Source organism: Oryzias melastigma, linkage group LG11, assembly GCF_002922805.2.
Source record: "Oryzias melastigma strain HK-1 linkage group LG11, ASM292280v2, whole genome shotgun sequence".
NCBI classification, from domain to species: domain Eukaryota; kingdom Metazoa; phylum Chordata; class Actinopteri; order Beloniformes; family Adrianichthyidae; genus Oryzias; species Oryzias melastigma.
In genome coordinates, this window is record NC_050522.1 from 10,351,438 (window position 1) to 10,419,130 (window position 67,693).

General features: G+C 37.4%; 2 protein-coding genes across 3 annotated transcripts; both read right to left on the reverse strand.

Moving 5' to 3' along the window:
- Positions 1-13,766: 13,766 nt before the first annotated feature.
- On the reverse strand, positions 13,767-28,017 carry galnt12 (UDP-N-acetyl-alpha-D-galactosamine:polypeptide N-acetylgalactosaminyltransferase 12). Its single transcript, XM_024298732.2, has 10 exons — positions 27,047-28,017; positions 25,323-25,492; positions 22,427-22,616; positions 22,060-22,245; positions 21,803-21,920; positions 20,007-20,183; positions 17,833-17,964; positions 17,603-17,716; positions 16,500-16,655; positions 13,767-15,199 (listed from the first exon to the last, which is right to left on the reverse strand). Exons 1-10 carry the CDS (start codon positions 27,391-27,393, stop codon positions 15,062-15,064), a joined length of 1,728 nt encoding a protein of 575 aa, XP_024154500.1. The 5' UTR covers positions 27,394-28,017; the 3' UTR covers positions 13,767-15,061.
- A 2,815-nt stretch (positions 28,018-30,832) lies between these two features.
- poc1bl (POC1 centriolar protein homolog B (Chlamydomonas), like) lies at positions 30,833-59,337 on the reverse strand. 2 transcript variants are annotated; one of them, XM_024298745.2, is made up of 11 exons: positions 59,187-59,337; positions 49,233-49,684; positions 44,562-44,731; positions 42,071-42,260; positions 41,794-41,979; positions 41,508-41,625; positions 39,880-40,056; positions 36,637-36,768; positions 36,150-36,260; positions 33,910-34,062; positions 30,833-33,829 (listed from the first exon to the last, which is right to left on the reverse strand). In XM_024298745.2, exons 2-11 carry the CDS (start codon positions 49,616-49,618, stop codon positions 33,698-33,700), a joined length of 1,755 nt encoding a protein of 584 aa, XP_024154513.1. In that variant the 5' UTR covers positions 49,619-49,684; positions 59,187-59,337; the 3' UTR covers positions 30,833-33,697. The 2 variants fall into 2 exon arrangements, with proteins under 2 accessions (XP_024154513.1, XP_036070138.1); XM_036214245.1 differs by lacking the exon at positions 59,187-59,337 and having other exon boundaries at positions 49,233-50,008.
- Positions 59,338-67,693: the final 8,356 nt, after the last annotated feature.

Below are 67,693 nucleotides of genomic sequence, written 5' to 3' on the forward strand. Positions count from 1 at the left end.
AAGAGAAAGAAGAAGATGGCAACAGAGGAAAGCAACATCATAAAACATCCAGGTTTAAATGGCAAACTAGAATGGGCGGGGCCTGTATACACACACACTCTGTAGTTACACAAACACCTATTGGCCAAAATAGTCTCTACATTTAAACTAGTCATAATGTACACAATACAACTGTAACTGCAGCTCACACACTTAATCATACAAACCGACACAAATAACTCATTTCATTCTGTCACACAAACTATTAGTGCTAAGGTGAGCTGACACCTTTGCTCAGGTGAGTGTTTATGTTTCGCTGAAGTGGATGATGGCGGAATGTACACAGAGGAAAAGCGCCCAGCCATCCCCACGCCAAGACCCCCCACCAGGGCAGCTGCTGTAACCCGGACCCCCCAACACCCGCCATGGAGCTGCGGAGAGAGACCGCCCGTCGGGCAATCCTGCCAAGCACCCAGACCAGGGCATGCAGGACCGCCGCAGAGGCCCCCCACACCCAAGAGCAGGAAGGCACAGCAACATAGAGAGTACAGTCCCCAGCCCAGCCACAGGAGCAGCGCCTCCCACCGCGCCAGGGGGACCAAAGCACAACGCCACCCCCAGAGAGCCCCCCAACCCCAGAAGAGCAGCCCACCACCACCCATCAGCGGCGATCATCACCCCGCCCCACTCCGGGTGCCCCCCAAGGGAAACCCACCCCCATGCTCCAGACACCGCCCGCCCCCACCGCGAGAGGTCCAGGGGGGAGCAAGGCAGGAGCCGCCCACCCACGCCGAGGAGAAGGGAACCCAAGAGAAGCGGAGGCCCCAAGGAGTGATGTAAACAAGGCCCGACCAGGCACACCCACTGATGGAGTTAAGGAGAGGACTAGTTCTCGAGAGCAAGGACCGGACTCCGCACCACCGAGACCTGGACACCCCCAGGCTCCGATGTAGTTTGGTCCCCTGCTAGATCTTAAATCTCGGGGATCCCACTCCCGGCGTAGAGAGGAGACCACCGGGCCCAGGAGAAGAAAAAAGAAAGATCCACCTTCCTTGTGTGATGTGTGCGTGTTTGTTTGTTAGAGTGTATATTTTGAGGTGTTAGAGTTGTGTGTATTAAAGGGTGCAGTTAAAATTGGTGAGTAGGGCATTGACAGGACGTCTATTTATTTATTTCTGCTTTTAACTCTTTTTTTTTGCCACTGGTAAATGCTGCTGCCATAAGTGAAAAAACAAGCAAAAATTCCCTAATTTTCTTTAGGAAAAAACTGTTCTCTAGGTTTTAAATATTGATAATAGTTCTACTAATATTAATGATACAGAAGAACAGTCGTTTGTTTGCAGATGATAACAGCTGTAAGCTTGATGGTAGCTGTTGCTTTGTTACATTCAATGTAAAAATAACTAATTCAGGCGCAACTTCATGTATTAAAAACAACTGTACTATATGATATATTTATATTAACTTCTTTTTTTGTGTAGCTCATAATTTTGTTTATTCGTGAATCTTGCACACTGGCTATGTAAGCATGCTAAAGCTATTTGTTTTTAACAACAAAAAAAAGACACTCATTTTACATTTGAACTTCTATAGTTGTTGCACAAAAACTCCATCTATCGCCGTCAGCTCAACACCTCAAAACATTAAGGAGCGGAGGGGGTGGATCATACTACAAAGATGCACCCAGCAAAGCTTTCTGAGGTTAGCGACCATGAGCAATTAGTTTGTAATCTAACAGTGAGACTCATCTGCTTCCTCATTCTCTGCTGAGAGATTTGTGGAGCCCTGCAGTGCTGAGTCTTATCGATCGGCACACTGGAAAGGCCAGTTTGTTGAATCACTGATGGAGCATCTCTGCAATTCGGCATTCCCTGGAACTTTTCCTTGGTATTGTCTGCTTTCCAAAGAGAGTGGTAGTTACCGGTAGATTATCTGGCAGTTATGTCTTAGTCTGAATTTTATATGCACACAAAAACAGTTAAATTGTGACTAATTTTTGTCTGAATTCCCCTCCAACCACTATATAGTGCATTCGCCATTTTCTAGTGCTGTCCAAATCTATTAAGTCCAAAACTTGAAATTTCCCAGAAGTCATTGCGGAAAACTAGCGTGCATCAATGCTCATTAGATTAGCGAATATAGACCACAATGCATTGCGGTTGAACAATTTCGAACGAAAAAAAACGTGTTTAATGTAATATCTGAATAAACCATCCACTATCAGAACACAGTGGAGTCATAAATAAACGTTGTGAAATGTTCATATTTATTCAATTTTCCCTTCGTGAAATCGGTGACGCCATATCTAGTGTTTAGAAAAACGAAAGAAAAGTAGTGAGCATGGTGTCTGAATTACCTTTAAAGTCCAGGGAACTAAATGGTTTTTTAGGTGTTGGGGTGGGAATTTGGACACAACCTAAGGGGTTTAGGGGAGAAAAATAATAACCATAATGGACCTGAAAGCTAGTTCTGTGTCAGGGGTGGAGCTACAGCAGGGTAAGGGGAGACAGCTGTCCCCCCTGGCAAATATCTTTGTCCCCCAATTTTTTAGTCAATACTAGTCTCAATTTAAGCTTCTTTAAGCATTGCCGAGATAACAAAAGTAATATTTTCAAATTAAATGAACCCATAGAGGAGCCAAAATTTAAGGAAAAGACATAATTTACTCTTTAGAAAAACTGTTCCGAACAAACCTGCATATGTCCGACTATTCTGCACTGTGGTTAGAGATCCACTGAATCAGCTGCTAAGTTGCCATGAATTTTCCGGCAGATGAAATTAGTTCAAAACCTTAAAATGTTTTTGATTTAAAGTACTAAAGACACTGACATTCCTTTTGACAGTGTATGATGAAATTGAATTTTTGCCCTCCCTTGAGGAGCTATTTCACTTAGGGGGGTTAGCGATGCGGGTCAAATGAACAGATCCCTTGCTGTCTGGGTGTAGTGATGTGTGAATTAAACGCTTCATCACTTTACAGAAGCTGTGTCAGCTGTGAATGCTAATTGTGACGCTCTATCACATTTAGAATATACACATGGGCTTGCAAAAGTGTTGCATTTGTGTCCAAATATAAAACAAGCCACTTACTAACTTACCCTGGCCCTGGAGTTGTAAAAATACATTCTCCTGGGCTGAATCACAACACTTAAGGCCTTGGATACAGATAAAAAAGCAAAAAAAAAAACAAAAGTAAAATGGTGCAGGTAGCATCCACGTTCAATGCTCAATGATCTTAAATCTGGCTAATGCTCTTTTATGAAAGAAAAGAATGAAAAAAAATGTTAGAAGAATTGTTTCAATGGAATTTATCATGACGTCTTTAATCAGAAACAGCTACTCTGGCAAAGAAAATTCACCTTTTAGGGTTCATTGAAAAGAACTTGACAAAGATGGGGGCTTGTCCGGGATCTGAACACATAGATGTAGAATAGGGCTGGGTTGAAAAAAAAAATTGATTTATCGATTTGAATCGATTTAGCCTAATAGATCAATAATCGATTCACAAAAGATAGAAATCGATTTAGCACACAAAGCTAAAGTCTGCTAGCTTGATGCTAATGTTCAATAGAATTTCCCATAGGACGGCTAATGCTAACGCTCGGATGACCAAAAAAATGCATTGCTGACTAAACATCTTTATTTACTTACAGACATTAATTTTCCAAACTCTTTTGAGGAATTCATTTGTAAAGTAACTATTTGTGATCTAAAACTTTGTTTGTTCCCTCATACTGTTGTCTTCTTCTTGAAGTAAGTGTACTTCTATAGTGCGATCGCCACCTAGTGGCCAAACTGTAACATCCACCAGGAGAAGCAGAACAATTTTTACAATGTTAATGATCTAAATGTTTTTGTTAGAACTTCTCCTTTAGAGAATCCATGTAACCCTGTATGATGTTAACAATATTATTATTTCACTGATACATTTTACAATATGTGAACTGTATCAGATTAATATAAATATTTTCAAATTAAATAGTAGTTTTTTATGTATTTCTAAACAAATGTGTATAAATTTGTAAAATTAAAATGTAATTGAAGAATCGAAAGAATCAGAAAAAAATCGGAATCAAATCGATTCAGGCTCTTGTGAATTGAATCGAATTGTTTCTGGAAATTATAAGCGATATCCAGCTCTAATGTAGAGGATGAAAGACACATATGAAGGAAATTAAGCCTAAAGCTGCATTTCTGACTATTTCTTTTTTTCAAATTGTTTTGCATAAGGACTATTCAAATACATTCATTAACTCCTGCTCCCCTTCAAAAAGTATGTCCCAGAAAACAGCAAAAGTTTTCTGCATAATCATTATTCAAAGACCACTGGAAATGTTTTTTTAAATAGATCAAAAGATGAACAGAGTGGGACTTTAATGCATTTACTTCAGCCTGTAACAGTTTCTCTAATCAGACTTTATGACAGATCAATCATTGAGTCTTAGAGAGGTTGAACTGACACATCTACCTTCAGCGTTCTAGACCAAACCTGTGTCTCTCTAGACTTTTGAAATTCAGGTTTGTCACTTCACAGGAAGGATTCCCGGGTGTGAATCCCCACCGTGGACTTGCTGTGAGGAACTCAGCATGAAAGGTTGACTGGTGACATTCAGGATGTCAGTGAGACTGAGCATTCATGGCTTTCTGTTCCTGCTCTGGCCTCAAAATTTAACGTCGCAGGTATTTGTAAATTGTTGTTTTTCTTTTACTCCAATCATCTTTTTGAAAGCATTCTCAGTAGTCTTTTAATCACCATTATGCCATTTTAGCAAAAGTCTAAAAATTCTGTCATTTTCTAGGACAGTTTTGGTCGAACAGCAGGAGCTCATTATAAATTTGGCTCTAACTTGTGGGCGGGACCATGGCGCAGAGCAACCCCGCCCCCTCCTTCCTGTTACTGAGAGCTCTCTGTTTACGCGCTCTCCTGTTAGCTTATAGCCCTTCACACCCCAACCGAACAGGCAGATGCCAGGAAATTGAAGACATATAAGGATCTAGCCGTCACTAGGGGCTACACTAATACAGTCTTTTTCAAACAGCATTTTTTATCTTCTCCTGATTCACAACAATTTGAATAAATACATATTCAGAAATGTAATTTTAAGCCAAATTTTCTTTAGCTTATCGGAAAAATGCCACAAAAAGATGTTAAAAAAACAAGACTATTTTCATCAGAGTTGGTCTTTAAATAAATACTTCAATGGTTAGCATAAAATCTCCAGATCTAGCTAAGTTTAGCATAAAAAATGCTGTTTTTGCTTTTAGCTCAGAACACATGAATGATAAAACTTGGGAGCAACTTTTAATCAAACTATTTTGGTTTTACATACAAATCTGGACCATCTGTTTCCTCTTACCATCCAATGCTAATTTCCCTAACTGTGTGAGAATTACATCGAACTGTGAATGGAGTTGATTGTTTTATCTTTGCAGCAGCAGAACAACAAAACCAAGACCACTCTCTGAGAATTTAGAAACAAAATCTAATTACCAGCCCATTATTTTTGTATTTTTCACAGTTTCTCTATTTTTGCATTTGTTAGTAAATGAAGAACAGTCTATGAGGAAGATCTAAACTGAAAACTTGGGTTAAAAATGAATGAATGATGTCTCAAAACAACAGCATTGGAATAAAAATGAACAACAAAGGAAAAAACAAGGGAGCTTAACACCATCTTATTTCATCTGCATAGTTTCCTCTTTTTCTGGGGTTCAATCCACCAGGGGCGGAGCTACAGGAGGGCAAAGGGGGCCATCTGCCCCCCAGTTTTTGAGTCAGTATTAATATAGTTTCTGACAAAGATTATCAAAACAAATATCAAAACATGAAATAAATAAAACTGAAATACATATTTTAAATTATTTTCTTTTGTACTCTCTTGTTCTCATTTGCCACCTTTCTAAAGTCTTCTTTTCCCGCCATATAAAGTGTTTTAGCTCCACCACAGCAATCAGCTACTCTGGATTAAATGAACTTGAGAAGAGTAGAGTGAAAATAATCTGTAAAAGAATTTTGTCTCGTGTGGGAAAACATTTAAGATGTTCCTTGAGGCAGTTTGTCATTGTTCTACAGCTTCAGGTGTGCCAGAAAAAAAAAATATATATATAATCTCATTGTGAGCTGATGTTATTCTGGTGTTTTATGTCACAAAACAGCTCTGAACAACAGGAAGAGAGAGCAGGAAATCACAGGGATGAAAGTCAGACTCATCTGTGACACATTTTGGACCATTTTTGAGAAGAGTGGGAGACTCCAGTCTTCAGAGCAGAGAGTGTGACATGTGCCGTGGTTGTTCTCTCACCATGAAAATGCTTATCCTAATTAACTCCATCTGCAGTGTCACAGTAAATATCACACGGGATCTGCATTTCGCCATGGTGTTTACAAGGACAGCTGCAACGGGAAACTAAAAAAAAGGTTTCTCAGTGTACAAGCTGATCAGATTTAACCAAAAACATAAATATTGTATTTTATTACATGAAGAGAGGTGTTTTTCTTGAATAAACCTATACAATAATGTCCTGATTTCTTGCAACAAGGTCAATGCCAATTAAAAATAAATATTTTTTGAGTTGATATCAAGTGTTTAAAGATCCACTTTGAGGAAAATTGTGTTTTTGATGTGATGATGGAGGACATATTTGAAGAAAATTAAGCATAAAATAGCATTTCTGAGTATTTCTTTATTCAAATCATTGTGAATCAGGAGCAGACGACAAAATATAGCTGGAAAAAGATTGTAGAAAATATGCTAGACAGGCCACAAGCTCCCTGTTTCCAAGTACGTCTACGTTTTAACGGGTAACCAAACCCTAAATCTACTTTTTTTTAGCCGTTGATCTCTATAAATGGGGCTTTAAAGGTGCTGTCTGTTGGTCATTGGCAAATTTTTGACAATTTAAATTTTCAATTCTAGAAAATATAGTCAAAAACTGTCGAAATTTCGACTGTGGGTGGAGTCAAACTCCAACTTTCCTGTTTGGTTACCCTTTAAAGTCTTGATTTGTTGGTAAACTGGCCCTAATACTCCGTCGTGGTGTTTTCAATACTTGTAATTTAAAATAAAGGCCTTCTGGTTCATTTTATTTGCACTTTTATCCACACTTAACTGAAAATAGGTAGATAAAAAACAGGTGAAATACTGTTAGTAATTGTTAGTGTTAAAATTTGAGTGGTCAGTTATGTTGTTGGAAAAACGGTCCCCAAAGTCAACAGGAATAGAGATCCCTTATATATATACATCCTGTAATGTTTAAAAAGTGATTAAAAAAGGCAAACCATTCACGCCACGGCCATTAAAAACAACTGAGATTTTTAGGTTCATGTGAGATCCACCACAAAAATATTGGTATCGATATTGACCAGTATTGATCATAACCCAAATGCTCAGTATCGCCCAGGCCTATTGGATGCCTAAGTGTGGTCAAAAGTGACCCCATGAGTTTTTTTTCTTAAAAATATTTGAAACTAAAAGTATTAAAATGTTCACACTTTTGAATATTTTCACCTGAAGGGGGTGGAGGGGTACAGCGGCTAGCCGAATGTCAAATAGCGTATACTTGTATAGCGTTTTTTTCTCTCTTTCTTGAAGGCTCGGAGCACTTAACCGTCACAGTCGCATTCAACAAGGGGGCGGGTAAGACGGGAATCGGACCAGCAATCTTCCAATTAGAGGTCGACTGTCTTACCGCTGCACCACAGCCGCTTAGTAAGTGAGGTAAGGTCACAGGCTGTTGGTGAGGGCGGCGATGGCGAGCACAGGTAGCGCCTGCTGAACCATCCAACGCTTTAATTCACTTCGATTTCAAGATCTCAAGGATCTTTTTAAGTGTAAATAAGAAGTTGGCAAAGAGTCAGCCAACTCCAGGCCTCGAGTCCAATTCAATGAGTTTGATCCTCTCACTAAAGTGGGCTTTTAGCTGAAAAGGCTCGCGGATAATGCATGTCCAATGCTGGCCTCTTAGGCGGATGGAGGAATATAGTCTCATTTGTTTCCATTTTCACTTCCCCTAAGTTTTCAATTGTATTAGCGTTGGTTTTGTGGAAAAGTAAATTAGTTTCTTTTTTCTCTCACCTTAATTTTTTTTTCTTCTGTCTGATCCTACAAAACTCTTTATAAAACATTTGGAGCAAAGCTGCATGAAGTTATTACTGTAATTCAGGCATTTTTGTTTTAAAAATGACTCTCAAAGAATTATTTGAAATGAAAAAAAATGTGTCAAAATTAAAAACTAAAATGTTTAAACATTATGCACCTAATTAATTGTTTTTTCTCAAAAATCTATAAACAGACAACAACATGATGACATCACAGCAGGAAAAACCATTAAAAAACATGTAATCTCTTATGGTAAAAATATTTCAAAATTCACTAACAAAACCAAACCTGTCTGGGATATCCATAGAAAGTTTTGAAATTATTATGGGATGGCCACAGGATCTACAGTGTGTTGACTTTGATTATAAATGGGTGTGTCCTGTGGAATTTAGATGAATTTAAATGAAAAAAACTCAGTTGCCAAGGAAATCCAAGAATTTTCTTTTGCAGATTATTCTAAAAATTACATAGAGGTGTTTGTCAACCCCAGGAGACCAAAAAATAAAATGGTTGCTATGGAGTAAAACTAACAGAGAAGCCGCCATTTTGAAGGAAAAGTGTTTTTTTTATATATAATTTGGCACATGCAGCTCATAGGGTGGGGGTGGGTACTTCCTGCTTGGGGCTTTAATATTTAGAGTTTCTGTTCAATTACACATTTTTTTCAGCCTTTTCCATTTCACCTCAATTTTTCCTATTAATCAGAGGCACACGCCTGCAAAGACCTGCAAACTAGTAGGCATGGAAACAAGGAAATGATATTTTATTATTGATAAAAGTAGTTTTTACCATTTTTAATTTTTTAAAAGATTTTTTATCTACAATTCCTTCTGTGTCTCTTCTGTGGGTTTAAGCCCTCTTGCCAGTTGTATTTAGTATTATTGTGATAACGTGTTCTTCAAGTTGTGCCTGCTCAGGGAAAAGCTATAAACAAGAAAACAAACACAAGGCAAAGTGAATATGAAGTGTTGCCCAGGGATAATTACTGAACTGAAGAATTATTGATTTGATGACTGAGGAAAGAATGATTGCTCTAAATAATCCAGACTAATCAGATATGAGATGGAGGCAGGGCGCTGGAGCTGCTTTTCTATCTCTCTATCAAGGCCTCACATGTTTGCTGTGCAGACTGGATTTCCCCTCTGAAAGTGAAAGTGTGTCATCTAGTATATGCAGCCAGCAGCCTGAGCAGTTCGGGGTACTGGGGATTACATAAACCAAACTGACATGCAGTGTGGAAATGGTTCCCAATCAGTGTGTGTGTGTGTATAGTTGCTATATTTCTGCTCCCTGACAACCAAAGCCTGAGCATCTCTTAAGGCTTGCACCATGGGGAGCCTTGTTTTGCGTTACCATCGAAGACACATATGTAATGTGCAAAACTGTAGAGCAGCTTCAGGAGTCCGGTATCAAACCTACGCCCATACACTGGATCTGTGGGGGAATTCTGAAACATTTGGGATGTTTTCTCATAATTCTGTAAAGTGTTTGAATTATGAGGAACAGACAGAATTTTTCCTATAAAAACCTAAAAATATTATTGACCTTTTTTGGTTCAAATGTTGAGAATTTTTAGTATTTTCGTTCTCTGATGCTATGTTGTGCTAGTGTTCCCACTGGACCGTCCCAACTCAACACTAGCAAATGTATCTACAGTTAGAAGAGACTTGGAGCCAAATGTCGAATCTCATAAATCTTGTTCCAGTCTTTCACTGCCATGAAAAATCATGAAGTTTCACCTGAATAATTCACCTGATTGGTCAAATTTTGACCTGGTTAAACTTTCAACTAGGGTTGGTCATCAATAATAATGTCCAGAAACGATTCAATTCGATTCACAAGAGCCTGAATTGACTCCTTTCCGATTTTTTTCAATTCTTTCAATCCACTCAATTCAGCTAGATTCAATTCAGTTTTGAGTTAACATGGTTTACACGTTTAGACACATTTGTTTAGTTTATAATCTACTTTAGGGCTGCACGGTGGCGCAGTGGATAGCGCTCTTGCCTCACAGCGAGAAGGCCCCGGTTCGACTCCCGGCTGGGACCTTTCTGTGTGGAGTTTGCATGTTCTCCCCGTGCATGCGTGGGTTTTCACCGGGGACTCCGGCTTCCTCCCACCATCCAAAAACATGCTTCATAGGTTAATTGGTGACTCTAAATTGTCCCTAGGTGTGAATGTGAGAGTGAATGTGTGTGTGATTGAGGCCCTGGACAGACTGGCGACCTGTCCAGGGTGTACCCCGCCTTCGCCCTTCAGTAGCTGGGATAGGCTCCGGCACCCCCGCGACCCCGAAAGGGAAGAAGTGGCCAAGAAGATGGATGGATGGATAATCTACTTTATGTTTTGAAGCTATTTAAATTAATCTGACGCAGAATTTAGACTTTTTACTGGAGGTGGTCATCCTTTGATGAACGTGTATTTCCATAGCCAGTCTTATAGTAGCATGAGACACCAGCACATTATATCAGTGGAGCGACGCAACACCATTTCCTACTTTTTACAGTGTTTTTGACTTAAAAAGACACTCTTATCTGTTTCTATAACAAATAAACCTTTGTTGCTTTGTGTATTTTCATCGCAAGTAGTAATAAAATAAAAAAGCAAAGTACGTTGTCTGCTTTTCTTTTATTTTCTGCTTCAAAGACAGACCTCCCATGAAACTGAGCATCACTAGCTTTTGAGAGACTGCAGGGCCAACTGTCAGCGCCAGAGGAAAATAGACTTGGCTGTGTCACAATATTTCACAGTTTCACACAGCAGCTGGAGACCAATCCAATCAGATATGGTTGAAAAACCCAACCTCTCTTCCTTCCCATGTTCCTCCTCCTCTCATTATCTTCTGTGCGCCCCTCTCCAGCAGGTAAATGTGGGTGATCGTTTTATTGTTGTTGTTTAGTATTGTATATGAGAATAAGTGGATAACTCAGAATATTTAAAACCCGTCGTATATTACTTGGTCCATGTTTTCTGTCCTGTAGTTCATTATTATACCACTAGGGGGAGTAGAAAGGCGTTTCCTGGTCATTTCAAAATGGCTGCTTCCATGAAATCTCAAAAACACTTTTGGTGGGAAAAAAAAGTTTAGCTAATTTTCTAAACTTTATGGTAAGAATAACTCCCTTTTTTAAATTGAAGACTTCTAGCTTTATTTAAAGAATGCAAAATTTATTCATAACTTATTTTTAATACAGTTACATCCTTTTAAAAGTGTGTTTCATATCTGAGACAGTGGGTAAATACAGTGCTTTTTTTAAACCCTGAACTCTGATGTAATCTTAAACTAACACTATTGTGAGGAAAAACCTACCAATCATCCAACGTATCATAATTTAAACTACAGTATCTGTATCTCAATAAAAGTGAAAACTTTGTCATTTATAAATAAATAAAAAAACAGCTTAAACTGTGGCTTTTGGAGTCTCGAATGTGCAATCACAAATGACCAGAAATAAGAAATTGTTAACACCCAAGAAGCTCTGATTTCAAAAATTATATATAAATTCAAATTTTGTTCTTTATTTCATTTGTTTTATTTTGCATACTGTATTTTTCCTGAATTTTATAATTGTATGTATACTGTGTATCTTTTAAACTCAGTTTTATTTCTTTTAACATCAACCTGCCAAGGGATCCAGATGGAAATTAGCCTGAGGCTTTAATCTGGTATATTTACATTTGTTCATTAATATGCATTGTCTTTCTCAGTAATATAATGGATACATTTCATAGAAGGGTTCAAAAATATCTAAATTCCAAAGAATATAATTTTGTGCCATGTCACTGATGTAATGGGATTTACATAATTAAAATAAAAACATCCCTTCCATTATTTCTTTTTTTTTTTTACATTCCATTGAAATTTTCATCAGAAATTACAACAAATATATAAAAATATTCATGATAATATGCTTAATTTCAATGTTAAGGCTGTGACTGAATTATATTACTGAATTAAACATGCTTTTTTTACATGTGCAAATCTAAAAATATTTTGAAATGAGTTTATTTTGAGAGTTTTTCTCATCACAAATCCAAAATCATCTTTATGTATTTTTAAAACAGGACGTGGTCCATATCAGTAAACAATTTCGCAGGCGTGTAAAAGTGAAAAAAAAAAATAGAGGAACAAAAAGCATTTTAAAATTCCATTTTATTTTCATTTTAAAACATTTTTCTCCATTGATAATTTTGTCCACTCAGCATTAAAAACGTCTGATCCAAACTCACATTTCAGAGTGTGTCCACAATGGCAATATGAGCATATCAACTACTTCCTTTTAGACACACAGATACCCAAAATTAACAGAATTATAGTACATTCTTCACATTTGGCAAACACATGACTTTAAATGTAATTCCCATCAATAGGACTTTAAATTGTGCTCGTTTATTGAATTATGAATATACAATAAATCACAAGAGAATTTGATTTCAGATTGGTCCTCCAAAAACATATTTTGAGAAATCTTGGAATGTTAATAAGGTTGCTAACATTTCTTCATTTATCCAACCCCATTATCTGTCTCTCTTGTCAAGTACATCGTGTTGACGTGTGGTCCTAAATCAAAACACAAACAGTATTCCGATGCACCTCTGACACAAAGAGGAAAATAAGGCGATGAAAAATTGGAAGGGGACCAAAAAAACAAAAAATTAATCAGGAAGCCATCTGGCATTTCTGAACGTCACAACACTCAGGAGACGCCAACAACTGCCTTTGCTGACTCCCTCTACACAGCCTGAGGAGCAGTCGCACAAGTAACCAAGATTCCAGTTCAGAGAGTCATAGAGCTGTCAGATAGTTACAGCCATGAAAAGTGGGAGTCTAACCGGTACAACCAGCAAGAATAAAGCCTCAGTCACAACTGCTCTTACGGGGTCGATATGGAAAACAATATGGAAAACCTGTTCAGAGCACACAGGTACTCTACATAAATTATTAATGTCAGTTTTTCTATGTCAGGGGTCTGCAACCTGTGGCTCCAGATCCACATGTGGCTCTTTTATCTCTTCATGGTGGCTCCTTAACCAAACATAAAATAAGTCAGGGAGACTGCTGACCCAGCTAGGGGACTGCCTAACCAAAACTACCAAAGGAAAACAAATAAGCAAAGCCAGCAAGCTAAGACTACCAAGGTCCAGCCCCAAACTAAAATAACAAAACCCAGCAATGGAAGACTACTGAGGACAAAGATGTTTTTTTTTAAAGTTTTTTGAGTTTTTGTCACACATAAAAAACATTATGAGAGATGCTGGGTTTTATTATTAAACAAAAAGATGGTCATGAATGCAAATCCAAATTTCCTAAAGGCTAAAGTAAGATTATGAGGCTCCTTCTAGGTTTTGATTAGTAGAAAACGAGCCCAAATGGCTCTATTACTGTTAAAGGTTGCCGACCCCTGTTCTATGGGAATGTTGTAGGCGACAGGTCATAGAATACTTGTACCACATGCAAAGGTAAGTAAGGGGTGAATAGGTGAGACGCAGGCCCGATGTAGGATTTTTTGTTTTTTTTAACCAATCGTGAAAGCAGTTTTTTAACGTAAATTCTTTTATACAGGTCCTCTGAGAAAAAGGCTACAAGAGCATGTTAAGGAGTGGGTCTTTAAGGCACATGTGTCAAAGTAAAGGCCCGAAGGCCAGATCCGGCCCTCCAGATCTTTTTATTTCATTGTTAATGGTCCGATCTTGTGCTTGACAAAATATATTTTTATGGAGAGTAAAATATTGAAAGTTATTTAAGATTTAAGTTGATTTATTCTGGAATAATATTCCTGCCTTTTTATTATTCATATTGATGTTTAAAAGTTACGCATTAAAATTCAGTTATAGTGTGTTCAATACATGTTTATCCTGTACAGCCCACGACCTACGGTGTGTTTTGGATTTTGACCCCTTGTGTGATTGAGTTTGACACCCCTGATTTAACGGAACTGGGGGACACACCTGCGCTTCCCTGAAAATGTGTCTACAACGCCCAACGAGTCAACTAAAGAACTCAAGGAAAAGGCCTCATGGTTGTCCAAACAGGAAACAGTCAGTGCATCATTTCCACTAACTATGTATCTATCCGTCAGTTCCCCTTCAATATTTTATAGTTATTTTCTCGTTTCACACAGTTTTGTTGCTTCGTTTTAGGGAAGACGATATGTGTCAAGGCGAAAAACATCATAAATCACAATTCAGAAACAAACTAATCTAAAAAATTTGGCCATGAATAAAAGCACAACATGTTACACAAAAACAGGCGATGACAAAAACAATACATACTGTAAATAAAATGGCGTTTTATGTTAGATGGGAATTTTCTTAAAAGCAAAATATTTGAATGACTTCAGGTGCAATCAGTAGTAATTAAGATAAAGAGGTACTATTTATAAGTCTTTTTTTCTTTTATAAGTCAGTGATTATTGAGTATCAAGATTCCCTACCAAAATACCAGAAGATTTATCCCACTTTTTGAAAACAAGATGACAGGATCTCACAGAAAGGAGTGCTGGCGCCCTCTACAGGAGGAACATGTAAACATCAGAAAACGCCTCTTAACATACCTCTGAAAAACCACCATTTAAATTTAATGACTGGCTGCAAATGTTTGTTTGATTAAAGTAACAAGCCTAAAATGTTCTCTTTCATTAAATAAAACAAGAGCACAAGAATTAATAAATAAGAAAGGAAGAAAATAGTAATTTCTCAAATTATTAACAATCTCCTTGAGTAGAGTACTAAATCCCATGTTTTGCAAACATACAAAAGTGCATCGAGACTGAAGAATTATTTTTCTCCATGCTTTAAAAAAAGTGCTGAGGTTTAAGTTGAATAAGAAAATACAGAAAATGTCCTCCCCCTCTTAGGCTTTAGGGAACAAACATTTTCCAAGCCAACAGAAAACCCCCTTAAATTATGAGTTATATCTAGCAGTTAACTTTATAAAAATGCTTTGCAATAAAAAAAAAAAAAAAAACTTCAAGTTTTCCCAGTTACATTCTTTCCTCAAAGAACCACTGTTGATAAGCGCTGTTGGAGCACGGCTGCAGGGCGGGGGCTGGAGTCCCGTTGTCCGTCTGCTCCATGGCTTGAACACATTTTTGGGTCTGGACATGGTACAAACTCCCATCCTGTAGACAAAAAATAAAAACATAGTCAAATTCACTTTATTTTTCTTGTAAATTAATTCCCTGCATTTTGGATCTTAAAGAGCAAGACCCATTTTTCCTAAAAAAAAAAATTAATTATGTGTAAAATACCACTAACCAAGTTGACCACAGAAACATTTCAGAGATTTTTCTGTAAACACCAACTCCAATGGAAATTGTGTTTTTGGTGCTTTTAGCACGTTCTTGTAGTATTCTTCTCATGATAGGGACATTTATGAAGAAGATCAGATTGGATTTTTTAATATTTCTTTTTTCAAATTGTTTTGAATCAGGAGCAGCAATGCATTCTCACTCCCAAGTCGTCATATGTGGACGTATGGTTAGGGCCCCCTCCGCGCCACTCTTTGATGTTTTGGGTGTCCCCAACTCGTTGTTTTTTTTGACATGTTGGGATGCAGTACAAGACTTGGAACAGGTACTGGATTAGGGTACCAGTCCAGTCTGCACCCCGGTCTGCATCCGAGGGGACCCCGATAAATGTCTGTGGCCCAACACCAAGCGGCCCTCGGACTGGTGCCGGTTCACGGCCCGGAGGTTGGGGACTCCTGATTTAATAGGAACTGCCAGCACATCAAAGAAACGACGAGTTGGGGACACTCAAAACGTCAAAAAGTGACACAGAGGGGTCTTAAACCATACATCCATAAATGATGAGTAGGGAGGGTACGATGGAGTATTAGGGCCACAATACAAAAAATAAAAAAAAGTAATATTACGACTTTAAATCTCATAAAATTACGACTTTAAATCTTGTAAATTTACGAGATTCAAAGTCATAAATGTAGCCTATGACTTTTAAAGTCATAAATATATGACTTTATTCTTGTAATTTAGCAGTTACGACTTGTTTCTCGTAAATTTACGAGATTTAAAGTTGTAATTTAAAAAAATACATTTTCTTTATAAAGTGGCCCTAATACTCCGTTGTAGGGAGTGAGAATGCATTGAGAACAGATGCAAAAAAATGCAGTTTGATAACGTTTGTAGTTGTGATGTAGAAGCTACAACGCTAAGCCACATGGTCCCTGCACTGGTAATGTCAGGTTGGCAAAAGAGTGTATAAACAGATGGATGATGGGTAATAGGGGCCTACAGTCTCGCCCACAACTCAGAGGTGAATTTCTAATGACCTTCTGCCACTGTTGAAATGATGTCCAAGAAAACAACAACACATGGGAACACTTTAACAATAGATCAAAAGATGATCAGAGTGGTGCTTTTAGAAAAAAAACCTGCAAACAACTCCCTGTTAATGTCTTACTTTTCGGAAAATAAATTTCTGGTCCATGGGTACAGCCTGTCCTCGTTTCTTGCACAGCTGCACAGTCAGGTAGGTGTTGGTGCTGTCCCCCACAACGCACCCAGCGGGCTCCCTTGTGTTATAGCTGATCTCGCCGTCCACTGAGTATTCAAAAAACTGCGGAAAGAAGCAATATGTCTGGATTAGTACATGGTTCTAGTGCACACGTGCATAGTAATATTATTTCAAAGTAAACAGTCACTGTTAGGGAATAACCATGTGAACAAACAAATGAATGCTTATGACTCTGAAATGAAAAAGAACTGTTTGAAAGGGTATGTGTGTGTGTATACATAGACAAGAACACCTCTTTCAGTTTCTATATTGGGAATGAGTATGGAAAGTGTTTTCCTAGAGCAGGAAGTAGTCCCAGCAGACAGAATAACTACAGCAGGAACATTTTTTAAAGTCCAAAAGATCCCTCATTTATGGCGGGAGTTAAATAAATAACCAGAGATAGACGAAATCCAGAAAACTCTATATTTTTACAATAATTATACTTATTTCAAAGCAGTAAAACAGTTTTTGGGTTGTTTTTTCCGTAAAGATTACAGAAATTAATTCTTTAAAATTTGGCTATGCATGGATTTCTAGCAAACCATAAATGTTTAGGCTGTGATTGTTACAATTTTTCTGTTAGCCTACAAACCGACCTCGGCCCCCCATCAGAGAAGAAAACAGTTATGTGGCCCCCACAAGAAAAAGTTTGGACACCCCTGCTCTAACCTAAAATGTCAACTATTACACTACAGCTAAATCAGAACCAATAGAGCCCCCCTGAAATCCAATTTGGCAAGGCCTTTGGAGATTTAATGAGCTTTGGGGGTGGGGGAGCATCGATGTGTGTTGTAATAATCATGTCTGTGTTTCAGAGCAGAAGATAAAAGAGCAAACAAACTCCCCGCGGTCCACGCAAATGCTGTGATGTTGAAAAAGAAAGGAACAAACCAACAACTGACATCCCTCAGTACATTTCCATGATAATTAATCGCCTCACTGAAACTTAACAGTGAAACATGAATCAAGGGCGTCCATTAATTAGTATTACAGATCTTAATCCTTACCTGGTTCTGACCCATGCCATGACACGGGTACAGGATGACCCTTTGACCCACAATTGTGTTTTCATCTGTAGGGTTGTAGTCAAAGCAGTAGTTGACCTTCCCCCGATTTTTTAGCTGCCAAATTGAAAACAAAAAAATAAAATAAAAGTCAAACTTGTAAGCCCGTTCTCTGAAGTGATCATTTTTGTTACTTTTTAGTCAGTTGTGTTGCTGATTTGAGACGTTCTCACCATTCCAAACATGCCCGGCCGATCGTGTGGGACATGAATTTCAGGGTAAACATTATCCAGGTACCACTGGAAGTTCTTACAGCCCAGCTTTTCTCTCAGCTTCAGTCTTTCTGAGACGTCTCCAAAAGCCTCCTTGGAGAAAGTACCAGAAATGACAGTCAGTCATTTACTTGTTAGCAACAAAAAGCATATGAAATGTACCACAGTCACCTACTACACCTATAGACTACAAAGGCCCTAGTAACTATCATCCCACCAGATATAAGAGTCTATTGATAGGCAAGAGACTGGCAACCCATTTTATGAACACAAAAAGTTAGCAACATGACAAGTAAGTCATCCATTCTTTTCTGATAATAGACCCCTTGAAGGGCGTTATCCTGCTTTTACCAGGCTACTCTACAAAAGAAACATGCTTTTATTCATGGATTTCTTGATTTACCTTCATTAGTTTGCTTTGAATTGTGATCTACAAAGTTTAAAGCCTGGATACGGATTGTCTTCCCATTAATTGTTCAAATGCTGCAAAGAAATTGTGTTGGAGGAGAACCGACGGATAGGTCCAGAGGTTAGCAGGGATGATACACTAACTGCATCACATGCACAACCATGTCGTCTTTTCCTAGAGAGTAAGTACCTTAAGCTTTAGTCACATCTGGATGAGTGCTGCGAGTTTTAAATCACTTATTAGTATTTTAAACTTAGGTTTAAATTATTTTTTACAAGAAGTGGACTATTTAATATGCAGTGATGCATGTTTCTTTTTTTTCTTAGATAATGAAGCAAAATTTTGTTTAAAAGAAAACAAGAATTTCCTAGATGGCTTTTATAGAAGAAATATCGACTATTAACTATTAAATTGAAAGCATATCAATGCAGCTAGAGCCTATTTTTTTAGGCATCCATTATCACTTCTTAAAGTCCCCAAATGACAACTTTTTTTAATTAAAAAAATGTTCCCAATGGTGCTTTAATTATTATTATGACATTTTTAACCAAAAGCCATTTTTCATGTTGATCTGAAGCCTTATTTTCCACAATCCTCCTCTGAAGGGGTGTGGGTTTTGGAGCTAAGCCGAGTAGCCCCGCCCCTGACCCCCTATGTGGAATATTTAAATAAATAAAAAATGGCACAACTGATCATAAAAGTGCTGTTGTTATGTAACATATATGACATGTTCTGTGTGTTGAGTTCCTTTTTCTCTGTCCTGTTTTGTGCAGTCTTCTGTGGCTCCACCCACTTCCTGTGCTTCCTGCTGGAGTTCACAGCTGGACCCTATCAGTTCATTTAGTTGTTTGCCTATTTAAGTTCTCTTGGTTCATCTCTCTGTGTTGGAGCATTTTGTGAAGTTTCTAGGTTTTCTTTGTCATGTTATTCTGTAGTTTTTCTTTAACCAGCTTTCCCCATCAACAATGGTGATTTATTTGTTAAAAAAAAAGAACATTAAGTGAGTCTGATTTATCCTTTATACTTCCTATAATGTAAGGCACCTTTTTTTTTATCTGAAAATTATTTTAAAAAAACAAACAAAAAAAAAAAACTACGAATTAGGAGAGTAAAATTAAAATGAGTGAAAACACCAACAAAGTATGAAAAAACAAAACAAAAAACGGAAGAATTTCCATCCCGAGTCAAAACAAAAGTGAAAAAGCAGCCGTGGCCATCAGGAAACACTTGAGTTACGTTTTGGCACGGCATCCTCTTCTTAAGAAGAGGAATGCTACCTGATCTGTGCTTAGGTAGCTTCTCCTCTTAACTACACCATCACACACTGGCCATTGCATTCACACAAAAGCAGAGCACCCCAGGGAAAGAGGGATAGATCACGCTGTCAAGGACAGGTGGGTGACACCTGCTGGCTCAGAGTGACACAGAAAGGTTGTAATCACACACCAGTGTCCTAGCACCTCTGTCACCTTGAGAGTCACTTAATCAGGGGAGCCTTTACACAATGGGAGAGTGGTGTGCATAAATATGTAGGGAAACAAATGCAGAAATGTTTGCAGGTGTGCTGGACGGAGTGTTTTCAGAGGGAATATCAAGACGGTGACCAGTCTGAAACACACATGCTGCCACCACAATACTCAACATTCAAGAAAAGCTTGTTCAAACAAACTTTCAGGCTGTGTTTTGACACCATTCAAGTTCTCCCACGCCATCTGTGCGCACTCACCAGTCGTGCGTGGGGGCTGCGATGATAGTAGATCTCCTTGTAGTCATCCATCCAAACCTCTGCCGCCCTCACGCTGTTTGCCAACGCCTTGCTCCGGGAGTAAGGGGCCCTTTTCGGAAACACATGACCCACGTGGGAGCACGGGTGGATTTCCAGGCTGCCCCCGCACTGCCAAATCTGAGGTATTTCAATCACAACAGCCTTACCAAAGTGATTCAGTCAGCCAACACAAAGCAGTCTTACAAAAAAAAAGCATACAAAAAAAAACAGCAGTTATGCTTTTAAATAGATATTTGTTTACTTCATGTGACAGCAGCACTACCACTGATATGAGAGCTGCACATTTGAATTTGTTTTAGTTCATGAAAAGAAAATCCAACATTATTCTGTATTTCAGAGCAATAAATACATCCATCACAAATAATATTTTACTACTCCCTACTATATTTGTAAAAGTCGAGCATCAGCTATCTTGGATGTCGCGAATATTCGTACTTGAATTTTAGGTACCAGATCGTGATTATATGAGAGCTCGGATACTCGTTCCAGACCTACTTATGACACATTGATAATGTTGTTGTACGATGTCCTTATGCCACAGTCAAGACATTAGAATGGTGGGAGTATTAGCTGCTTACTGACCATGAGCTAATTTCCTAATTAATAACACAAGAAATGTCCACTTAAACACACGTGTAAAGTCCAGGGGCCGGATATGGCCCTCCAGATCATTTTTTTATTGTTATTAATGGCCCGTTGTTATGTTGAGCTCATTTCTAACTTGTATAATTTTGACGACATATATTTTCATTGAGAGTAAAATATTGAAAGTTATTTAAGGTTTAAGCTGATTTATTCTGGAATAATATTCCTGACTTTTTATTATTCACAATTATGTTGAAACGTTATGGTTTTAAAGTTTTAAAAATTTGGCATTCTGCTAGCTTTTTGGATTATTTTTGCATTTACTAAGATTTTTAGGCTATTTCGGAGTTTAGCTAATACAGTATTTTAGCTACATGCTAGCTGTTTTGGCTAATTTAGCCTTTTTTCAGCTTTTCAGGATATTTTGAAGTTTAGCTATTTTGTTAAGCTACATGCTAACTGTTTTGGCTTACCTACATTTTTTTGTAGTTTTTTAAGCTTATTTGGCATTTAGTTAATATTTTAACTGGCTCTCAGCTTCAGTGTTTTCAGCTATTAATTTCAGCATCTTCAGCTATCAGCACTAGCATCTTCGCACCAAATTCCACTTAAAGCACTCACAGTAGCATTGTTGCAGGTAATTCTACATATCTAGTTCACAGTTGTGTTAAAAATGTATGGTTTTAAAGTTAAAAAAATGTTTATCCTTTTTGGCCCGTGACCTAAGGTGTGTTTTGGATTTTGGTCCGTTGTGCGATTGAGTTTTAAGCCACTGCTTTAACAGGACTAAGGGGCTTCTTGTGCAGGATATAAAAATATGAAAAATATGTACCACTGTGCTACCCCTGTGTACCACGATCACGACGATTCCAAAAAAATTCCAACGACTTACCTATAAGTGTTATGATCTTATATAAGTTCTGGTTCACCGAACGGTCTAAGACCTTGGTTTTTGGTGAGAGGCACTATCGTGACAGTTGTGCCTAAGGCTTAAAGTATATTTACTGTGGTGTGGAACACAGAGACAATCATATCTTGGTTTTTCTAAGTTACATTAGACACATCTTAATAGTTCTGTGTCATGAATTATAGCTTATTGAAAAAAGTAGTAGACTTAGTTTCTCAGGAAACACACACAGAAAACATCTTACCCTGAAAGAGAATTCAAGGTTTTCTCCTCCCCACACCTCCATTCCTGTGTCATAAGACCCCAGGTAATAGAAGTAACTTTTGCTTACAGAAAAAAGACCTCCTGCCATTGTTGGAGACCTGAGGAGAAAGAAAAAAACAAGCCCAAAACCCTTGTGTAAGTCTGAGGTTACATTTGCAACGACAGCAGCAAATTAAGCAAAGTCTTTGTCGCTAAATGCTGGTTTTATATTCTCTGTAACAATCTCTGCAGTCACACCTGATGACATCAGTAGGTGAGCGACGGCGTTTTTGCTCATAGTCTGGGACAGAGTGCCAGGTAAAAACCAGTCGCCAGTCAAACCCCCCAATTTGAGGTTCACCAGGGTTACCTAAATACTGGAAGGTGTCCCAGTCTATCACGTCAATGACAGGACACACCACAGCTTTTGGCTCCTCTTTTATCCTTGTGAAAAAAAAGGGGAGAAAAGACATTGATTGGAGGAAAAACACTTAAAAAGAAAAGGGGTATGTTCATCTTAAACTTCTCTGCAAACTTTTTGAAATAGTCATCACACTATGACCTGCTGGTATTGTAGAGATTCAGTCCTTCAAAAATACTCAAAAGTCCTTTGATGTGCTCTCACCTGTGAAGTAGGGGCTCCAACCAACCCTCATGACACTCACAGTGACAGTCCAGGAAGGTCAGGACATCGCCTGTTGCTATAGAAGCACCCAGCAGTCGGGCCCTCACTAGCCCCTCCCTTTTTGTGGCTCGAATCAGACGCACCTTCCTTAACCCTGAGAGATACTTCTCCAATGGCTCCTTCAGGTGATCTTCAAAGAATTAAACAGATGTCCACATAAGCCATAATTGTCACAAAGCACACAACCGCAAAGCAAAATGATGCAACTTATAATTGCCAACTGATCCTCATGTGACACAAGAACATACTTTCATAATAGACCGTTGGGCTAACTTTCAAGATAGTGGTTTTGACACACCCTGGATCGTCAGAGTTCTGATTCTCTGGATCATTTTGGACGTTTTTTTTAAATTAGCATGTTACGCAACTTTACCACAATCACTGACACACTGAGACGTTAACATGGGTTTCAGATTTGAGTATGTGCAACCATACTTGGTCGTGGATTAAGACAGTGAATAATAGTGTCTTATAGTGTCTGAGCCCTTGTGGTTTGAGTACGCGGAGTGCTCTGAAAAAACATCTGTCAGGTCTGTCAGGTCTACCTCTGCACGGTGCTGCAGGTTTGTGGGTTGCCTGGGCCCATTGAGAGCCCTAGACAGGAAGAGCCGTATTTTAAGGGGAGCGCAGGTATGTCTTGCAGTTCCTCAAGGGACGTCGTGAAAAACTGAAGTATGATTGTCATGCATGTGGTAAGTGTTTCGTGAAAATATAGGTTGCACGCACTCATGACATAGAGGAGATGCTGTCGTATGATGCCCTTATGCCTTATGTCGTTAGTAAGGTGCGTGTACTGGCCCCTTACTGACTGCACGTAAATTCCACACGCACCGGGTATGCAGGTGATACCTAAAAATGTTTGTAGGACACCTGTAGGATGACTACACACACTACACGCTGATTGTCTAACGATTTTTAAAAAATCCCTATCACTTACTCCAATGTTTTAAGTTTTTGCTATGATTTGACGCCCGCAGCATGCCCATAAAAAAATTCAGATAGAGATTATCACTCTACGATCTGAGCAATCTAAGACCTTGATATTTCTTGTGGGCCCCGTACAGGTTTGACCATTTTTCACCCGCCTGTATCCAGCCCAAAGGGCAGTTGTATTGACTAAAGCTAAAGGTAGTCTTCCTGTATTAATCACTAGGGATATTACAATGTTGGACTGAGACCATATGATATACCATTAAACCAAGTCATGGGGACAGTGAATCATCCTATCCTTACTGGATACCAGCAAGTGCTAAATTTAAGAAGGACTTATTGTTTTATTACATTACACCAGTCTTGGTATAATTAGGGTTGTCCCGATCAGTTTTTTTTTTGGCCCGATCCGATTCCGAGTCATTGGATTTTGTGGATTTGCCGGTACCAAGTCCTGATCCGATACTTTTGTAACACATTTAAATCATGCATAAATTAAATAAACAGATTTGTGTTGTCCTTTATTTTTATTTCATTAACCTTCTTTTAGCATAAAAACTTCAATAGAACACTTCTGTGAAGTAGCTTTCATAAACAATAAAAAATAGAGCAAATATAAACTTGTTATATTAGTGATAATCATGTGAGAAAGTTTAGTAACTTTAGCTTTAATATCTTTAGAGCGATTGAACATTTTTAACCAAATGTGGTTCCTCTCCTCATTTAAAATTCTTAAAAATGAATGATGACTTTGTTTAGCATGAATTTAATGAGTGTTCATGACTAGCTGATATCATTAAAACCATTTATTAGTTGTTTTTTTATGTATTCATTTTATTTTATTTTTTTAAGATTATGTAATTCGTTTTTTAAGCTTTTGAGACATCACATTTTCACTTTTATTACCACAGTAGTTAATTTCTTAAAACTTTTGTCAGATAAATCAAACAGGCATATCAAAGGACAGCTCGGGTCCTAAGGAGTTAAATCACGGAGCTAGCATGTAGCAGTTAGCAGCTGGTGCAGCCGACTGTTTGCAGCACAAAGAGTTTAACGTTAAACACAAACCTGCATTTTTTGTTGAAATGCCTTTATATGTTGTTGTTTACTTTAAAGTCCCACTATTTGTCACGCACGAAGGTGTGTGAAATTTGTTCTCCGCATTTGACCCATCCCCTTGGGGAGCAGTGAGCTGCAGACACAGCCGCGCTCGGGAACAAACCAATAGAGACACTTGTTGCCAGTTTAAAGTGTTTTTAAAAGAATTATTGATCCTGGAAGTTTGAATCTGTGAACAGCTTAGGAAGCTTCCTGTTTAAACTGCTGCCGTTTTCTGCTGTGTTTTACAGCAGCAACATTTTGTGATCTGTTCATGACATGCAGACTTCTAGTGGAGTATTTATACGGAAAGGTAAACTTGAAATATAAAGCACAAATAATAATAAGAATAAATTAAATATCCCATCATTATCGGTGGAAAATGTCCGATTTTGATTGTGTCATCAACCATGTGATTGGGCCTGATTTCCGATCACGTGATCGGATCGGGACATCCCTAGGTGTGAGCAAACTGAAATGTTTTTCATCATTCTTACTTTCTTATTAGCAAAAAGGCTGTTTTGTAACACACAAATCATATTTGAAACTAAAACAAAATCGTGACCCTAAAATTGTGGTTTGACACAAATTGTGGGGAAAGTGAATTGTTGTATCCCTTTTGGCATACCAAATGCCAACTACTTTTCTTTGTCCGTTACGAACATAATTTATTCAAATAACACTGTCTTCACACCATCCATTTGTCAACCAGTCTTTTTGGCCCTTATTACTAAAATGTTTCCAGCCCACTGCTCTCCTGCCTATCACCATCTTGCACCAACATGTAGATTCTCCTCCCTGCCTTCACCTCGGTCACTGTAGTCATCCACCAGCACCACCTCCTTGAGGAGGATGTCGGGGGAAGTCTCCAGCACACTGTGGACTGTCCGCAGCAGAGTAGACCAGGCCTCGTTATAGAAAGCAATCACCACAGAGGTTGTTGGCAGGGATCTGTAGTCGTACTTCAGATCTCCACAACTGAGTTCCAGAAAAGAGAGTTAATAGTAAGTAAAACAAAACTGACATTTTGGCAAGGGAAAACAGTTACTGGACAGACCGGACCAATACTTGTGAACACAGTAACGTAGTTTGTCAGTTTACAATAAATATTCCACCCCAAGAGCAAATATGACAGTTACACCAACCTTACCGGTTTAAGACACATTCTAATCGTCTTTTGGTCTATTGTAGAAGCAATTCCGACTCAAGTTTTTACGTATGATTATCCCATTTTAATCAAAAATAAATAAAACTTGTGTTGTTTTCTAGGACATAGTGTCTGCAAAGCAGCAGGAGTTCTTAAAAAATCCCCTCTGAAATTTGATCGGAACTGTAAGGGTGGAGTAACCTAGCCCCCTTCCCATCATCCATCTGTTCTCCCACTAGCTTAAAGCCACTCAAACTTCTTCAACACCACTCAATTAGTGGTGTTACAGAAATGGCGAGCAATATGTGAGCAGCTTTGAGCTAAATACCAGCTCAGATGAGGAAACAAAAACCAACATGGATATATTTGTCTAGTAGGGCTGGGTATTGGTTATAATTTCCAGAAAATATTCGATTCACGAGAGCCTGAATCGATTCGATTCCGATTTTTTCCCGGTACTTCAATTCAATTCAATTTTAAGTTTACAAATTCATACACATTTGTTTAGAAATACATTGAACAATCTATTATTTAATTTGAATATATTTTTATTAATCTGATATAGTTCACATAATGTGAAATGTATTAGTAAAATAATGAGATTGTTAATATCTTACAGTGTTACATAGATTCTCTAAAGGAGAAGTTCAAACAAAAATGTTCAGGTAATTAACATTGTAAAAAGTGCTGCTTCTCCTGGAGGACGTTTCAGTTTGGCCACTAAGTGGCGATCACGCTACAGAAGTACACTTAATTCAAGAAGAAGACAACAGTAAAAAGGAAAAAAATGAAGTTTTAGACAACAAATAGTTACTTTAAAATTATTTCCTTAAAAGAGTTTGGAAAATGAATGCCTATAAGTAAATAAAGATGTTCATTTTGTCGCCAATGTATTTTTTTGGTCAACCGAGCGTTAGCATTAGCCATCCTATGGGAAATTGTATTGAATGTTAGCATCAAGCTAGCTGACTTTAGCTTTGGTTGCTTAATCGATTTATATCTTTTGTGAATCGATTATTGATCTATTAAGGTTAAAACTATTCAAATCGATTAATCATTTTTTCCCACCCAGCCCTATTGTCTACACATGGATGCCTCATCAGAGTGAAGCTAGGCAGAGAGCTTGTTGCTTGCCGTAGTAGCTCCTACGTCACAGCTACAAGCTTTTTCAATTGCCATCTTTTTCATCTGCTCCTGATTTACGACGATATAAATAAACAAATACTCAGGAATTCGGTTTTAAGCTTGATCTTCTTTACAAAAATGTCACAATAACAAGTTAAAAACAGGGTTTTTACGGGAGTGGGTCTTTAACATGGCAAGAATTCAAATTAAAAGGACTTTTATTTTTAATTTGTTTGACATCAGTCAGGAAATGTACTTACAGCGGGTTCCATTTCTCTGGAAGCCTCCGATGCAGTGATATCTTATCACTGACATATATGTTAATCTGATGCTTTTTCAGACTTTCCTCCTCCTTTCTTTTCTCCTCCTCATTCAGATTTAGTTTCACAGCTCTTCCCAGTTCTCCCAGGGCATTTAAATCCAGCGGGGGCTTCTCGTACACGGGCTTCTTAAGTTCTTCATTGTCTACTACTTCCTCTCTGGGGGATTCTCGTCGATTTGTTACTTCTTTTGAGTTGTACCTAAAAAATATGAAATACCCAACAAAAAAGGCGCCAAAGAAAAGAAAAAATAACTTGGGTCTCTTTCTTCTTCCGCACGCTGCCATTGTGACGTTTCTTGTCGGGTTGAGCAAAGTTTGGTCGAAGTTTTATTCTCTGGAAAAGAAAAAAAAAAAAAAAGCGGAACTCTCTAGAAACTTTACTGGTCGAACAACTACATGTTCGGTTTCACGTGCCTCGCATGCTTTTCCAACATCACCTCTCCAACTGAAACTAAATTCATCTAGTAAATCTATCTGCCGTCAAAGTCCCGACATGCATCGGTGTAGTAACTGTCTTGGTACTCCTTAACACCGGAACCTCCAAGCTTTCGTTTTAAAGGACGTAAAAAGACACTCCTCCCTCCTCTCGGACACTTTCCTACGGCATGTTTTACAAGTATGACGGGATATTCTGGGATTTAAAAATCACTACTTTGGAATCGTCGCAGAACTATTTTTTAAAAGAGAAAATACTCTTATTTTATCGTCTTTTCCGGGTTTATTCAACTGTAAAAGTAGTTAATTTTATTGTGAAATATTAAAAAATACATATGTTAAAAACAACTTTTGCTTATTTAACATTAACATTTATGAAACTTACAACTTAATCCGCATATATCAATTAAAGTCATCTTCCTTATAACATGGGGAAAAAAGTTTCGCTTGTCAGGCCGTCTTACACAACCAGCGTCTTCTTCCTGTGCCTGTCAAATTAAGAGTTCGTGGCGTTTTTTTTTTTTTTTTTTTGCTTTTTNNNNATGCAAATGTCATATTAAGTAAATCTATACTACATTGTAATTTTAAAGTATATAAAATAAATCAAATAATTGAGCTATGGTTTTAAGGATTAAACATAGGAGCAAATACACCTTTTGTGTTCCAAACAGGAAGTAGCCGCTGGTCCCAAGAAGCCAAAGTCCCATATTCTTCTACTGAATAAACAGCTATGCGGTTATATATCTCAGAATTTATCAAAACTTTTCTTTTTTATAAATTTGTGCTAATCCTAATTTTTTTTCATGATGTTTGGTCTGTAGTGGAAGTTATTTAAGATTGCTTAATAAAAGTATGTGACCTTGCATCCAATGTTTGAAGTGTTTGATGGATTCTCCCGAGCCTGCTTTCAAGTGGTAGAGGTGTGGATTCCAACAAGCTCTCTTCTGATTGGCCAGAGTGGTTACCATAGAAATCGCAAGCAAGCCATTTTCTATGGGTGACATCACAATCACTATGTCCAGTTCTCTTATACTGTCAATGGAACCACCATACGTTTTCCAAAGTGTCATCATGCTTTAAATTGCTTTTTATAAAAAAAATATTAAAACCATAAACCTGACATAGATTGAGGAACATAGAACAATCATCAGAACAAACATCAGTTTTTCGAGATGAAAGTAAAATACAACCAAAATAAAAGTAAAATAATTTACAAAGCTGAGAAATATATGAAGTTTTAACCGCTTTTTTTATTTTTACTGGATAGAATATTGTAAAATATGTCTGATTTGGGCAAATAACTCAAAGTTTAGTATTATTACACTTGGGCAGATAGTCATAATTAGTTAAACCACATGGGAGGTTTCTCCATTTTAAGAAAGGGATACATTTGGGAATCATGCTTTTAATGTGAAGGGAATTTTTCTATTTTCGGTGTGTTTCTTTTTTTTTGTTGGTTAATTTAAATGTTTGTTAAATCTTTTGGACTGCACATTTAAAAAAATGTTAGGTTTCACATTTTTACTAGATTTTAAAAATATGATTTTCTTCCTGGTATTTGATATATGAAAGACATGTAATTTGACAGATTTTTATCTCATGTTTAAAATTTCACAAGACCTAAAATGTTTAAAATGACACTTAAATGATTACATTTAGCATTTACAATTTTCAAATTTAATATATTTCGAAGTGTATCAACTTCCTTTAGCTGAGCTAAATGATACCCATTGTTGAAGCACCTTTAATGACCCTGGGAATATCCACCACCCTCTTATTAGAAATCATCCACTTGACTGGTTTTGTTTCATAAACGAAGTCATTTGTCACACAGGTGAAACTGATATGAAAACTCTTGACACCAAGCCCGAAATGTGACACAAAATGTATGTTCAAGCAAATTAAATGATTAATAATTAAGACGACCGCTAAAGGGAAAGAGGTAATGTGAGCGGGGGTTGTTCTTTGATCAAACACCCACAACAAGTCAACAAGGCAACAAGTCAGCCGCTGGAGTGTTGTAATAAGCCACGCAAGGCTGGTCTTGTCATGTCTGTCTGTGTGGGCATATTATTAATGTGGTTTAATTAGGGCATTATGTAGGACAGGTGATGGAATACATTTTCAACATACTTAATATTTACTACAACCTTAGCAAAAATGAGTACTCTTGAAGTTTAAGTATAAGTTTAGCAAGTACAGACCATGTGCATGTAGTGATGAAAGTATGCTACTAAATTGTAACATTTATAGATAGTATATAAAATGTAAACTTCAAATATTTTGCTTCAGTTTTAGAACTGACTAAGTAACATAAATCATAAAAGGAGTTAATACAAATATACACATCATGTGTCAGAAGATTAATAACTCCATTTGTGACAGTAAAATCTGTCCAACACAAGAGGATCTCAGCTCTTATCTGTTTGTTCAGCTGTTGGACAGGACAAATAAAAAAGAAAAAAAAAAGGATTAACTAAGTATACTTGTAGTACACTTAAACAGACTACTTTTTGCTAAGGGTAAACTAGTTGGCAGGGAAATTAGGTTGTAACTCATCATCATATCTTTAGGATAAAGGCTTTTTAAAATTATTTATGGCTTGTGTTCTCTGAATTGATCAAGTGTACAGTTTTTACTGCAAAAAGCTGACTAAAAACAAAGTATTCTGTCATATTTTTTTTATTTTTACCTTTTTATTGTGTTTTTATTGTGTTGGAAGTGTGAAAATGGGACAATTTTGATCCCCAACCCAACATAAGAGTTAACATTCTTTCACATGTGAACTGATGTTAACACAAAAATTTTGTTAACTACTATTTTTTAAATATATTCTAGAGTAAATTATTTTATGTTTCTCAGAAACATTTTAAAACGATGGAAAATCACATTCCACATATTTAGGAACACTTAAGGACGGCATGTGAAACAGGCTCGAGATGACTAATGTGTTCAGGGAAAGCAGCCACCGCGCTGCTAAGCTGTCATTTACAAACCAGAAGCTTCAAGGGCTTTGAATCATGTCAAGTATGATTGAGTCATCTTCACTGGTGGTCCTCTGTGCATCATGTGAGGTCTGAGCACTTAAAGGGAATGCCTTAACATCACGATAGGATCATAAAAACATTCAAATATGTCTGGAAAAATCTAAAATGACCTTAATTAATTCAAAACATTTTTTTACTACTGCAAAAAAAAAAAAAAAATCGAGTAAACTTGCACACCCTACCATTTTTATTGTATTTCTTCTAAAAGTTGTTTAATCTACTCAATATGTTAAATTCATAACTTTTTTTTTTTTCATTTGGGTACAATTCAAATCAGATTAACCAGAATTTTATATAGATCAGGGGGTCTGCAGCCAAAAGTAAGCTACATGTGGGATGACAATTATTTATCTTTTTAATATTTGATAGAATGAGGTACAACGTTCTGTTACATTCACCACACTGTCATTTCCTCTGCAGTAAATGTGGTTTGTGTGCTGTCAGTAGGTGGCGGTAAACCACTATGAATGTCTGCAGTGTTATTAACAAGATAGTAAATGCTTGTCAATGTTAGGATTTTATAAGCTGCATTTTAAGTTAAAACACTATTATCAAAGACAAGTACTATAGTTTCCTCTACTTCTTCAAACAAACACATTTGCAACTATAACCATCAATTTGGTGTGTATATATGCGACAGAAACAACAAAAAAAGAACACAAAACTTCACAAATACGGTTAGTTTTTTTTATTATCTCAATCATACCAGCAGCTTTCATCATTTTTTTTCTAGAAACAAAGCAGTCCACCATTATAACAAATGATCAATGTTCCCTATTTGCATTATCAGTAGTTTTTAAAGATGCCTTTACATCATTACAGCCCCTCTTTGGTCCTTCAAACCAAATATTTGTAACAAAAGAAAGTAACACAAAATGTTTGTACAAATAAGCGTTTCATAGACATGAATCCAATCCACTATAGAGACATTTAATACATCTGATTTCCTGATCCCACATAGAAACGATTAATAATCAAGTGAATAAAATAATAAAAAGAGGAGTGTATTTGAATGCAGTTTGCAAACAGGGTTGGAAAACAAGACAAACAGATGGATTTCTCAAAAGCTTATTCTAGTTTTCTGAATTTTCTCCCACACAGATTTAAATAAAGTGACACGTTTTGCTTTTGGCACACATTTGTTTTAGAAAAAAAGTGGCAGATAGATAGTAGATTTACAGTATACACGTAAAATCAGCACTTTCGGGTAAAACACACATTTCTTTTCAAGTCTTGTCCAGGTAGTTTTCCACAATAACACTGGCTTCACAGGTAAAAGACAGAACTAGGAAGCAGTGGAGTGTAATCACAGCGCCGTCCCTCTTTGTTTGACATGTTATATGGGGTGTAACGATAAATTGATGAGTCCAACAGATCCATCTGTCTGAGACAAGTTGTTTATTAAATCGACCTATATACTATAAAATTGTTTCAAAATGGAATAATTACTGTTACATCCGTATTGGAAAATACCATTTGGATTGAAGCGCGGTGTGTTTATTTTACTATAACGTAAAAATCACAGCGGACAACACACAAAGGATGAAAATGAACAACCATTATTAAAGTCCAATGTGTGGAAACACTTTGAATTTTGCAAAGACATGTGAAAGTACAGTGTGAAATAATGTTCGAATAATGTTTCTATTATTTTAATGTGAAAAAACAACAGTGGACTGAACTTTATGAAACTAAAATGTGAATGTATTATTAATTCTACGGTCCCATATCCCAAAATGCCACCGCGTCGCAGGATTGTTTCACTCAGTGAAGGTGGCAGTCGCATTTTAACTCAACTTTTGGGTTTTGAGAAAAAGTTCTTGTATTTTCCACAATATAAGGCACACTTAAAAGCCTAAACTTTTTTAAAAAAATCGGACATGCGCCTAATAATCTGGAGTACCAATTTTCCAAGTGTTACCAGTTGCCGGCATCATTGTTGAACAACCGCCTGACTATGAGATAGACTCCGACAACAATGAGAGGGAACCACCATGTTTGATAATTACTCAGCTGTTTAATTCAAACACCAAAGATGTTTTGTGGGAGAAGATTGATTAAAATAAATAAAAGTTGTTTGGAATAAAGATTAACTAAACTCATTGTTATTCTTCTGTTACCTTTTTTTCTGCACCTTATAATACGGTGGACCCTATCATGCGGGAAATACGGTACAATTCTTACAGCGACCGAAGGATTTTTCTCTAAAAGTTGAAATCAGCCACCACCTAGGGACATCTTGAGTGCCACCAGCTGTCCGGTAGCCCCTATGCCTGAGTGCCACCGTCCACATCCATGACCACGCCAACAATTTTCAAAAAAATTGGGTGTAGATTCTGCTGATCCCTCCCCATCACGCGGTGGCAGCTGTATTTGTGACCGTAGTATTACTTGTTTGTTTGTACACATAATAAATTTCCATGAATATCTTGCAAGAAATACAACCTGCACCGCTTAGTACCAGATATCTCTGAGTCACATCGGTGGAATTTTTGGCTAAAGATGTCGTGGACCAATTTTTAGGTCCATGAATCGGATCGCACCAAATAAACCAATATTGACTATGAATCGTATCGTCAACCACAGATTATTAAAAGAATTGAATCGTCCTTAGAATAAATCATTACACCCCTAATATTTTAGAACCCAGATGAACAAAATTTAGCTTGCACAGCTTCTTGTAGCAGCCAGCTTTTTAACATTTATGACAACTATACAAACAAGCAAGAGAATTAAAAATAATAATAACAATAATAATAAAAAGAATTGCACGTTTAGGAAACATTCTATGGTGCAGCATCACTTTGTTGAGTTTTTAAAAAATTGCCTTCATGGGTTTTTTTTCATAGGAGAATTTAAATCACACTTGAGGTGAGGAGTATTGAAGTTTAAGAGGCACTTGGATGAAACGAAAAGAAAAGCCCCCTAGTCTGCAATCTTTAAAAGGTATAAAAGTACTCTGTGGGGTAATTTATTGGCCTAAAGTGATATATTAAAAACCTACTTCGTTTGCCATTGCAACTCAAATTGAGGACAGTACAGACTGCTTAAAGAACAGTCTCAAAAGGTCACTTGAAATGTCCAGCTTTAGTTTGACATCCCTTTTTCTACCACTCAAACTTCCACAGCTGCTTCTTGTTGTTTGGGCTGCACCTGCTCATCTGGGCGTCGGTGCGACCCTCGGCTGTGCGGAAAGCCGTTACGCACATGTCTGAGTGAGGATGGTGGATGGTCCCGTCCTGGAGGGACGACAGTTTTCAAATTCAATTTGAGATAAATGTGTGACATGCTTGAAGAAAAGAAAAAAATGGACTCCCACCTTTCTGAAGTCCCAGATGATGCTGGGAGGCTTAAGCTCCCAGTCACGAGGACAGTTCCTCATATTTATGCTGGTCTGCCCATCCAGAACTTCTGCACACAGCTCTGTCACAGAGTTGAACCGGATCTCCTTCTGAGAAGTGTATTCAAAGTACTGGAATGCAGGACAGACAAAGTTGTGTTCTTATTTGCTTGTTTAGGTTAAGTTTACAGTTTAATTCACTGTAAAAGACAAACAAAACAAAATAAGTTGTAGAAACGCGGTTGACATGTACAAGTTCTGCTGGTTTTGGGGTTGTCCGGACCCATAGAGTCGTAGACAGGAGCGACCTTATGTTAAGGTGGAGTGCGACTGGGTCTAACAGCCCTTGAGGCTCATACAGCCACCTTAAGGGACGTAAAAAAAAAATGGAACAAGTCATTGTTGTGCTTATTTTGTCAGGCTTGGGTCCAGATGACCCAAGCCTGACAAAATAAGCAAAAGTGTTAGTGTGTGTTTTCGTCACAACACCTTAAATGAAAAAAAATGTTAATACATTTTTATTTTGAAAGTACACAGAAAGTTTTGATTTAGAAACAAAGACCTGTTTCCAGTTTCTCTGGCTTTTGGCCAATGGACTGGAAATGGAACTTTTGTGTAAAGATTGAGTTGAATTAAGGAAGGGGTGAACGCCAGATGAAGACAGGAAGAAGGCCATGTTAACATTTGCAATGATTAATGAACTTTCTATTTTTTGTATCAACACAACGGAGACGCAATACAGACGGACCAGTGTAAATCAGCTTTTTTCACTTGACCTGTACAAGTACAAACAGGTTCATGGATGGTGAGTATGCCCGAAGGAAAAAATGTGCATGAACATCTTCACTCTACAGGTTTGACGAGCCAACACATTCTCATTTCCAACTTGTCACATAATGACGTTTGGTTAAGGACCCTTCCATGTCGCTTTTTGACGTTTTGGGTATCCCAAACTTGTTTTTTGGCGTGCTGGCTGTTCGTAAAATCAAGGGTCGTGGGACATGGTACTGGATGTAGTAACGAATGCACACTGGTCCTCGGGGCGCGTCCAGTGCCAGTACCCTAACCAGCACTGGTACCCTAACCATAACCCAGTACTGGTACCAGTACCACGTCTGGTTTGAGCAAAGTACCGCATCTGGTCCGGATTAGGGTACCAGTACTAGGTTTGGGTACACGTCGTGGTGGTGGAACAGTTCTGGTTCATGGACTGGAGGTTGGGGAACCTTAATTAAAGGGAACATCCAGTGCATCTTAAAACGACGAGTTGAGGACACCCAAAAAGTGATGTGAAGGAGTCCTAGGCAAACTTCAGTATGTGACGACCTGGGAGTGAGAAAATGTTGGGCGAGCAGTCTACGACTTTGATATTTGATAATATGCCCCATACAGGTTTACCCATTTTTCACCCACAGATATCTACCCTTAACAAGTCAAACAGCCATGAGTTTAAGTTCATTTCTTCGATAGTGATAGGATGTCCTGTCTAAGCCTGCCTTGTATTATGTGTCTGTTTATGTGTCAAGGGACGTCATCCGTGAAGACAAGGGCTTGGCCCTCTCAATCATGTGGACATGAACCTAACTCTTCTTCTAAAGTGTCATTTGAAGCAAACTGGCCCGATGGGATAAAAGATGCAACACAGAGCTGCTCATTAAACAGAGGGTAATCAATCGTCATCCATCCCTGTGCTACTGTTCACATCTCATGTATCTTTTAGAAGCATCAAGCCCTGTAATGGGCATTTCTAATAAAGGTCTCACTTATGGCCAATGTCTCTGACTTCAGACTTATTTATCCACACTGGGTTACCGTTGCTGGTTTATTTGGGTCAGAGAAAGGGTAGCAGATATTGGAAGGACCTCTTTTTCAAATTTGATTTAACCCTTTAACACTGAAATAGCACACGCCCCTTGACCTACCGTAACTCTTCAACTGGTTACGAACAAAGTTAATCCGCTGATTTTGACACGGTAAGAAGCAGCTTTTGTATCGGCCTTGCACTGATATGCAACACAATACTAGCCTTAAACAAAAACTGCTTTCTCAGCTTCAGAATCTTTTGGAATTACATTAATTGCGTTATCAGTTGAAGAGTTATGGTTTTTGAAAGAATGTTAACATTGTAGCTTGATTTTGGATTCGGATTTTGGAGTTAGCAAGAACTATTTGCTGGAACTACCTGTTTGCACAATAATAAGGTAAAAAGTATGCCATACCTGGTTTCCACCTTGGCCATGGCAGCCAAACAGAGAAAGATGGGCTCCTGTAGGGTTGTGATCTGGAGCGTTGTAATCCAGGCACTCTGACTGTATACCTGAGCTGCGGATCTGGCAAAAATATAACAGTTATAATTACGGGAGGCATAGAGTCTCTGTGCTTGATTTCAAGGACTATTTGCAAATTTGCCACAATTTTTCATTCAAACAGAGCACTCCCTAAACATCAGTTGTTATCCAGCAACAGCTCCCGCATTTTCAAAGATTCAAAGATTCAAAGACTTTTATTGTAACTGTCAGGAACAGTTAAATTGTGGGGAGTCCACCAGCAGCAATGCACAGTACAATAAAAAATATAAAAGAGAAGTTAAAAATAAGAATAAAATAAATAAGTAGAATAAAGTAAAAAATATAACGTATTTAACAGTAATAATAATATGAAACTGGAAACTGAAATTTCCATGACATACAACCAGTAGACACTTACTGCCCCATGCCAGCCTTCCCTGTCTTCAGGAACATGAAGTTCTGGGTATATATTCTTCAGATACCAATCAAAACTGTTGCATTTCAGCTTCTCCCTCAGCTGTAGCCGCTCAGTGATGTCACCATAGTTCTCCTGTAAAGAACAATAATCAGATACAATTTCAAAGCCACCAATAAATCAAATGAGAAACCTTAACAATTACTCATGTTAAAGTAAAAACAACTCTGTAGAATGTTCTGGTCACAGGTATGAAAACTGGGTGAAAAAGACCCAAACTTGACTTGTGAGATCTGGCATGTGTGCTCCATTCCAGACAAAAGTGCAAAAAAAAACATACATTTGAAAAAACAAAGCATGCTATAATATTTTTTTACTATTTGAATAAAAATGAGACTGCTTAAGAATTGTTTGGAAATTCTGAGGTAATATATTTAAAACTGAGGCATTAATGTATGTGTTTGCTTCTTTTTGAACTGGAAAGCAAGACATAGGGAGAATAGAAATGTAGAGAGGGGGGGGACATGGGTAAAGAAAGGAAAAAGGGGTATAGAAGTTGGAGGATGATTAAAGAAACACATAGGAGGGGTAAGACGATAACAAGCAACAGTTTGTTTGAAGTTGATCGTTATAACTTTTATAGGCAGATGTTTATCAAAAGGGTTGGGCTTCTTCAAAGACACACTCAAATACTACAAACACACCTGTTGGTTCACAAAACATTCACACACATGCATACAATACGGATCAAATGACACACATAGTGTATGGTAAATGGTGTGTACTTATATAGTGCTTAACTACCTTCGTAGAAGGCCCAAAGTGCTTTACTGTCACTGTACCATTTACTCATGGACACACATTCACACACTGATGGTGGCTCTGCTGCCAAACACTGGCACCAACCTATAACCACCAGGAGCAATATGGGGTTCAGTGTCTTGTGCAAGGACACTTCCACACATGGGTGGGAATGGCAGTAACAAGTCCGAGGTGGACCACTCTACATTGGCACTTTGGCCACCCGGCAATAGGCATACAAGCAAACACGTGTCCTGTTTATCAATCCTGCACACATGCAATATCTTGTTTGTTCGAAGGTGAACAGGCACTGGTGCTCAGTTGAGTGTCTGTGTTCTACTGTGGACAATGATTTATAGAATATAGAGAGTAAAACTAAAAAGGGGGAGCAGCCAGTCATTCCCACACCAAACCCCCAGAAGAAGGGGAGGCAGTAGTGGTAACCATGGCCCTCAGACACCCACGCAGAGAAGCTTACTGAGGGAATCCGAAACCAGCCACCCAGAGTTAAAAGGACCAAGCACCCCCAGAGCCAAAGAGCAGGGAGGGAGAGGAATACTAAGAGTGCATGCTCCAGTCCAGCCAGAAACAGTCCCCCTGCCATGCCAAAGGTCCAGAGCAAGGCCTTACCCCCAGATGAAGGGCCCACTCAGAAGCCCTGCACTTCCTACACATCCTGACCTCAATCTAGAACCAGACCCCCCAAGAAATATCCTCATCATGCTCCAGGGAGCCACCCACTCACCCAACAGAGAGTCCAGCAGAAAGCAAAGGCAGGGTCCAGTCCCTGACAAGAGTGGTCAGCATGGACCAACAACGCTCCCTTGATGTTGGAAAAGATAAGGAAACCTGAAGGTGAGGATCAGAGCCAGCACCACAGGGAAAGGGACACCCCAGGCTCAGATCTGATATGACCAGGGATCAGGGAGAGTGGATCACCAGGCACAGGAAGCCAATGCCCATGGGAAAACCACCACTGATGGATGATTGGCTTCTTCAAACAATAGATGGGGTAGGGGACAGAAGATCAATGACCATCCTCCTTGTGTAACTAGTGTCTGTGTATAGTCTGTTGGTGTGGAGAGTGTGTCTCGTAAAAGGTTTACTTAAAATTGCCAGGAAGGGCACTATGAGGACACCTCCTCTTTGTTGGCAGTGACCACCAAAAGACCCTACATGTCTAATGTCCAAATAAAACCAAGAGAGGAGAGGTTGTACATCTGTGCATCATTCAATGAGGTAGGAATCACTGCTAAGCATCCCAACCCCAAAGGTGCATTCCAGACTAACCTCTTGACATCCTAATGAATTGTCATGTAGGTAAGGAGGGCAGTTCGGGAACACCTTCCCGACTGAACCCCAATTTTATTTGAAACATCTGCCCCTCATTGAGCCTTAAGCCTCTTAAGCCAGACAGATGAATCGCCTGAAGGCCCAACCCCTCCATCCAATTCATTAGAAAGTTGCTTGAGGAATGTGAAAAGGTACTGAACTTTGTCAGTGATGCATACAATAGGATCAGTCCGTGCCTCAACAAGTCAAACCTGTCTTGTCAGCACAAGGTGTCACTTTGAGCGATAAGCAAACCATACAGATGGCTTTTTTCATTAGCACTGTGAGGAGTCAATAACATCATTTTGTCTTCCAAATAAAACTATTAATGAGGTATGTGTCATCTGATAGCAAAACATTCATATCATTACTGGTATTATCTGTGTAACCAACCACAGCAGCTGCAGCCACAAACTAATGAGACCCTGAGGGACTGACTTGTAGAGACACTGATGTGTGCACATTAAAGAATGCTCATGAGCTTAGTTAAATACTATATGAGAACACAAAATCCCAGACACGCGAACGGTTTCTAGGAAGCAGCCTAATCGGTGTGTTTGAAGTTTCTGAACAATATGGACTAAACATTTTTTAGGAAATGTAGGTAACATTTAATTTAAACAACCTGTTATACTCAGTTTAATACAACAGGATTTGGAGTCGATGATTGTGTCTAAAATAATTTAGAACTTTTATTGATGCCACAAATTGATTAGCAATGATGTCTTCCATCTTCCTCTAACCAGGTGATCTACTGTTTGATCAAAGATCCCTGACATTAATAATGCATTTTTTCAGATAGGTGTAACTGAGATGCATGCATTTTTGATGGTATTGAGCTCTGAGACCTGAGAGGCCCAACACATAAAAACACACAAACACAGACTTGACCTGGTGTGACAGACAGTCTGAGATCATGTGTTGACACCCAGACAGGGGATTTATATCATTTACAAAGAATCTGAATATTACGCAAGCAGGTGTCTAAATTGCATGAAACTAGTGCAGACAGACAGACTTGCTCTTAGACTAAGAAAAAAAAGACAGGAAAAGTCAAGTGGTTAAGCATAAACAGTTTATACAGTGTGGCCGCTTGATTTGCAAATCTTCTACCTTTTTGGCTGGAGGATTCCTGTTGTAGAAGTGATGTTTATAGGAGTCCATCCAAACCTCTGCAGCTCGTACAGTGTTCTGGAGGAAGTTTGGTCGGGCATAAGGGGCTTTTTTAGGGAACACATGGCCCACATGAGAGCAGGGATGAATCTCCAGAGTGCCCCCACACTGCCAAACCTGTGGGTGCCGAACCAAAATACAAGAAATGAATAACTCAAAATAACAAGCTTGAGTAATGGTTTATGTTTCTATGATACTGGAATCAACTGTCATCCACTCTGGTGTGTTTCCATCTCTTCAGAGAAGAAAGAGGCATACTTTTGAGTGTAGTTGTCAGTTAGTCTCTTAGTCATATGAATCCATAAGGGGGTTGGCCCATACAAGTGTGGCAGATTTCTGGGTTGTACAGGCCCTGGGAGGGTCATAGATAGGAGTTGCTGTATCTTAAGGGTTGCACAGGTCCACTTCAAGGGACATCATGAAAATGGAAGATACATTTGCAGAAGTGTGGAAAGTGTACCGTGAACTATCTGAGGGTATCTGGAAGCATCTGGAAGACGCACGCACGTATGAAGTAAAGGGTGATTAGTGCTGCAACAAATGATTATTTTAATAGTCGACTAATTGCCGATTATTTTTCCCGATTAGTCGACAAATCAGGCCATACACAAAGTGGATGTAAAGTACACATCTTAACCATCATTAGTTTTATGCTCACTGAACACTAGGTATATAGCAGCACCTGCGATAATGCTAGTGTGAATGCTTGGGCTGAATTTGGCCGCTGAAGATGCTGAAATTGATAGCTAAAAATGCTTAAGCTGATATCTGAAATCGCTGAAGCTGAACGCTGGGTAAAATATTAGTTAAATGCCAAATCAGCCTAAAAAAAACTGAAAAAAATCTAAGTTAGCCAAAACAGCTAGCATGTAGCCGAAATATTAGCCAAACTCCAAAATAGCCTAAAAAACAAAACAAAAAATGCCTAAATTGGCCAAAATAGCTAGCATGGTGCTACAATATTAGCTAACTTCCAGAACAGCCTAAAAAAACAAAAAAAGGCCTGAATTAGCCAAAACAGCTAGCATGCAGCTCAAATATTAGCTGAATTTATTAGTCGATTAATCGTGGCAGCCCTAGAGGTGATACGGTCGTACGATGCCCTCATCATTAGTAAGGTGCGGGTACCAACCATATAATGTCCACATAAGCTATGTTCTGATTGTCTAATTTCTAACCAGTTGAGTGTAAGGACTGCGGGTTGTCACATGAACAGCACTACTACTTCATCCTAACCCTTGTCTGTTGTGTAAGTGATCCCTACGGCTAGTCATTTGTAGCATCCTAGTAGAAAAAAACTGCATCATTAAAAACGGAAACTTAATCTGGAATTGATTAAGCTACAGATTTCCATTTAGCTTTGTTTGCCAAATCTGGAAATTACCCAATGAAACCAAATTTCTTTTGGTAACCTATATTTAAGACATTTATAAGTATTTACCAATCAGGGAATTGGTAAGGAGCTAACTTTTTTGTTGGGTACTTTAAAACACTTTGGTCTCATATTTGCAAGCATTACTGTTAACCCAAGGCTTTATCTTGCATATCTGATGGAAAACTGATCTCACCCTGAAAGAGAGCTCCAGGTTTTCTCCTCCCCACACCTCCATGCCCATGTCATATGTGCCAAGGTACTCAAAATACACTTTGCTCACAGCAAATAAGCCTCCTGCCATTGTTGGAGACCTGTGACAACAAAAGAATTTTTGTTTTTTTTTATTTAGACATTCAAATGATGTTTGGTCATTTCAGATTAATGCAGAAGAAAACTGATGCCCAAGTTCCTATCATCCAATTATATAAAGTGATTCCTCATGCGAATAGCTCCTTGAAAGGATCGTGTCATTGCTGTACCTGAAGGGGTCAGTGCGAGACTTCCGCCTCTTGCGCTCAGATTCGGGGACAGAGTGCCACTGAAAGGTGAGTCTCCAGTCGAACCCTCCTATCATTGGTTCATCAGTTTGCATGTAAAACTCAAAAGAGTTCCAGTCGATGGTATCAATCACAGGACACACGATGGTACTGGCATTCTCAGCAATTCTGAAACGTAAAGTAAGAAGCATCCAGAAGGTTGAGTGAAACTGGGAAAAAAAAACAACTTGGTAAGCTCTCGTCGTTTTAGCGTGGTTACCTTTCAAGAAGAGGTTCGATCCAGCCGGGGACACACTCACAGTGGCAATCAAGAAATGTTAGAACATCACCAGTAGCATATGTGGCGCCAATGAGGCGTGCTCGGACCAGCCCCTCCCTTTTGTTGGTCCGAATGAGCCTCACGCGTTGCAGATTACTGATGTACTCTGCTAGCTGGGACTTTAGATACCCTGTTTTACAGAAACACAAACACAGAAAAAACTGTTTTTTTTTTAATAGTCATTATACTTCTCCACAGAGGGGTAGTCAGGGTTGGCAAGAAGGCACTTTTAATCCTCACACAGCATCATGAGATGCACATATATACATATGTGTCCATTGATGCCATTTCTGTTAATAGTTTGAATCATATTTAGACTAAAGAATATTGCATGTTGGCATTTAGGTAAACATTTGTAGCTAAAGCACATTTATCTAAAGACCCACTCCAATGAAAATGAGTTTTGAAATGACTTGAGTTTGAAAATTAGTTGAATTTTTTAACATGGTCGTGTGGTATTTTTATCATAATGAAGGACAAATTTAAGAAAAATAAAAATTTTAAACGTGTTTTTGAGTATTTCTTTATTCAAATTTGCCATTTGAGACGTAAAAAATATGCTGAGCGTGGCACCAGCTCCGTGTTATGCTCCATTCTGATACATCTGCTTGTAGATGACTAGATTAAGCAAATGGATCAAAACTGCACAGCTGCATAGCTTCAGTATTGCTCACCATTTTTGTTGCACCAGTAATGTTATGTTAGGGGTGTGGGGGCTGTAAGCTAGCAGGAGAGTGTGTAAACAGAGAGCTCTCAGCAAGTGAGGGAAGGGGGGCGGAGTTGCTCCATGTCAGCAGTCCTGCCCACAACTCAGAGGCAAGTTTTTTAATGAATTCAAGATTCAAGATTCATTTATCATCATTCATTTATCCCCGCAGGAAAATTCAGTAGAATTGCTACTTCTCTGCAGAAACTATGTCCTACAAAATGACAAAAGTTTTTTTTTTGTATTTTGCCTGAAAACTGTATAATTATAATTAACAATTTTAATTTAGGTCAAAACATAATCAAAGTGGGACATTTTAAGTCAAAACATTTCCTGATATCTTGTCTAGTCTGAGTTACGTTAAATAATAAGTACTAAAGGACAAAAAAGTGCAAGATGTGAACTCCAGAAACATGTTGTTCAGCATATTAGTAATAATGGTTTAGGTGTAAGAAATTATGTTGCAACTCAGCGGTCCATGAAGTAATTTTTTTGGGTGTAACATCATCTAGTTGCTCTCTCGCCTAACTTCTGTAATTATGTCCTTCTCAGACTTCTGAAATCACTGACTAATATGACTATAATCTCTCTAAAGACTATTTATAATAAAATATTCTACAGATCAGGTCATGTTTTTGCTAAGGGTTCTCTGAGTTGCAAATTTAAGCCAAAGGGTCAAAGCAGAAACATTAGAGTGTAGGGGTCAAATGCAACTAATTCCGTTGATTTAAAAATAATGGAAATAAACAAATAAAAGTTATTATCTCATTGACAGCTTGTATTTAATCAATATTTTGCCATTTTTTTAATTGTAGCTTGCAGTTTATTGATCTCTTTTTATCTTTGTGTCTTGTTCAGTTACATTTTTTGGTGGCATAGTTTAATTATTAAATCAAATATAGATGGCCATACCTAAATCCAAGCTGTAATAAAGTTATTATCGTTTATATACAGTATAAGGCCATAAATTCTGACCTCAGCATAACCATGTAATGTTTACATTGTCAACAGGCCAGCTATGGCCCAAAAGCCCATTTTTGGAAGAGATAAAGGAGTTTGACATTAAAAGCCCATTCTGAACAAAATTATGTTTTTATTATAATTTTTTTGAAAGACATATGTAAGGAAAATTAAGCTTTAAACAGTCTTTTTGAGTGTTTTTTTATTCAAATCATTGCAAATCAGGAGCAGAAAAAAAAGTAGTTTGGAAAAGATTGTATTTGTGACATAAAATATGCTGGGTGGGCCAAAAGGTACCAGCAGTGGGGAGGAGGGGGCGGGGTTTCAAAGCCCCAACCGTCCCACCCACTACAGAAACTAAGTCCTAGAAAATGACTTGTTTTGGGCAAAAAAACAGCATAATTATAATTTAAAGACCACTTGGAACATTTTAACGATAGTTCAAACAATCGAAGTGGATCTTTAGGGTGAAGTGAAGCAGGAAAATGGTACTTTTTTTTTAATGCCTGAAGACTTCTTCTGATAACACCAGCTTTCACATTCAGTTTACCTCATTCCATAAGTTCATCTCACTCTCTTAAAAAGAAATGTGTTCAGACTTTTTTTAGAAGACATTTTTTCACTACTTAACACTATAATTATTATCTCATTTTTCAAACGGGAGTCAACGGGTCAACTAAAATTGTCAGACAAAAACAACAATCTGAACATTTTTTTTCAGGCAAACATGCGAAACAAAAAATAGTTCATCAAAGAGAGTCAGACCTCGGTCACTGTAGTCATCAATTAGGATTATCTCTTTCAACAGGATGGCGGGCGTGGTCTCCAGCACGCTGTGAATGGTCCTCAGCAGGGTGGACCAGGCCTCGTTGTAGAAGGCAATGATCACTGAAGTGGTAGGTAAATGTCGGTAGTCAAACTTCTTATTCCGGCATCTGAGGCATGTGCGAGTGTGTTTGTATGGGTAGAGGGAGATAGAGGTGGCATAAGCTTTAGTATACACGCTCAGTGCATATTTACAAAGAAAAAACACAGCACTCAAAATCAACTCATGCAAGACAGAGCTTATTTTTCAGACGGCCGGCCAAGCTTCTAGAGAGACAGGACATGTCTGGACAAAGTCCAGATGGCAGTTATTAAAACAACGAGAAGCAGGAGAAATATAGTTGGGAGTGGGAGCTTATAACACCAGTGAGCAACATACCGCACAACTGCTGTCAAAGAAACCACAGAATAGAAAACAGATGAAAGGGGCGAACGAGGGGAAAAGGATGAAACTGAAGGGAAACTGAAAAAGACGAATTTAAAACTATACCCTTTCTTTTCTTATAAATAAGGAGCAATAATTTCCTCACTACTTACTGCACTATATAGGGCGTTTGCCATTTTGTTGAGTTGTCCAAATCTGTGGCTATAACCAAATTCTTTCTCTACTCTCTAACTACTAATAAAATATATAGTACAGTAGTATCTCGCTATCTCATAGTTCCCTGGATTGTAAAAGAAATATCACAACTTTTTTTTTATAACGGCAAATATAACATTGCTGATTTGCAGAAGTAAAAACCTAAGAAAAATTAACATCTTACAAACACTATTTATAAATCTACACTGTTATAATGATGGGAACGTGGAAAATTCATAAAAAAATGAATTATTTTCACATGAAAAATTGTACAATCGCAATGCATTATGGTCTACATTTACTAATCTAGTGAGCATTGATACACATTGGTTTTTCGCAGAGATTTCTGGGAAATTTCTTGGGCACTCAATTTTGGAAATATAGATTTGAACAGCTCACAAAATGGCAAACACACTATATAGTGCACTAATTAGTAATGAAGGAGTTCTGACAAAATCTTCAATTCCAAAATTCAGAACTCTGGAAATTTCCCAGAAGTCTCTGCAAGAAACTAGTGTGTGCATCAGTACCATTGACTGTAAAAGAGAACTGGACTGAGTGAGTGTGACATCACCCATAGACTTACTTCGGCTCCAACAAAGTCCATTCATTTTGCATTTTTTCGTAATACGGCCGTGTTGGAGCCAGATGACGTCCAAATCGGCTGAGTTATCATTTCTATGGCAACCACTATTGCCAATCAGGAGTGAGCTTGTTGGAAGGTCACCCCTATCACTTGAAAACACACTCAAGAGAATGTGTCAAACGTTTTGGATGTTTGATGTGAAACCAAATCCTTTTATGGAGGGAGGCATGCGATTGGTCAGTTTATAACTTGAATAATTTGCATGACAAGAAATAATAGGATGAGCAAGAAAATCTTTAAAAAAAAAAGGTGTCGGAGCAAGAATGGTTATTCAGACAAATGTGATAATATGAGTAATAGCTGTTACTTTATCAATAAAACTATGGGATTTTGGTTTCTTGGGGCCAGCAGGTCCCCGGGAGGGGTCACTCAGTCCAGTCAATGATCGACACTCACAATATTGGAAAATATAGACCATGATTTGTCATCAGAAAAACAATGTATGGAAATGTTTTTAGTAAACCATTCAAGTTTTTTTTATCATCTGAACACAGTTGATTCCAAAACAGTATTTTTACAATGTTCATATTTGTTGGATTTTTACTTAGGAAAATGACATCATATTTGCCGATTAAAAAAACTAGTATGTCTCAGAATTGCATTATAACACAGGGCACCGGATAGTTCCACACTTTATAGTCTTTTAGGGGTTAGGGAGTAGTGAGGGAATTAGGAAATCCTCTGTCATCATCACACTTAAAACCTCAGCTTAAAAGGCTGGCTCGTCTCAGAGAACACACACACTAAGAACTACCAATATTAAACTTGAAACATTTCAGAAACCTTAAAGACTTTCTTATAAGTCTACATTGAAATCTGAAAAGCTTTTGATTTTATTTTGTTGTCATTTGCTTCTTTTAAATATAAATTACATACACCCTTTCTCAGGAAAATAGAAGCAGTTAACCCGGATAAGGAGCTAACCACACTGGTTTTCTGACTCCTTGCACTGGAATGCTGCTGACTCAAAAGTGTCACTGTTACCAGTACTGACTTTTCTAGTAGGTGCAGCATTCAAGGCAAAAAAAATTCCCATTTTGAATGGCAACAAAACCAACCAGTTTTGAGGTCAAAGTTAGTGAAAACAAACTGGTTTAAATAGTTTCAAGGAAATGTTCCAATTTCACGAAACAAAATGTAACAAATCAACAAACTTGAACAATCGGAGATGCCCTTTTGGGTTGCACAATTAATCTCAAGAAATACTGCTATACTTTGCAATAGTATAATTAAATGCTGCTCCAGCCTCATTGGCCGAAGCTTCAGTTCCGTTTTATTTTTATTAACATTTACACATTTTGTTAGTCTTTAAAGGCATTTACAGCCCAAAGTAGTACTGTTGTATCAAAATCCAAACACAAACCAAAGCCCCACCAAAAGTCTGTGCCGAATAGTTTACTAGGAAATAGGAACTTGTTGATTTACATCTACGTCTGTCATATGAATTCACTTTACTGACTGTGATTTACGTTAAACGCTTCCAACAAATAAACTACCCGATGTGTAAACTCTCGCACAGTGAATGACACAATTGTTCTTGTTGAACACAACACCAGAACTAAACACCGATCCATGGCTGCAGTTTTCTCTGGTAAATTTTGTGTACTGTTGTCCACAATTTACAAAGACAGATAAGATAGAAAGATAGAAAGACAGATAAGAAAGGCTACGTTGTAAGTATTAGGGTCAGGTATCACATCCAAAATGCTAATTTCATTCAATTTATATTCACAAGTTTCTAATTTAATCTGATAACTTGATTATGCCTTAGTCACATGCATCCATAATGGGGGTTGACCCGTGTGGGTGCTGTAGATTTTTTGTTTTCAGGGGCCAGGGACAAGTGCATTTTTAAGGGAGTGCTGGTGAGTCTTGCATTTCCCTTGAGGCTCATGTAGGCACCTTAAAGGCATGTTCATGAAAATGGAATGCACCATTGTATGTGTATTTAAAGCATTCATAAATGCATGTACTTATGACGTATATTAGATGATGTTGTACAGTGTCCATACTAGTGGTCAAACCTGTAAAAGGCACGAAAATGGCCTGCACGGAATATCAAGGTTGTAGAGCACTCATAGAATCAATAAGTGTAAAAACGCTCATGGTCATTCTTTTTCTACAAGTATGATGCGAGTGACAGGTCATAGTTAAAACTTGAACAACACTTAAGGGTGAAGTGGGTGAGACACAGGCACATTGTATGGATCTTTCCATTTTTAACCCCCTCAAATCCTGCACACTGGGCAAGAAGCCCCTTAGTGCTGTTCATTGGTAACTGCTGGCTCCTTGGACACTCTTGCAGGGCCCTTGGGGGTTCCTTGCACTAAGCCTGACTGTTGACATTTAAAAAAAATTAGAACCCAGTTTGTGTGGTGATCCTACAGGCATTCCTATGGACACTACGGCGTTCACAAGCAGTCAGTAAGGGGCCAATCCTCGCACTTCACTAACGACTAGAGAAGGAGTCTCAAACTCTATTTACCTTGGGGCCACTGAAGGCAGAGTCTGGCTCAGGCTGGGTCACATGGGCCAAAAATATGGTCCTTTGTCTATGTCTACAGAACAAGTTTATTGAACATTTGTTCATGCCTATGTACCACTAAGCAATATCTTCTGCATGTCCTGTGAAACGACAGGAGCTAACAATGCTAGCAATTGTTGCTAAGGATTTTTCTGACGACCAGATCCAATGACAACAGCAAATGAGAAGTTTTAAGCATAAAGCAAACTGAAACATCACAAAGCAAATACAAAGCTATCATCAAAGATGACAGAAGATTTTGCTTATTAGACATTGAACTTTCGTATTAAGGCGGGGGCTGCAAAAGACCCTTGGACTAAAGTGTGGCATAAGGGCACCATACGATGTGCATACATCTTGCACTAGCTTTAAAAATACTTCACAATACAATTACCACAGGTCGAAAATTGAATGTTCACTTTTATGGCGTCTCTTAAGGTAATAATACATTTCTAAAGGGACCTTAACACACCCACGCTCCCTTTAAGATGCAGACACAAAAAGCCAGCAAAACTCTAATGGGTCAACCCTCCATATGGGTGCATGTAAGGCCAAGGCAGAGAATGGAGGGGGAACATACCAGTAAGACATTACACACTGCGTTTCAGCACCAAGTCTGAGCTGAGAATAGCTGTGATTGATATCAATTTGGGCAGACAGCTGCTTTCACCAGTTTAATTATTGCTCCAACACATCACAAGAGTCTTATTTCTTACTGTCAGTTGCAAACTGATCCCAGTGAAAAATGTACCTGATTCTCCAATTGGTGTTCTTGCTTTTGGCACACCATCAGTTCCAGCCAACATTCAAGACTGATTTTTGTTAGAGAGTCAATAAAGAGAAAGGTTTTTATTCACTCACTCTTCCATCCTGTGGTCCTGGATGTGCCGATGCAGGGAGATCTTGTCACTGACATAGATGTTGATAGCATAGCTCTCCACACTTTCTTCCTCTAATTTCTTCTCTTCCGGGCTGAGGTTGAGGCGGGTGGCTCTGCCCCACTCCCCGGGCGCATTGCTGTCTGGTGGGGGTTTTATGTAAACTGCTCTAGCCAGCGGTCCATCTATCCCGCTAATCTCTTCAGGCAGCTGCCTCACCAGAACATTGTGCTTATCGTCTTCCTCCCGTGTTGATGAAGAGAACGGGAAGGTAGAACGTTCCAGCACTATGTAGCCAAGCCACAGCAGCCACAGAAAGAAACCCGCTTTGGCTAGCACGCCTAGTTTTCGAGAACAGCGCCCCCTCATGGTGGGGAGGTCTGCGACGGAATCGTGACAAGTTGAACCTCAGGGTTCCATACAGGATACGGGCATCTGCGGGAAAAACAGACAGGTGTGTGTCAATAGAGACCTCTTTTAAGGACGTACATAAATAAAACAAAAAAAAAAAGTGCAATTCCATAAACGTCCACTAGAGGCTGGTTCCAGAAGACAGCAATTTCCAATTTACTTCCACACTAGATAAGTCTGAACTTACACTGAGAAAAAAAACACAAGTACCAACTAGTATTGAAAACTATTGAAAATAATTTTCATTTGTTTTTTGATAGAAATCTGGAGGTAAATTAATATTCTGTATTGACTATAAAGGAATTTCAAATCTGTCCATTATTAGTAAAGATGAATGCCACTATCAGTATAAGGAGACAACTGCATGAAAAGGTAATTATAGAGCATGGCAGATATTAATTTAACTGCCAATAAATCTTGCCAGTATTGTTCGACAATAATGACCACAAGTGTATCCGAGCACCTGCAACATCTGGTGTAGGTGCTCTGATAGATTTATTACAACCTATAAACTTATCTGTTTGCTTCCACCTTAAAGATACACACCTTTAAGATACACACAAGTGCAGGCTCTTTAACGACTTTGAAACACCAGTAAAAACGTACTTGTTGAGCCAGAGTATTGCACAGAATTGTATGCTTTCAGCGGTAGTGCACACAGCAGATGAACTGGGTTGAACGCGGTGAACTTTGAACCTTGAGCACATTAAAGAGCATTAAAATCAAGTGTATTTGGAACTCAACTACCTTCTTGTTCAGCTTTGTTAGCAAGTATCAGAGGTCAGAGAGGTGTCATTTCCGCTCCAGAGCAGCATTTGTTGTCAGCGCCGCCTGTGTCATTCGTCCTGTGATGTGTGTTGTTGTTAGCCAGGTCAAAATATACTTGCTACATTGTTTTTGGAGACGCAGCACACATTTTTTGGGGAATTAAGAAAACCCATTTACAACTAAGGAAAGACATTTACCATGCTCATTATAGATAACTTCCTCTAGATCAGGGGTCTCAATTTATCATGGAGCCACTGAAGGCAGAGTCTGGCTGAGGCTGGGCCGTATGGGGTTCCATTTGTGCCAAAAATGTTTTTCCGTCCACTGTCCAAATCTTTGGTCCCTTGTTTCTGTCCACTGTACAAGTTTATTGAACATTTATTGATGTATTACTAAGCAACATCTTCATCGTTTCCTGTGAAACAACAGGAGCTAGCGACGGACCAAAGGCATGGACAGTGGACGCGAAAATATATTTTTGGCACAAATGGAACCCCCTACACCACTGGCTGCACGTGTTGGGAAAATTACATGCGAATAGTAATTTTCAAAAAAAAAAGAGGACCTCATGAATGTGGTCTGGGGAGAGGAGTGTCAGGTTTCCTGCCCTTAAAGCTTCACTGCTTCTAGCCCGGTAAATGTCACACCCCAAAGAGCCATATGCCCCACCGTGATTGGTTGGTTCATCAGCTCCACACACTGCACTGTAAAAGTGCCATTTAAATAAAACTTGCAGGCCGCACCAACGTTAAACTTTCATATTAAGGTGGGGGCCACAAAGTATCCACTTGGGGGCCGCAAATGGCCTGCGGGCCACCAGTTTGAGACCCCTGCCCTAAATAGAAGGGGTTAAAATATAACTCTGTATAAACACAAACTATTGTTCTGTTTTTTTTCTTTTGAACAGATTTGACCTTCACTCATTGCATCACTTTTAGCTACACATTTCCCACTTTCCTTACAGGGAGTATTGAATATGCTCATATCAGTACCTTGACTGAATGGGTTTAACACTTTCATTACATCCTACTTACAACTAAAAGTTTTAGCTCAAGGTAAAATACGTCTAAAAGGAATTTTATTCATTTTTAAAAAGTTGCCTATTTTCTTTTCTGATGAAAAGAGGAATACAAACCCAACAATGAAAGAAATACTGTCATGTTGGACAAACACTTTTGCTAAAATTAAATTCCTGTTTTCATTCTCTGTCACTGAACCAAAAATAGAGATAATCGAAAAAATAGACAAAGATAAATTCACCTTCGTTTATTAGGATTAGAATTGGTTTACAATTTAGATATTCATATCTGGAGAATGAACTTAACATGTCAACATCTAAACAGCGGTTGTGGTATAAACAGACCACTATATGTTGACACTAGAGCTAATCTAGTCTCATAGCTGTGCTGCATTTACATTAACTGAGGTTGCCTTTTTTTCCAACCACAGCCTGCAAGGCTAAGCTGAAAGACTGCTGATCACACAGTTTAGCAGTGCTTCCTCCTTCCTCACTCTCAAACACATGGGTAGCTATTTCCTCCTTCACAAAAAAAGGGGAAAGGACAGTTTGTCCTTTACAGATCAAACTGTAAATGTAAATAACATGAATGTTTTAAACTCAAACATTCAGTTTTTCACTGCGAGCGAGTCAAAGCAGCAGTCTCTCTCCTTTCAGCCAAAGCTGTGGCCTGCTGTAGACTCTGGGGTTTTAAAATGGAGACGCCTACACACAAAACCCCCTTTTAGAGGCTGTCCATCAATCTGATCTCTTTGAATTTGGTAGTGATACTGTGTCCTCTTGTGAGGGCAGGAGGTGCACAGAGGGCTACGATGCAGTTTTAATTCTGAGACACATTCTAATCATTGCATGAAAGGAAGGGTTGATTCATGCCTCTACTTTCTGAGCTATAAAAAAATGGCATGAAAGCATGTTTTATCAGTCGTGATGAAAAATATAATTTTAAGTGAACTCTGACATATCAAAGTCACTGGAAGGAATAGCAAATGATGACTCACATGCTGGTCAGTCATTTGACAAACAACTAGTGTAGTACCTATTATGGTTAAAAAAAAAAAAAAAAAGAGGACTGTGACTACAAGGTTGGTGAGAACGCGGTTTCATGAACATATTTTTAGTGGCTTCTTCTTCTTTTGTTTTTTTAACTGTTTACTTGGACATGTCCACCACCTACAGTTGGTGCGAAATGCCTAAGCAGTGCAAATCTCGTGAATCTCACTCCAGGCTTTTTTTTCGCAGCAGAATTCCGATACATGCAAGACTCTGTCATATAACTCCGGCCGGACACAGATTGCAATTTTTAAGTTCTCCTTTTGATTATTTTTCAACCAGCTAGCACTTCCGTGTTTTAAAAACGACGCTACTTAAACGTTACTACCAAATCTGACTTCCTGACTGGTCAAAGTTCAGCTGTTTGACATTCAATTACTGCTGCCACAAACGATTATTTTAATAGTCGACTAATCATCGATTATTTCTTCCGATTAGAAAACTGATCAGGTCATGCGCAAACTGGATGTAAAGCATACATTTTAACCATCAACAGCGTTAAACTAACTAAAAACTAGACATATAGAATTACCTGCGAAAATGCTAGTGTGAATCCTGTAAGCTGAATTTGGCTGCTGAAGATGCTAGTGCTGATAGCTGAAAATACTGAAATTGATAGCTAAAAATGTTGAAGTTGACAGCTGAAATCACTGAAGCGGATAGCTGAAGATACTGAAGCTGATAGCCAGCTAAAATATTAGTTAAATGCCAAATTAGCCTTAAAAACTGAAAGAAGCCCAAGTTAGCCAAAACAGCTAGTATGCAGTTGAAATATGAGCTAAAACTCCATAATATCCTACAAAACGGAAAAAATCGTAAATTAGCCAAAATAGCTAGCATATTAGCTAAACTCCAAAATAACCTAAAAAACTGAAAGAAATCGTAAATTAGCCAAAACAGCTAGCATATAGTTGAAATATTAGCTAAATTCCAAAATAACCTAAAAGACTCTAATAAATGCCAAAATAGTCCAAAAAGCTAACATAAGGCCATTATAACTTTCAACTTTACTACACTCCGAGTCTATGTAGTGTAACGTAATGACTAATCGACTATTGAATTAGTCGTCGACTATTTTTATAGTTGATTAGTCGTCAATTAGTCGACTAATCGTAGCAGCCCTGCATTCAATGAGTAGTTCTATTGACTGAATTTTCAGTACATGTTCCATGACAGCCCAATTTGTACGTAGCGCTTGAGAAGGTACTTTGAAAAAATTGCGTAGCGACGTGTGGATTCGAGAGTTTTAAATGCAAAAGCCTGAAATGTTGGTTTCCAGGAGTTTACACCAGTTGCCTAGGCTGGTGTGAGCGTAGCTTTAGGCGTTAATCGCATCCTGATATGAACATAGACTGTCTGCTGACCAACTTCCGGTGAGAGCATATTGAGAAGAAAGTAGGCCATATGGTGAAAGCTGTATCATGTGACTTCATTATGAATGGAGAAACTAAAAACTTTTTGCTGGGTTACAGAGATATATCGGTCGTAACCTAGAGTGTAAAAGTTCTCCATTTGTTATCCAGCATTTTTTTTTTCTAAATTGCTGTTCAAATGAACTGTTTGAAGTCAGTACTTCTTCCTTTACTCTCGTATTGATATTACTAGCATGGGCACTGTGGTTTGGGTCATGTGTTACTTTCTGGTCCAGTAGGAGAACGGTCATATCCAAGATGGCAGCGAACACTTCAAGCGGTTCGGAGGAAGAAAAGACAAAAACATTTTGAAAGGGTGCTACATGATATCTATAAAAGAAGAAAGACTACTGGATTTTACAGCCAAGAGATGGGATAAATTCAGAAACTGCTTTAAACGGAAGCTTTCAGTAGTGAGTGCCACATAATGGCTGACACTTCCTTACATCGGACTTTGACAATGTTGCAGAAAATTTTAGTTTTCGTCTAACTTCCTACAGAAGATCCATAGAAAAAAAGAGCTTGAATTCATCTGAGAAACATGCGAGACAACATCCAGGTGTCCATGAAGCAGAAAGAGGCGAGTCTGGGCCAAATACCTCAGGATCAACAACTGGAACTCTGGCTCAAAACAGGTTTACCTGTTGTTTCCTCTGGTCTTGTTCTGCCTGTCCTGTGCATCATATGCTAAAAAGTGGATAAGTACATCACTGTGATGGGCAAACGCAAGAAAGATCATCTTACACTGGACACAGACCTGATCAGCAGGAATGTAGGGAAAATAACTCGTTTCTCAGTCTCTTACTGAGACCGAAGGATTTTGTTTAGAATTGGGAGGATATTAAATCAAATTCAGTAGGCTACATTGTACATGTTTACATATAGGGTAATCTTTGTTTTATCTTTGTTAAATTCCAATCAAGGACGAGGGTAGAAAAGTTGTAGATATAACTGTCTTCAACACTTTAGATTCAATTGAAACTGTTAACTGCTTTGTATTATACACATTACAGACACACATGTTATTTTCATTCTTTGAAGGTCTGTTGCTCAAAGCCATGGATATAGAGGAAGACACAGGGACTCGTTTGCATAATAAAGATAAAGCCGGCGCAGTCATCAACGTCTGATATCACAAGTCCCCTCACCGCCAGTACACCATGTTCTCGACCATGTGGTCAATGTTATAATTTGCATAGGCTGGTTATATATATTCTCTATAGATGCTTTATTTGCTGCAAAACTTCGGGTATTGTGTGTTTGTGAGTGTGTTTCAGAAATGAACCAGCCTTTGATGTCAGCTACTAGATCTTCTGTGAGTAGATCATCAGACATTGAGTGATTGCAAATCAAGAGGTGTTGACCTAAGAACAAAGTTCGTCAGTTCGGTGAAAGGCCATGAGAAAGTTGATGCTTCACATTACAGGTAGTGTAACAGAAATACCAGCTTTGGAGACAAAGTCTGTGATTTCCAAATGATAAACAAATTACTAAATAATTCTGAAGCAATCCCAAGCTTATAATGAATTTGCCTCTTTGTCTGGAGACAGATCTACCCTTTAAGTTGTGCTTCCACACAGGAGTTGCCAAAAGAACGAGGATCATAGATTTAGCCAAGGTGACCTCAGCTCTTGGCACCAGTGTATGTTCAGCCCTTATTGGGATTCATACATTACAAGTGCCTTTCATGGCAAAGGGAAAAAGAAGGAATACGTCATTCCATTTCCAAATGTGGGTAGAAGTTTTCAGATGGATCGTTTTCTAAATACTTTGCAAATATGTTTGCCACCTGTATGGCCAAGCAAATTACCAAGCAGCATCTGTGCCAACATTGTGTGAATGTTCAGAAGGAAACAGAAGATAGGAGTATATGAGATGTCATTTCTGACAATGATGGGGATGATTAGAAATAACCATGAAACGTCCTCTACAATGCCGTTACACTGACCATGTACACGTGTTTTTCTACAAATTTTGTAGTACTAAGTCATCCAGATCTCTCTAAAACTATCATATATATGTAAATGTCAATTTCTTAGAGATTTTTTTGTTGTCTGAGAGAATTTTCATCAATAAAACAAATGAAGCCAGCACCATTGAATTTTCTGATTCATGCCTTGAGACAAAAAACTGCTGGATATACTGAGGAGAACTTTTGACCCAAAGGGTATCGTCGAAACAAAAATGCTTTTATAAATGTAATTCCCAGCGGTGAAAACGAAAATGATTTTCTAGGCACTTTTCCTCGGTTCACCTTATGGCCTAAACAGTTAGTTGCAGAGAGAGGTGAAATTGAGGGCAACTTTGCTACCAGAACAAGCTGGTCTGTTTCAGTGACTGCAAAAAGAAACAAGCATTTGGTCACTGTTATTTATTCCCCTCTACATGTGAGTGTTTTTTTAATCATTATTACTTTAAATGTACATGTCTGTTTTATTTGAGATAAAAGTTTTAATAAGTCATTTGTCGTCAATGTTTTTATGACTGCTCAAAAGAGCTTCTTACTGTTTTTAGATGTAGTAAATTAGAGCTCTCTGGATCAGATTTTTCTTAATTGAAAGATGAAAAAATCCATATTGGTGGTGTAAAAGTAAAGGTTGGAAGTCTTATAATAACAAAAACACATATTTTGATCTTTCACTGAGTCACAAAGTCTACAATTTAAATGAAAATTCCTTAAAATTTGTTTTTTTTTCAAAGAAAATATTAGAAATCGAATAATGAAATTCAGGTTGTAATTAATTGATTAAATAATTACACAAAATATAATTGCATTACAGCACTAACATTCTTTTATCTTACTTTTTGATTTGGTCTCCAGACAAGTAAATGTAATCAGAAACTACATGTTTTGGCATTTTTGTTTATGTTCAAAGTAAGAATGTGAGTGTATATTTATGCTTTGACGTACTTTATGTATATGTTTTCTCAAATATGTGTTTTAAAGCTTTTCATAAAAGTAATTTTATGCTTTGATCTTCTTGTTTTTCCTTTTTTCCCCACTTTTTACTGACCTGAAAAATGATCTGAGCCGTGACCCTAAAACCGTGAGATGATCCAAACATTAAGTTTTGTGATCCACATGTCACTGATTCCACCTCAAAACTGCTTTTACTGAATATGAAGATCTGGAATAAGCTAAACATAATCTAGAAACTATCCTTCCTATAGTGTAAATACACAATGTACTTGAGGATTTTAGCATATAACAATGTAATTTTGCATTACAGTACAATAGAATAAAACTTTATTGATCCCACAAAGGGGAAGTTACCTTGCTACCATGGTTCTATTAAGCCTCGTACTATCTTTTGGGGTCCAGATGACCCCACACCTGTATTTTTGTTTGATCCCTCCCATGACAAAGGTAGACAGAATTTCATGTCTGCCACAGACACCAGTGAAGATTAAAAAAAAAATCATTGGAAAAAAAAAAGTACAGTGTGCTGTCTTGTGGGGTCCAGATGACCCCACTTTTAATTTAAACATGCCTACGATAGCATAAAGGTAAAAAAACAACTAATAAATAATAAATAACAAAAAGATACACTTCATTGATTAACAAAAACAATAATTATTATTTATTAGTGTTGATGTCTTGCAGTAAAAACATTGGTAAGCTATAAACTACCAATATCCTAGTGTTAACTCTGTTTTATTATATTAAAGTCCCAACCAGATCATCTTTAATCCATCTCAAAGAGGTCTTTAAATTATGATTATGCCATTTTTTTTTTTTTTTAGCCTATGCTCGTTTCTTAGAGCATAGGCCGAATCTGAATTCTTACCCTACCCTATGGCTTCTCCCTACCCCTAAAAATTGTAGGGGTATTTGAAGCTTTAGTGGTGTCCAAAATTGTTTTGGACAAAATTGAAATTGTATTCCTTCGCCGGTGATCTTCACCGCAGCGGGGAAAGACATTTTTTCATGTGGGTGTGCTCTGAAACGCAGAAGCGTAGATTTAAGCTTTCAGACTGTACAACGCCGCTATTTAAATATAAAATCAGCTTATATGTATATATAGTCATTGTAGATATGTTTGTGTATATATTTATATTTATAGGAATATATGTGTTTGCGAATGTGTAGGTGTGTTTATATAAATATATATAATGTTAATATGCTACATTACTTGTCAATATCCTATATTATTAATTTTTTTAACTCATTAGTTCTAATTATTTATGTACTTAGTAAATTTCATAGACTTTTTTTTTTTTAATACAACTTAGTGACTTTTTTGTGGTGCCATAACAGATGAGTGTATCCTTTTGGGATATAAATAAAGTTAAATTCAATTAAATGTAAATAATGACTTTTTGTTTTAGCATGACAGTTTAAAGTTATAACACCAATATTTTTATGTATTTTTGGAGAGATGTCAGCAACACGCTAACATAGATGACTGGCGACTATTGATGACATCTCTGAGGTTTAGTAAAATCTGAATTTGAAGACACTATTTTTCCTTAACTCTCCACCTGGAAGGCTAAATGTAGGGGTAAGGAGAAATAGTAGGGGAAATATTCAGATTCTGCAATAGTTTCTGCAGAGTTCATCAGAAATTTACCTACGAGTTGTGGGCGGGGCTGTTGGTGTGGAGTAAGCCTGCCCTCATTTCCCATCATCCCTTTATTTACATTCTCTCCTGCTAGTTTAGGGCAGCAACCACAGGCACTGTAGCGTCTACGTCACAGCTACAGGCTTGTTTAAATGCATTTTTTCGTCTTGATTTACAACAATTTATAAAGAAATTCTTTAAAATACAGCTTTAATCTTAATTTTCTTAATATATGTCCTCCATCATGAGAGAAATGCTACAAGAACATGATAAAAACACCACTTTCTTTTGAGAGTATCTTTGAAAAGGAAAGTGCCTAGAGGAGAAGAGGCGTTAGTGAGTGCCTGTCACGCATACAGCTGCTCTATCAACCACAATTCAACTGCAAACCTGTCAAGAGACGGCAGCCTGTAGATTATAATCTGGTTTACAGTCAGAGAAATTACGAACTCGGTTGAACTCTTCATAAAAAGTTTCTTCAGATGTGCAGAGGCGCTACAAAATCGAGGCGGAAGCAGAACGAAAACTTTCCAAAGTCGACTAGCAGTTTATAAACCTTTAGTTAGTTGACATCAAAGAGAGCCTCTGTGTAAAATGGGGTTGTTACAGCAGGATAATAACAAACATCAGCTTGAACTAAAAAAATACGCATTTACCAAGTAAAACGGTACAGTCGAGTAACAATTTATATACAATTAGATAAATTATTAATTTACCTTTTCGATTTATTGCATGATTCGATGTCTCCGGGGTTAGCTGGTGGATGTTGTCAGTCAGTCGAACCCTGTTCGCTGGCTGGAGTTGTCAGAGTTCCCACATAGTCTCCTCCAGACTGGACTGCTGGCCTGCCTGAACCAAACGAACCCACTTACTGTACAACTTCCGCCAGAACCCTTCAAAATAAAAGCGCGATCATGTTTGTTACAGCTACGACAAAGTGCTTGCGCAAAATACTGTCAAATGGTTAAAAAAGTGTATTGTTACAAAGAATTATAAAAGTATTTACCGCCAACTTTGAAAACTAGTAAAAAAAAAATACATGAGAATAATGTTTTAATATATATACATGTTTTCTGTCTTGTTTACTTGTTTGATTTTATTTATTCCAAGCAATAAACATTATTGAACACTTTAATAATACAAAAAAACAGTTAAACCAAACACATTGGAGTCACATACTGAATATGAAGTAAAAAAATGATTTGAAAATAAAGAAAATAATACATAGATTCAGCATATATAATGATTATCAACTAAAGTCAAGTAGAGTTTGATTTGTGCTCCTTTTTTGGCTTAAAATAGGTTTGCAAAAAATAACTCTCATGGTGGATTATTCAGATATGTTTTATTTACATATTTGTACTAATTCAGATAGTTTTTTTTTTCCCTAAAATGGTTTATTTAAGAAAATGAAGCTGTGGGAAAATGTCTGGAGACTCTAGCTAGTAGCTATACCTCTTACGACAATTCCACTGTTTTAACTAGGAAGTAGTGTGTATTGACAACAGATCAATCAAATAAATGTATTTCAATCGGTACAAAGCTGGTAAATACATATTTTGTTGACAAGTCCAAATATATGTTTGTTTGCAGTTCTATATTCTAGTTGCATCTGCTACTATAATTTTCCTAAGATTCCAACTAGCTTCACAAATAAAAGCTTGTTTCTGATTAATTAGAAGGACAACCAACTATAAAAAATAAGGCAAAGAACAAATTGCCATACTTTAATAAATGCATTAAAAAATAAGCAAATTAACAAAAATATATTTTTTTAACAAAAAGAACGTAAGAAATCGTTTCCAGACATACTTCCGGTTTCAATTGTAGCATCTCCTGTTAGCTTGACACACCTTTCAATGCTAACTGGTTAGCTATTTCTAGTAATTGAATCTCTCAATAATTCATTTTAATATTGTGTATTTCACCTAGACTGTATTTATATAGTTTGGGAACAATATCTAATTGAAACACAAGTTCTACATTTTCTATTTATTTTTTTGAACTGAAACAAAAGTTTCAAACTTGAATTTTGTGTTTGCAAAGTCTTAATTAAAAAGGGGTTTTAAAAAACCCCACAAGATTTAAAAGAAAAATGAAACTTGGAAAAGGAAGTTTGTTAATAATCTGACAGCCAGAGGGAGAATGACCTTTGGCCGTGTTGACAGGTGAATGCTTGAGCAAGTTCAAACTAATCTCAATGATTTTAACATGAATGAACAAAAACATCCAGAGAACTTTATGAACGCTGACCTTTTCCAATAACATCATGGATTAGTTAGTGTTGGACACACCCTGAATAATTAAATTAAGAAAGGCTTGTTTTGCTGCTGGACACCGTCAAAAAATAAATGTTATGACAGAGTAAAAAACCTTGTATGCAAAAATGTAATTTAAAATATTTTTTCTTGTCCCTTTCTGAAATATTTTACACTGGACCAACTTCAACAAATTTAAATCCTACGTTAATATTTGCACAAGAAAGCCACACATACTCTCAAGCACTATCAGCCATTCCTCTGCAGCGTGTTTGCAAAGATAGGGTTGGTTTGTTATTTCGTTGGATCTAGGTCCTGCTCAGGCCGGACTCTGCTTGCCTGGAGTGTGTAACACACCAGTGTTGTCTGTTGTTTGGCAAACACCTGCTCTGCTTGGTAGGTTGCCAATATCTTTTAATTCTTCCTTTCCACTCTTTTCCTCCTTTTCATCCCCCTCCAGTTGAAACCAGACTCTCCGTCAGGGTAATGTGCCTTCAATCTGGACCGGAAAAGATTCCAATTTATATAGGAATTTGACTTTTTCTCAACTGCTTTTAAATCTGGGAATGTTTATTCTGAAAGTTTTCTGAAAACTATGTGTTTGCTGTTCTCTACAAAACTCTTTAAAAAAAAGCAAACTTTTATTTTTTATTGCAAAATTAAAACATCTAGTTTGCTTTAGTCCTTCTAGATGTCATAGTTTTTTGTCAGATCCCAGCATTTGACCTGCAATATCTGATCACTTCAAGTAAACAGCGCCATCTAATGTTTTTCATGAATAAATGTAGGACAGGATTGAAGCTTACTTGAAATACTTAGGAAATGTCTTCAGATATACTGCTATTTCTGCCTATAGATAGATAACGAGTTCAAACAGGTACCGTTAGTACAGGTAACGAGTGGAGGACAGAGGATCCTCTTACAAAAGTCTCTGAGAGCAAGTAATTTTGCTTGCTTGTAAGTGACCAAATACTTACTTTAAACCATGATTTTCAAATCATTTCAATAAAAATCAGACAATGTAATTTTCTGAATTTTTTTTCTCATTTTGTCTCTCAAAAATGAGGTGTATCTATTATGAAAAATACAGGCCTCTCTGCTCTTTAAATGGAAGAACTTACACAATTTGTGGCTAACTATATACGGATAACTATGTTTTTGTCCCACCTTTTGTGTATATAGTGTGTATATATATATATATATATATATATATATATATATATATATATATATATATATATATATATATATATATATATATATATATAGATACATGCATATTTGATGTTTGTAGAGATACACAGTCAAAAATTAACAGTAATATTTTAGGGGATATGGTCTGTTTGAGAAAAAATAAATCATTTCCTTTTTAAGTCCAGTTTTTATTTTGGTAATCCCCTTCCAATTAAGTTTATTTAAATATTAGCTAAATATTTAGTTTGGAGCTCTGAGTTCAATATTTAGTTAAAAAGCTAAATCTAATTTGGACTTTAAAATTAGCTTAATTATTAAGTTTGGAAAATAAGGTCAGATCTAAATATGCAATTAGCAAAATAATTGGTTGTTTTAGAAAATAAAAATATTTTTATTAAAAAATTACTATGATTAATTAATAATTATTAATATTTTAAAGTATTCAACTATAAATTAAATATTTAACTTTCTTAGTAAATTTGCAGTTAATAGATTTAAAATGTATAAATACTTGAATTACAAGTAGGAAATTTTCATTTGAAAAATAAAGCCTATTTTTTTTCTAAAACACTCTAAATAGCCAAACATATTGCTAATAATATTTATCTAACTTTACAGAACATACAAAAGATATGTATATATACATATATATAATGAGTAATGTTTATTTTCTGAATTTAGACGCACAGAAGACAGACTTAACAGGACTGGAACCGATGCACATGGTTGAATCGACCTTGACTCATAGCGAAATGAAGTCACTTTGCAGGATCAGACTCCTCTCCTTAAATGAAATGGAGATGGATTCTTGCACACTCTCTCCCTCTGCTCATTCGCTCCCCGAAGAGCTGAACACAACAGCTCCCAGTCATAAGGGTGATCTGCATAGTGAATCTTCTCATATGATGGGTCACTTGTTGAGTAGTTAGATCTCACTCAATGACCCGTGTGTTCCCAAAATTAAAATGCAAAACTGTCCATCAGGTGGGGAGGACTAGATAAATCTTCACTTTTTAGTCCGCAGACAGATCGGCAATTGATGTCCTGGATGGAAGCACTTTAGATTGAGAATGCTTTTATAGGTAAAAATTGTATCATTTTTATCCCATTGTTGGCTAATTTGATGTTTATGAGGATTTATTTGAAAGTGTAGGCAAACTTTGTTTGTGACATCAAAGTTCTGATTTATAGAATATTGTAAATGTTAAAAAATAATGTGTTTTTTTTTAAGACATGATAACATGCCAGTAGAAATATAACTCTAAAGTGGTGTTTTTCAACCTTTTTTAAGGCCACGGTACACATTTTCCTTGATAAAAATCACACCACCAACCAAAAATGTAAAAAAATAAAAATATTAGATAGTCTGTATCAACAATATACAGTCACTTGTATATTAACTTGTCTTGAATAATAATTAATAAAAACACAAATAGCGTTCATACTGTTACCTCCTCATTGTGAAACCTGGACCTGTTTGAACACAGAGCTAATATCCAGGCAATGGTCAATGTTTTTAGACCATTTAGGTAGGCCTAGCAATAAATCGATTTATTGGTACATTTTTTTTGTCTAAAAAGATTTATTTGTGGGAATATCTGAACGTTACCCTGCTTTTGTTGTTTGGAGTAAGCTCAGCCGGCCCACTCTTTGTTAAAATGGCCGCTAGCAAAGAGGAGTTTGTTTCCAATACCAGAACAGTTCTGTACTCTGCAGAACTGTTTGGATTTGCGACTTCAGATTTAGAGCAACAAGCCAACAGTTTGAAGGCTGTTGCTACCAAAAGTACAACATATTCGAAAGGAGTATGACAAATTTGTTTCAACAGCAGAAGATGCTAACGTGCTAACGCTAGCTGCAGCTAAAAGGCTTCTTATACTATTTATACTTTGTTACATGAAGACTTTTTTTTTATTTTTTTTATTTTTTTATTTCTTTACACTTTTATACTTTGTTATTAACACATTGATGAAGGTATTTTACATTAATGGAGCTCCATTTAAAATGTTTAAATGTAATAATTGTAGGGCGTATTGCCTTGATTTTTAATAAAAGTGTATCTTCTTTTCACTTTTTATTTATTTTATTTTTTAAAAGAAGAAAAAAGAACATGCTAAAAGAAAAATAAAGGTAAGTGGATCAATAATGGTTATTCCGACAATTATAATGACTGAGTCATAGCTGTTTATTTTTCAATGGAAGTCTATGGGATTTTGACTATGGATTTTTCTGCATGTTTTTTCTATTGCATCATAACTTTGTAGTTGTGTGCATACTTCTGCAGCTGAAAGAGAATGTAAAACTACTACTGGCTTTGCAGAGTGAGGGATGTGGAGAAAAGAGCAGCTGAGGGAGCTCAGGCAGGTCAGCAGTCGGTCCAGGGGTCCTCCTACTGTCTTGAAATTACAAACACGCACGTGGAAGCACACACAAACATACACAACCACTTTTTTCCATCTCTCAACTGGCACCAGACCCTTCAGGTCTGTCTCCCCTCATCACCCCGGCAACCCATCACATTCAGTCCAGAGGCCATCTCTCCTGTTTGTTACACAAATCCAATGGCAAGGAAAAGAGGGAGAGAGACCCAGAGGGAAAACAGGGGAGAGAAGAAGTGAAGCGAGCTGGCGGGCATGCAAAGTTAATTTAAAATAGGGACAAAGTTCTCAGTGGTAAAAACTCAATTTCTGCTTTCAACTGCGCCCACAAATCTGTTTTTAGGGCAGCAAAAACCGCTAAGTTGGAGAACAAACCTATTTATTCTATGAAAGTTTAATTTGTTTAATGAAACTATGCAAATTAATTCACTTTTCTATGACTTTCACATTTTCTGGAAAGGGTCTGTATATACCATTAATGTGAGTAATGGAATTTTTGTATTACAAATTTAAAATAAATAAATCCTTAAAAAAAGGAATCTGTTACATCATATTTTTATATTTATATAAATCATTTATGATTCTTAGTGTGTTAATTTCCCTAATAATGGGGGGAAATGTATAAATAAATTCTATTTAATATTTCATCCTACAAAAGATTAAGAATTAAAGGCTCTTCCTTTCCCACAATTCTAAGTAATTCTGCCTGCAGGATCACGTCAACGAGTTGAGTTTTAATCCATCAAATGTGCAAACACACAAGCATCAAACCAGAACATCAGATATGAACCATCACACAAAAAACATGACATATTTTTACCTTACATTTAGTGTTAGAATGTTTAAAGGCTGGCAACCACAATTCTCTCATCATTTTTTGTTTTGTTGTGAAGAAATTCCATTTCTGCCAATAATTAAACTACATTTTGTAAAAAAAAAGAAAGAGATAGAAACTCTGTGAATGTTCTTAAATTGGAGGTCAAAGGACTGACTTAGAATGACAAATGAAATACTGAATAGGATTCTCGACAAAACTAATTTGAACTATTTTTAAGCTGATGTCAATGAGGAAAAACGCAAAAGGTCAAATCTCCCCAAAGGAATTACCTTACTTAATGACTTTAAAGGGCTATTAGTCCTGTCATAATGGACTGTACATTTTAAAGGTCTGAATTCTTTTTGATATAAATTTATTCTTGGTTAAGAGGCTCCAGATAGTAGATTAAAAGGATTATGGGTAATCATGCAGGTTCTAAGGCACTTTTCCCCAGAACACGCTGCTTTCCATTCTCTGTCTGTGTCAATAAAGTTTAGAATTACATCTATCTAAGACAAAAAACTCCTACTAATAAGTTTTATTTCTGTTCCCATTTCATTGTCACAAAAAAGCATGTTTTAGTGTTTCATTTTTGCAACTGCTTTATGGTGAATAAATAACCAAACAAGCAAACAAATAAATAAATAATTGTGCCTGACACTTGTCGTTTTCTAGGACATAGTTTCTGCAGAGCAGCAGTAGTTCATGAGCAGTTTGCATCTGGGTTGTGGGTGGGACTATTGGCGTGGAGCAACTCAGAAGTTTTAATCTTAATTTTCTTTCTTTATGTAATTTCATCATCAGAAAAATGCCACAAAATTTTCAAAGCAGATTTTTGAGCATAAATACAGTAGCAAAAATACTTGACCTCTTGATTCTTTATTTTTATTTTTTTTACAGATAGAATAACTGAACTGTAAAGTTGGAAATCCTGTGGGACCTGCAGGAACAGAACACCTGTCATTGTCAGCAGTCTGCAGCGCTCTGCCCCGAGCTAGATGATCAGAGAAGGTCACCTTGTGTCTGTAGGACCTGCAGGAGACATGCAGCTGGACGCTCAGCACTGGAGCACTCCCTCCTAAAATAGAGAAGTGAAAACTTATTATTCCTAGATTGTATCTGCTGACAACAGGAGGTTCATTTTTTTCCTATTCAGAATCTCAATCTGTCCTCTTTGTCCTGTCTCATAATTTTTATCTGTTTTTTTTTCTTGTATGCAAATATTTTTACTTTTTCCCAGTTTGATCTCCAACACGCTTGTCCTCTGCTTCTAAGTGAACTATGATTACACTTTCTCATGAGTTTAGTTCTTTTTCTTTCAGAGTATGCGATTAAAGAGTGTTTTATTTAATTTCTCCTAGAACACTAAAACCATATAAATAAATAAAAAGTAAAGCATGTGTAGAAAAATGATTTTAGATCTATAAATACCCAAATTATAGAAACAATTAACAAACAAACCTATCTGTTAAGGAAAAATATAAAAATTAAACAAAAATGCAAATTGGAAGCAAAAATAAAGTAAGATTCTTGTTTAAATTGCATTTTAAAGATTTCAATGTTAAGTTTTAGAAAAAAAAAGGTTTTGTAGTTTCGTTACAAATCTGTTTCTTAATTTATTTAGAACAGGGGTGTCAAACATACAGCCAACAGGTCGTATCCGGCCCATCAGATGGTTTAATCCGGCCCAGTCATAAAGAGAAAAAAGATTAAGGATTTTTGGGGGGAAAAAAGCAAGTTTCTAGCCCATTCCTGTGGCGAGTTATGGTTCTTTAAAGAAATGGCCGCAATGCACAATTCCGCCACTAGGGGGAGCAAAGGAAAAGAAAGACTGACAGAGAACAAGAAATAATTATAATGAACAATGTAAAAATAATAGATTATTAGGCTACTATATGTATGTATACTATGTTTGAGACATTTTTTCCAACTGAGAAAAAAAACAAAAGAACAACAAAGCTACAAATAACAGGTTGACCATAGAAAGTTTTGTTATTATGTTACTGGTCCGGCCCACTTGAGATCGGTTGAATGTGGCTCCTGAACCAAAATGAGTTTGACACCCCTGATCTAAAGCAACAATCTTCTGCACCAGAACATCCCTTCATCCATCTGCACAACCTGCTTAATCCCTTTTAGGGTCGCTGGGTTGCTGGAGCCTATCCCACCTGAATTTTGTATGAAGGTGGTGTACACCCTGAATGGGTCACCAGTGGGTTGCAGGGCTGGGAGAGATGCAGTTTGTGTGAAATCAATGTATGGAATATTTATATCAGCAAATCTTAGATGACATGGAACTTGATGGAAAGTTGATGGAAATAAGATCACAAGACTTTGAACGCTTCATGTAATCAAACTGTCACACATAAACCTTTAAGATAATAATGAACATTTATTGTCTTTTTCTCAGCCTGATGATGAGTCTTTTGGCCCAGCTTCCTGTAATCCAGCGTCTCACTGTTTCAGTTCGTCTGTTCGGCTTTAGAGGTCAATGTGGTCTTCAGTCTGGATTCCTGCAGGTTTGATTTCTATGAGTCTTTGCTCTCCCTTTCATTTTTTTTTTTTTTTTTTTTTTT

Excerpts from the sequence above, each read along its gene's own strand:
- galnt12 (XM_024298732.2), bottom strand. The coding sequence starts at position 27,393 with ATGGCAGCGTGCGGAAGAAGAAAGAGACCCAAGTTATTTTTTCTTTTC. Across the intron at positions 22,246-22,426 it reads TTGGAGCCCCTACTTCACAG|GATAAAAGAGGAGCCAAAAG; the intron begins GTGAGAGCACAT and ends TTTTTTCACAAG. Across the intron at positions 16,656-17,602 it reads ATGGCATGGGTCAGAACCAG|TTTTTTGAATACTCAGTGGA; the intron begins GTAAGGATTAAG and ends TTCTTTCCGCAG.
- poc1bl (XM_024298745.2), bottom strand. The coding sequence starts at position 49,618 with ATGAGGGGGCGCTGTTCTCGAAAACTAGGCGTGCTAGCCAAAGCGGGT. Across the intron at positions 41,980-42,070 it reads ATCGAACCTCTTCTTGAAAG|AATTGCTGAGAATGCCAGTA; the intron begins GTAACCACGCTA and ends TTTACGTTTCAG. Across the intron at positions 36,261-36,636 it reads GGGAAGGCTGGCATGGGGCA|ATCCGCAGCTCAGGTATACA; the intron begins GTAAGTGTCTAC and ends TATTTTTGCCAG.